General features: G+C 43.9%; 1 protein-coding gene and 1 pseudogene across 2 annotated transcripts; both read left to right on the plus strand.

The window, feature by feature from the left end:
* The first annotated feature begins 6301 nt into the window (after positions 1-6301).
* LOC147613675 (psbP domain-containing protein 1, chloroplastic-like) lies at positions 6302-32495 on the plus strand (annotated as a pseudogene). The gene is made up of 2 exons (XR_015263257.1): positions 6302-6901; positions 32147-32495. The product of XR_015263257.1 is annotated as a psbP domain-containing protein 1, chloroplastic-like (transcript).
* Positions 32496-41815: 9320 nt separating this feature from the next.
* LOC147613676 (psbP domain-containing protein 1, chloroplastic-like) lies at positions 41816-43914 on the plus strand. The gene is made up of 2 exons (XM_086781628.1): positions 41816-43122; positions 43370-43914. The coding sequence occupies exons 1-2, from the start codon at positions 43069-43071 to the stop codon at positions 43583-43585; spliced, it is 270 nt and encodes an 89-aa protein (XP_086637754.1). The 5' UTR covers positions 41816-43068; the 3' UTR covers positions 43586-43914.
* Positions 43915-72089: the final 28175 nt, after the last annotated feature.

The raw sequence follows: 72089 nt of genomic DNA on the forward strand, positions 1-72089 counted from the left end.
GAATCTCTTCAAGCCAACGAAGTCCCAACCTCGTCAACGCACCAACACAACACAGAGAGCTCCAAGGAGAAGGATGCGCCAAGGACATAAGGCTCTACAAGAAATCCAGTTTTATCGGAGGAACACTGAGTTACTGATAAGAAGAGCCCCTTTTGCTCGCATAGTGAAGGAGATTCTCCAACGATATAGAACAGAGTTCCATGTGTAGGGGATTGCCCTTGAAGCATTGCAAGGACCTGCCAAGGCTTACCTTGTTGGGCTTTTTGAAGACACCAACCTCCTTGTTACAATACATGCAAAGAGGATTACCATTTCTGCCAAGGACATGCAACTAGCTCGGTGTATTCGAGGCAAGCGAGACACGATCTAGAGATCTTAGATGTTAACCTGCTTTTTGAAGCAACTCTTTTGTTTCAAACCCCCCTTTGTAACAAGCCTATCTGGCTTTCATTTGTAACCTTCTGATGGCCGAGGCTTACCTTGTTGGGCTTTTTGAAGACACCAACCTCCTTGTTATAATACATGCAAAGAGGATTACCATTTCTACCAAGGACATGCGACTAGCTCGGCGTATTCGAGGCGAGCGAGACACGATCTAGAGATCTTAGATGTTAACCTGCTTTTTGAAGCAACTCTTTTGTTTCAAACCCCCCTTTGTAACAAGCCTATCTGGCTTTCATTTGTAACCTTCTGATAATTTAAATTTTAAGTTTCTCTTATTACAATGTCTCGGTGTCAGCATGTTTGTTTAACATGGAGTGTCTACAGTTTGTCCCCCAAGGCATCAGAAATACTCCTGGAGGAGGATTGAGGAAGCTGTGTGCTAGAACACTATGAATTTGGCCTCTACAACAACGATGTAGCCAAAAAATTTACATTGTTCTGGCACTTCCCCCCGAGCCATTCAAGATCATTTTTGATGCATTTATAATGAAGTTGAGTATACTAATTGTGAGAAATAGCAATTTACAAGATAAAAACACCTTTAATCATGTGTAAAAATACATTGTTTGTCATCTAATGCATCAGAATTTCTCTTGGAGGACTGGGGAAGCTATGCCAAAATAGTGCAAATTTAAGCTCTACAGCGGCAGTGCAGGCTCAAAATTCACACTGTTCTGGCATTGCTCCCCTAGCCACTCAGGATTTATGATGCATTTATAATGAAGTTGAGTATACTAATTGTGAGAAATAGTAGTTTACAAGATAAAAACACCTTTAATCATGTGTAAAAATACATTGTTTGTCATCCAATGCATCAGAATTGCTCCTGGTGGAGGACTGGGGAAGCTATGCCAGAACAGTGCGAATTTAGGCTCTGCAGTGGCTCAAAATTCGCACTGTTTCTGGCACTGCTCCCCCATCCACTCAGGATTATTTCTGATGCATTTATAATGAAGTTGAGTACATTGACTATGAAAAATAATAATAATTTACAAGATAAAAACACCTTTAATCATGTGTAAAAATAGAGGCTCCAATGCTTACTTGTTGCCACTCGCTCAATCCATCCATTTTGCATTATCACAGCTACCTCAATAGGCACAATTTCTTCTTCTTAGGCTTGAAGTGGGATCCATGTCCCATGCTTTTGCATCCATCTTTGGTAGTGCAGACGCATGTACAAAATAGAGCGTGCCTTCAAGAACCTGAAAGACACTGTAGAATTTACTACATTGCACTTGTACACATCACCTTGATGTGACCCGTCATTAACCTCCCAACCCTCTCCTAGTAATCCTTGAATGAGGTCAGACCGTACCTCCTTAGAAATATACATTGTTTTTGTTTGGTGCATTGGCATGGAATTGAACATGTGCACAAAAACATGTAAAGGACAAAACCAATTTAGCCCTACTGACCTAGATGCCTTTGAAAACTTGAGTGATGTCTTGATATCACTTACCATCTTAAACTTTAAGCATAAGATGGTCCAAGCATTAGGTTTGGGCCATTCGAGATTGTTAAGAGGGGGGTTAGGGATCTCTTCTAGCTTGCCAAATAAACCTAGTTTTTTATCTACAAAATATAAGTGAGAAAAGAAAAAGATATTGTTCTATACAAGATCACTTGGGCTTTGAGATACAAACATTGCCTCTCCAATGGATGCATGCATAGCATAGAAAACTCCAGTGAGGCTTTGGAGTGGTTGTTCCTCAACATAATTAGAGGGGAAAATATCTACACATAGAGACATAAGAAAATGGAGAATCATAAAAAAATTTGAAACAAAAAATCCAATATTAGCATGTTGTTAAAAAGCTGTGTTTATATTACACTAACCTTGGTCGTGTGCCTTGAATGTACAGGTCTCCAAGGGTATACACATGTTGCACTATGGAAACCAGTCCTTCCTTCTTAATATGCTTGAAGAAGCCTTGTAGCCACCCCTTCCAATGATGTAGCATATTCTCCAGTTGATGCACTCGATGTGGTCCCTTCAAGCTTGGCTGCATGTAGACCTAAGCCCTAACCCTAAATCTTGTTGGAGCCCAAACTCCATTCTCATCTCTTGTGTTATGCAGCACAAGCTCTTCCACCTTGTCCCTAGGTCTTCTCACATTACTGGAAGAGGCCATGGTGGTAAGAAAAGAGAAGAAAGGAAAAGAAAAGCTTTTTTTACGACAAAGGACTGGAGATGAGAGAAAGTTCAGGGTTTTCAGTGTAGCAATGGAAAGATTAAAAGATGATTAGAGTTTGAGAATAGGCTTCCTGAACCTAGAGTAAACTAAAGAGGGATAGAGTTTCTGTAGCAATGGAGAGGGAGGGAGCTTGAGAGAGAGAGAGAGAGGGAGGGAGCTTGAGAAGGAGGGAGAGCTTGAGAGGGATGGAGTTTCCTACAGCAATGGAGAGCTTAGAAAAGGAAGAAAGAGGAAGAGGGAGCTTGAGACTGAGGGAGCTTGAGAAGGAGAGAGAGCTTGAGAGGTATGGAGTTTCTGCAGCAATGGAGAGCTTAGAAGAGGAAGAAAGAGGTTCAAAATGAGCTTTCCAAACCTAGAGTATGTTGGGGAGAAGTTTGAGAGGAAAAACTCACTTTTGGGAAAAAATTAAAAATTTTTAGTTTTTAGGGTTTTTAATTTGCGCGATTCTAGGTGGGGGGGGACCTCTAGGTTTGGGCCCAGGAGGTAGGGGGACAAGAGTAGTAATTAGGCCCCATTAGCAAACCAAAGCCTAGGCCCCCTAGGGTCAAAGAAGTAAAAAATGTGCACCTAACTCTCTTCCTATTGGTCCATTCCTAATCAAAAGTTAATCCAAGAGGCCCTCTTTGGGTCCAAAAAATTCATAATGATATGGGATGATATGAGACACTTCTTCACTCAATGCATAATGCCACTAACAACAGTCACTCTTGTGCTCTTCCTAAAAATTCCTAACTACATATTGTATTTTATGGATGTTCAAGCTTTGTTCACAATGAAAAAAACACGAATGCTCATGACCTTCCAATATATTCTCTAGTCTATTACTATAGACTATCCAAACTGCCCTCCAGTTGGCTCTAGCCTCATCAACCATGAAGTAAAAAAATTCTAGTTTGGAAAAGCCTTTTTGGACCACAATATTGTTAATCATTTTCCAGAAAAGCACTTGTGCCACTATGTCCTCCTCTTTCATTTCACAAGTTGCAATTATCATGAGCTCTTGCAAACTCCATGCTATCATACAATAGTTAGAAAACTACTAAAAACAAGATCAAATTTTTAAAGAACTTTATAAGACCAAACTATACCTTGGATCATATACATGTGCAGCCATTGTTGTCCATCCTTACACACACCTGACGTGATCAAAACAAACCCAAGTCCTCCTCAAATCACCGTCTCTTGTTTGGCGCATATGTTCACCAGATCTAAACCCGATGTAGGCCCTAGGTGGTTAACATTTTAAACACGTAACACCGCTCCAACTCCTCTAAAGCTTGCCCAAGAAAATGACTACATGGAACTCAAAAGCGCATTGTATCTTCAATTCTAGGATACTTGACTCTGCTCCTTGCACAGAACCATTGATCCTAGAAGCACGTACCATTCTCCTGAATCTACAAGAGAATCTACAAGAGAATTGGACAACTTAACAAACTATGTAAACTTAAGTTCACATAGTTTACCAAACAATTAAAATCAATATGAAATTAACATTACCTTTGACATTGAATTAGGGGATGCATGTGTTCCAATAATAGTGACAACTCCATGTTGCTAATATTTGATTCATTCTTCGTATGCTTCCTGTGACAACTGCATCCAATGCGAGTTGCTTGGTGATATTCATATGTATCTTACTTGGACCATTGGTAGCCACCTTTAAAATTGCCTCTTACACAAGTTCTCTTATCTTTTGCAATGCATGCCTTGATGTGCCCCTTTGCACCTCATGAAAATGTTCCCCTTGATGTATCATCAATCTCATCATGAATATGTGGGTCAACATGCATACAATAGTACACCATAGCACCACACATTCTTCTATATACAGGTTTGTTCTTATAGTAGAAACAAGCTAGTGATCCATATCCATCCATTGTTAAACCCAGTGAGGGAAGCTTCTGTGTGAGCTTGCCTATTATGTAAAAAATTACAAAGTTCCAATAAATACTCTTATAAATCAAAGTTTACTGAAATTGAGCCAAGATAATAAGCCCAATGAGGGAAGCTTCTGTGTGAGCTTGCCTATTATATGTAAAAAATTACAAAGTTCCAATAAATACTCTTATAAATCAAAGTTTTACTAAAATTGAGCCAAGATAATAAGCTTACAAATCCATGATGTTGTATTCAGTGTGCCGGTCATAGTTATGCTTCCACACAAGGCATATGTGCACTCAAATAAGCCTCCATAAGAACTCTTTTGTAATACTCCAAGAAACTTCACGTGATGACTCTCTATAGGTTTCACCCACACAATGGCCATTATGTGCTTGCTCCATTCCTTGCATTGGAGAGGTTGAAGGATCACATACATTCGGCACCAATTGTGGTCATAACACAAAAGTGGGTACCTAGAAGAATACAATCTAGTCACTCACTAAGGAATGGTTGTCGTGAGCCACTGTCTCTATCTCAACAATAGGATCAAAAGAGCCCTCAATAGAGTCCACTAAAGCAACCACCGAAGCAAAATCTCACCAAATTCATTTAGTAGAGTCCACTAAAACAACCACCAAAGTAAATCCACCAACTTTATTCAGGCAAAAAGATCAACACTAAAATAGTAAGAGGAATATGAGTTCTAAGCCAAAATAAGCTTGCTTTACTACCCATACCCATAAAAAGTACAACATTGCAAGCCAAGGTGGGCATGGAATGTGAGGACTACTAAACCTTCCAACCAAGAAGCATCAAGTGTGCAAGAGGAGAGCCGAAAAAACCAAATTGAAGAGGTTGTGAAATAACAAAAATCTCACTACAAAGTGCAACAACAATGTCTCTAGAGAAACTGAACCATATTCTTCAATTTACTTATCCAAATGGATAGAGTGGCCTCATAACACCAGAACAACCAACTTGCCGACTAGAAGATTGAAGCGTCCTCGGCTCAACATGCAAACATGACCACCACCGTAGACCCTATTTCATCTATATTGTATAGAGTTTTAACACCCATAACCCAAGCTTCCTCATTAGCCCAATGTGAATATTTTGAATCATCTATTACACCTATAACCTTAGCTTCCTCATTTTGACAGAGAACTTTAGTTTCTTATTAACACAAAGAGAATATGCTAACTATTGCCAATTCATTCTTCCCACCTCACATCATACACCACTCAAATAATTCAAACACATCCAATCCATGGTAACTACATGGCACCTTGTGGAATCTAACATTGAATAGAATGGTAACTACATGGCGCCTTGTGGAATCCAACAATGAATAGAATGGTAACTACATGGTACCTTGTGGAATCCAATCCATGGTACTACATGGAATCTTGTGGAATCCAACAATGAATAGAATGGAGAGAAGAGAGGTTAGGGTGCGGGGTTAGACTTCCACTTGTTATAGCTAGGTGCGACATGATGAATAAAGGGCTAGTCATGTTGACTTATCAAAGAGAAGATAGGTTACCACCAAAGAGAAGAGAGGCTAGCACTAGATGACTTCTTTCTTCTTTCCTTCAAAGTATAAAATATGTGAAAGTATTTTGCTTTGACACCTCCATACCTATTGGGCTGTTGACAAGTCCGCCATAAGCTGGCTGAAAAGTTGGAGTTATATAAGAGATCTCGTGTAACCGCCTTTCTAATGCATTTTATGTAAGGTATGTTTTTTATTTTTTGCTTTGTTTTTGCGATAATTACTTCACTTATGCGGCTCCTGAAATCCTGTAGAGTCAGTCAAATTACTTTCGCGAGCTACGGCTATGGCTGCTGCCAGCTATGGCCAAGTGTTACACTCCTTGTCTAACCTCCCCTTTGTGCAGGAACGAGAAGCAATGTCTTGTGTCGCATCGAAAAACTACTCCGGTCACCTCATGCCGCCCTTCCGGTCAGCTCACTCCTAGTCTATCTCGCAGAAACCTGCTTGAATTAGGGTTAGGTTTTCCACTTTTGGTTGAATCATTGCAACCAAGTCTTGCCGCCGCAGAGGTTTCGCTGGGCTACAGGCGACACATTGACAATTTGGACGGATACTCCTTCAGCTATCCGGAGGGATGGATTCAAGTGAGGGGGGCGGGGGCGGATGTGTTCTTCAGGGACCCTGTACATTTGGACGAGAACGTATCGGTGGAGATGAGCTCCCCTTCGTCTTCCCGGTTCAAAGAAGTGGTGGATCTCGGCACCCCTGACCAGGCCGCACAGAGTTCATGTCCACCAGACTTGGCGTCCGCAGAGAGTCCAAGATTGTCTACGCCAACTCCAGAGTAGCAGATGATGGAAAGGTCTACTATGATATTGAGGTATGCATGGATACCCCATGTGCATGATCTTGTTCCAATAAACATTGAAGTATGCATGCCCTTGGCTCCTCTATACCCTTAGCTTCTGAATGCCATGACGTCTGCATGTCTCTTGCCTGCTATGGCTTTGAGGCATGCATGCCTGTCATTTCAACCCACTCAAATCTGCCATTGGTTTCCATTTCTGTTTCCGTTTCCCACGACTATGATGCATACACACATCGATGTCATACAAGCGCAACTTATGTGTACGCATGCCTAGATGTCCTATTGGACCCAAGTGCACCAATAAATACGCCAATGCCACAATGGAGCCAAAAGCATACGTACCTCATTGTCATCACAGGGGAAATGCCATGTCATCCTGGGGTTTAGGTAGGGCCTTGAAGGAGGAGTGGAGGTGTAGAATATTGGGATGTGCTTGTGGCTCTTGTACAATGCTAAAGAGTAGGGGAAAAAGTGAAAAGGGGGAAATGGCCTGTTTTCCCTGCATTTAAGGCTGAGCAGATGTGGGAAACACTGTTTTCTGCCTGGAGGGGTGCCGTTTCCTGTGTTTCTCATAAGTTGTCCAGGTATGTATGCCCTTAGCACCATCATGATTGAGATGGGCATGCCCTTGGCTGTTTTAGCACATAGCTATAATCTGATGATGGGAAGTTCTATCATGACAAAAAGATATATATTCCTTTGGCTCCATTATGACATCTGGCTCATAGTCATGGCCCAAGTTTCAAAGATGGAAAGATCATCTTCACGAAATCGAGTTATGTATCTTGACATCAAGATATGCATGCTGTGCGTGTGTGTTTTGCTCATCAAGTTTCAAATATGGATAACCCTAGATTAGCAGGCAAACCCTAGCTTAATAAGAACAGTTTTCAGTGTAGTGTATTATCTTTGTGCAACCCTAGAGAGTGTGATGAAACAAAGGTTTTTTGATGATGTCAAGGTATGTACGGGCCTCTACAAACCTGGAAAACGTAGGGTTTGCCGATGGTGAAATGCTGTATCATGACATCGGGGTATGTATGCTCTTATAGTATGGAATGTATGTATGTTCCTGCGAAACTGGGTTAGCCAATGAATAAAAGCTTTATTATGACATTTGAGTGTATGTCTGCCCTTGCAAAACCCTACGTTAGCTGATGGTGAAAAACTCAATCATGACAATGAGGTATGTATTTATGGCATTTATGTAGACCTTGGCTGCTTTTGCACATATCTATGTTTGGATAGTTGAAGGGGACAACAGTTTTCAACATGCTTAACCGTAAACAGCTATTTATTTTGCTCACACTAAAGCGCTCATAAAAACAATTTTGGAGTGCTTGAAACTCTAAAGGATATATCAGAAAGAGCAGTATGCATAGCTTCCCTTAAGAAACGGTGAGAAATGTGTCGATAGGTTTTGAGATCGTAGGGTTTTAAGCCTTCCTTAAGAATTGCCAGTAAGAGAAACGATTAAGTTGTTTCATTCAAACCATATGCCGTTTGAGAGATGAGACATGGTGAGACTTCAGTTGTCATAGCTAAGCCCACGGACCAGATATGTCTGTGTTCACATGCATGCACATGAGAGAGAGAGAGAGAGAGAGAGAGAGAGAGAGAGAAGCTTGTGATGTGGTACAAGTGCCATGCAGAGACAAAATACATGGCCTTTATCAATGAAGGAAGGGATTCACTATGTTAGGGATGTGTCAATGACCTCATCTGGGTTCTCTGTATCCACTGCCTGTGCCTCATGGGTGGGGGGGCATTGAGGTATGTACAGCCTTCTACAAACCTGGCAAACCATAGGTTTGCCGATCTTGAAATGCTGTATCATGACATTGGGGTATGTATGCTCTTATGATATGGAATGTATGTATGTTCCTGTGAAACTAGGTTAGTTGATGAAGAAGAAAAGCTTTATCATGACATTGAGTGTATATTTGCTCTTACAAAACCCTATGTTAGCTGACGGTGACAAACTCAATCATGACATTGAGGTTTGTATTTATGGCATTGGTGTACACAGCCCTTGACTGCTTGTGCACATATCAATGTTTGGATAGCTGAAGGGTACAGCAGTTTTCAACATCCGTAACTCTAAATAGCTATTTATTTTGCTCACACTGAAGTGCTCAAAAAAACCAAATTTGGAGTGCTTGAAACTCTAAAGAATATACTACAAAGTGTGGTTTGCATAGTTACCCTTAACATTTGGAGAGACGGTGAGAATTTTTTAATAGGTTTTGAGACCTTAAAGTTTTAACCCTCCCTTAAGAATTACCATTGAGAGAAATGATTAAGTTGTTTCATACAACCATACACTGTTTGAGAGGTGAGACACGTTGAGACTTCAGAAATCATAGCTAAGCTAGTGGATCAGATATGTGTGTGCGAGAGAGAGAGAGAGAGAGAGAGAGAGAGAGAGAGAGAGAGAGAGAGATGTTATTAACGTCTGTGAAAGACCTGAAGGGTCCAAAAGCTGTTACATGTGATCCATAAGTAAATTGGATGTCAAGGCAACATGAAAAAAAGTAAAAGACTAGCTGCCAAAAGGATAGAGAGGATCAATGTACAACATAGACCTCGTGTGTACAATAAAGTAGGCTCATAATATGTCATCATCCTCGCAAACCTGGCCTCAGTATTCCCTCTCTCTCTCTCTCGCCTTGTTTTATCTCTCTTCTACACACTCCATCATGATGATGATATTTTGGGAAGTTTGTTAAACTTCCGACAATCTATCTTTTCAGTTGTATGTGTTGGGTTCTCTGTCCGAGTATTCCCCCAAAATTTGAGTTATATATTTTGTATTTTGGATGTTTTTGGATTATGTAATGCCTTGTATCTATAAAAGGCTCCTCTCCATCATTCCCTTTTTGTCCCTGCTTTAGGCGAGAGGGGGTTTGTATTTGGGTGGATTCGTTATCATAGTGAGTATCATTTGAGTTGTGCTCTCTTGGCTTGAGTATCTCTCTTTCTCTTTCTTTGCTTACTTCATCTCTCTTCTACACACTCCACCACAATGATGATATTTTATCCTCCATAGTTGCATGTGTGATTCCTTGTGAGCCAAAAAACATGGACAAGTTCAACCTCTAAGCTAAGAAAAAGTGGACAAGTTGGCACCAAGGGGGGTGTTGAGAAAAGTGGTGCCAAAGCGTAGCACTAGGAGATTCCCACAAATCGATAGACTAGAGGTCCTCCATCACCTTTAGGTTTTGTGGTTTGGATGGCTAGACCAATTTATGGAAACTTCCAAGTTAAGCGCGTATTGGCGTGAACTCGACTAGGAAGGTGACCTCCCGAGACTTGGCCCCCCACCCAATTTCCTACAGCTTCATCTAGGGATGGACTTACCACTTGTCTTGGTGCAATCCTTGCTTGTTGACACGTTACTAACCTAATCTCCAATTGCTAGAAAAATGGTTCTCCATGGGTTGTGTCATAATATGTGTAACACGCGGAAGCTCTGAGAGTCGTCTTTCAGCCCTAAACACTACTGGAAACATGCTAATGCAAAATGCAGACATGAAGAGAGAGTAGCGAGAGAGAGATATGGTTGGAATTTCAGTATACATCATATAGTACAAAAAGGTACTTTTCTACAGCCCTAGGCCGCCTCATACAAAAGGTGAACATCACCCAAAATTTGGTCCTAATGCTGGACCTGTTGGGGTAAAGGCATTATGCCCACCCTTGTAGTGTGTACAAGCCCATAAGTTTTATAGTACATCGTACACTTAGTACTTTTAATGTACTAAGTGCACTATGTGTACTAGAGCAAATATACATGTGTGATAGGGGAGTCACACACTCATACTGTGAGTTGACTTATCCCCACATGTCTCTCTCTCTCTCTCTCTCTCTCCCTTCTTCTCTGTGTATGTCTCCCACATGAAACCCTAACTCTCTCCATTCAACTGGTATCAGAGCCACGGTTGTGTCCGTGTGTGTGCGGGTGTGCGGAGTCGTCTTCATCGCGAAGAAGAAGCTCGGCTATGGAGCCTTGAGCTTGGCATGAGCAGAGGAGATTGCTTGGAGCTTTCTGGTGCTCAGCAAGGAGCATGTGCGCTGCAAGACAGTGAGAGGGAGAACTTGCTGTCGTACAGCTGTGGGTGAAGCGAAGGGTTTTACGGCTTGCAGATCGTCACACGAGCCGGCAGAGCTGTGAAGCGTGCAGAGAGGAAATCGTGCGTAAAGTGTGAAGCGCTTGAAAGCGCATGAGCTGGAAATCGTGCGCGTGTGTGCGCTTACAGGTGTGACCAACAGCGATATTAGAGCCGCCGCCATCCAGACCCCGTTCACAGCCAGTCGCCAATCCTCCCACGTTCCGCCCGCTATTCTGGGTGGCACGAGTGCAAGAGGCTCAGCCCGTTTCGGCGATACTGCCGCTGCCCACCACTCTCTGCCCGCTAGCCTGGGCAGCACAAGTGCACAGAGTCCGCACTTTCGAGCGGCGCGGCCTGTTTCCACCACAGACGCCAGCACCCGCCGACTCCTTGCGGTGGCCAGGCCTTGTTTGTTGCCGCCGCCTCCGCCTAGTGGCCAGCGCTACAACCGCTCAGTGCCTAGTGGCCATCGCTACAACCACTCGCATCCAGCTGCACACCTCGCAACCATCCAGTGGCTTCATCATGTCAACCTGGTCCTCTGCGCCACAAGGTAACAGAGGGTAAAGTCACGAGGTACCGCCCACCTGCATCCGTACCTGCATAGTAGCAGCAAATTCGACACCCCCCCTGCTGCAACAGAAATCAGAAATTGTTTGAGGTATTTGCTTCAATTTTTTGGGATTTGCATGTCCATTATCATCAATTGAGCAGGTACAGGTCCAAATGGCTCAGATTTTGAGCAAAATTGGCAACATTGGGTGACATTGGTTACATTCGGGCCAAAATTGCAGAAAATTGGATGTTAACATTTGGGACTTTTGATGTAATTGTGCCATTGGGCATTCATACATGCTGTATGATGTGAGCAATCTCACATTTGGGCCAAAATTGCAGGAAATTGGAGTGAAAATCAAAGGGCTTTTGTGCCAATTGGGTTGATTTGCATACAGGCACTGGCATTTGATGTTTTGGGCAATGTGTTGATGCCTGTCAAGCACTCAATGTGCCAGTAAATCAAGGGGCTTTTATGTATTGGATGTATATGTGGCCAGGGGGAAGCATTGTGAAGACTCTGGATGCCTTCATGTGCATTAATGTATCATTCATGATCAGAAATTGATCTTGAATCAAGGGGCTTTTCAAGATTTTGTGCTTGTTGAGCTTGGCAAAGCAGCAGGGAAGACTTTTATGCCTTGAACCCTCAGTAATCCACTTGTAGTCAAGGGGCTTTTGCCCAATTTCTATCCGGGACTGTTGTATGCAGTGGTGGGGACTGTCAAGGTCTGATTTTCACTCATTTGGACAACGAGGAGAGCATTTATTGCTGCTGTACTTGTTGGTACAGATTTGGTACAATTTTGTACAAGTTTTGGCATGGCTGTACATTGATTTGAGTGAGGAAAAGGTTCATTTTCAGCTGCTGTATTTGCTGGTACAGATTTGGTACATCATTGGTGAGCACTTAGTACTGTTGTACAGTACTTTGGAAGGGGAATAGAGCACATCTAAGGTGCTGTCATAAATCTGCAGCAACCAGATTTGGGTGATTTTATCACATTCAGAGGGAGAAGAGTTGCATTCGTGCTTCGGCAGTGGGAGATAAACTTTGGGAGAACAACTGTGAGCACTTTGTGTGCTTTTGGTGCAGTGTTTGCACATCTTGCAGGGAGTCAGGCATTGACTGTGTCAAAGGTTGCATATTGCTATGGCAACCACAGGTGAGAGCTCTTCATTGCTTCACATCAAGAAATGTGAAGGCTCACATAATTATGACATTTGGTAAACCCAGTGCTATAATGTGTTGCTCCAGAAGAAGCAGCACAAGCCCATCAAAGAAAGGGGTGTAATGCCCGCTTCTCTTACTGCTGAAGAATGGGAAGATATGGATGAGCTAGCAAGATCCACTATCATGTTGTGTGTGTCAGACACTTTACTTTTCAGCATACGTGAAGAGAAGACAGCTTGGGGAATGTGGCAAAGATTGCAGGACTTGTATGCCCAGCAAAGTGCCTCAAGCAAAGTGTATTGGTTGAAGAAACTCATAGGTCTTCAAATGAAGGAAGGGGCGTCTATGACAGCCCATCTAAATGAGTTTAATGGTGTTGTCAGCCAGGTCATCAATCAAAAGTTGGCAATGGACGATGAGTTCAAAGCCACCTTTCTCTTATGCACTTTGCCAGAGAGTTGGGACACATTCAGGACAGCCACTAGCAATTCAAATGCTATGCTGTGCTGTCATATGCAGATGTGGAGGATGCTCTCCTTCAAGAGGAGATGAACAGGAAGAACAACTCTGTTGGAAAGTCCAATGCAATGAATACACGTGGGAGATCCCAGCAAAGGGGTAAAAGCCAAGAACGGGGAAGGAGCAAGTCCCGCTCCAAAAAGGACTTGGAATGCCATTATTGTGGCAAGAAGGGACATCTCAAAAAGCAATGCTACAAATGGAAGAATGATCAAAAGGAAAAGGGCAAAGGAAAAGAAGACAAAGATGAAGCCAAAGATGCAAAGCCAAAGGGCAAAAGTGGAGTCAAGATTGAAGAAGTCAATGTGTCACATGGAGGTGACAGTGAGGATGAAGTCCTATTCATGTCTTCACTTGATGCCCATTCACTTCTTGCAGGAGATGGTCATGGTATGCACTCATGGATCATTGATTCAAGTGCCTCCTTTCATGTCACAGGTTGCAGAGACTTGTTTGTCAGGTATACTACTGGCAATGAAGGAGTAGTTTATTTGGGTGACAACCATGCATGCAAGATTCTTGGCAGAGGTGATGTGAGGCTTGTATTTTCAGATGGCTCACAGCTTATGCTCCATGATGTCAGGCATGTGCCTGAGATCAAGAAGAACTTGTTTTCTACTGGACAGCTTGATGATGTTGGTTATGTTACCACATTTGGTGGTGGAAAGTGGAAGATTAGTAAGGGCTCACTGGTTGTTGCCAGAGGCTCTAAGGTGGACACTCTTTACTTGATGCATGCTAATGTTTGTCACCATGCTAATGTAAATGCAACCGAGCTGCCGGAAATCTCTATGTAGCATAGCCGGTTGGGACACATGAGTGTCAAAGGAATGGAGCAATTGTCTCGTTTTGGTTACTTGCATTCTCTAAAGTTCTCAAGCTTTCAGTTTTGTGAGCATTGTATATATGGCAGGCAACTCCAGTGCCCCCACAAGAAAGCTTTTGGACAGAAAGATGCTCAGTTAGAGCTTGTGCATACAGATGTATGTGAGATGCCTCAGCTTTCTTTGGGAGGGGCAAAATATTGTGTCCTTTATTGATGATGCCACACGCAAGGTGTGGGTTTATCCTCTTCGTTTGAAGAGTGATACATTCTTAGTGTTTGAGAAGTTTGTTGCTCATGTTGAGAATCAAACTGGCAAAACACTGAAGGCTTTAGGCGGGACAGCAGAGAGGATGAACAGGACCATTCAGGAGAAGGTCCGTTCTATGTTGTCACATGCTGCGTTACCTCATGGTTTTTGGGCTGAAGCTGTCATGACAGCCGTTCATCTTATAAACAGGTCACCTAACACGAGGCTTGGTGGGAAAGTACCAGAGGAAGTATGGACAGGGAAGCCTCCGTCCTACAAGCACTTGAGAGTGTTTGGTTGCGTTGCGTACGTGCACATACGCAGGGAAATACGCACCAAACTTGATCCTAAGTCTCACAAATGCATATTCCTAGGATATGGTGACAGAGGTGAAATGGGGTATAGACTTTGGGATCCAGTGAATAGAAAGATTATATGCAGCAATGATGTCATTTTTGATGAAACATGCATGTATAAGGAGCCTGCAAGGCAACAGGAGCCTGGCAGAGTCATCTTTGATGATGATGGACATCATGGACAACAACCAAGGGCTGTAAATCAGCCATTACAGCATCAAAACCAGCCCTTAAATGGTGCTGAAAATGGTCCAAATGGACAGCCAGAGATGGCAGAAGATATCCCTATGGATATCCCACAGTTAGAGGAGATACCGGGCATGATCTTTCAACCTTATGGCATGGAACAGGAGCCACCAATAGGTGATATGCAGGCTGGACAGCAACCTGCAAATGATGGTCATTGGGTACGAAGGTCCACAAGACCCTCCAGACCCCCTGACAGGTTTGTTCCAGGGGTTGACTACTTGATGCTCACTGACTATGGGTAGCCCTCATATTATAAGGAGGCTTTACAGAGGACAGACAAGGCTCTTTGGGAGGGTGCTATGAAGTCAGAGATGGATTCTCTGCACAAAAATGGAACATGGAAGTTGGTGCATTTGCCTGCAGGTAAGAAGGTTTTGCCATGCAAGTGGGTTACAGGCTCAAAGTTGCACCTGATGCAAAGCCAAGATACAAAGCCAGGTTAGTGGCAAAGGGCTTCAAGCAGGAATATGGTGTGGACTTCGATGAAATCTTCTCTCTAGTGGTCAAAATGGCCACACTTAGAGCTGTATTAGCTTTGGTTGCTCATGATGATCTGGATTTGATTCAGATGGATGTGAAGACTGCTTTTCTTCACGGTGATCTCCATGAGGAGATATATATGCAACAGCCAGAGGGTTATGCAGTGAATGGAAAGGAGAAGCTTGTATGCAAGCTGAAAAAGAGTCTTTATGGGCTCAAACAGGCACCAAGGGAATGGTATCATAAATTTGATACATTCATGAAATCCCAGGATTTCAGGAGGAGTGACATAGATCACTGCTTATACACCAAGAAAGCTTTGGATGGCAGTCTATTGATCCTCATCTTGTATGTTGATGATATGTTGATTGCCGGGAAATCTCGTAAAGAGATGGATGCCTTGAAGAAGAGGCTACATCAGACCTTTGATATGAAGGATTTGGGTGATGCAAATCACATTTTGGGTATGCAGATACTTCGGGACAGAAATCAGCATGTGTTGTATTTGTCTCAGAAGGAATACATTGGCAAAGTTTTGCAGAGGTTCAATATGGATGGGGGGAAGAAGACTAGTACTTCTTTGCCTCCATATGTGAAACTCAGTGCTATGGACAGCCCACAGTCGGACAGTGACAGGGCTGATATGGCCAAGATTCTGTATGCTTCAGCTTGTGGCAGTCTCATGTATGCCATGGTTGCTACTAGGCCGGACATTGCATTTGCAGTGGGAGTGGTTACTAGATACATGGCCAACCCTGGCAAGAAGCATTGGGAAGCAGTGAAAGGTGTCATGAGATACCTGAAGGGCACACAAGATATGTGCATATGCTTTGGCAAACAGGATGCATCAGTGCATGGTTACACGGATTCGGATTATGCCGGTCATCCAGATAACCGGAAGTCTACTACCGGTTATGTGTTTACATTCACAGGAGGTGCTGTGTCATGGATATCCAGGATGCAGAAGTGCACTGTCTTATCTACTACTACAGAGGCCGAGTATATTACAGCCACAGAGGCTTGCAAGGAGGCATTATGGCTATCTCGGTTAGTGGTTGATTTGGGTTTTACAGGGGATATTCCATTGTTGCATTGTGACAGTCAGAGTGCCATCCAGTTGGCAAAGAACCCTGTCTTTCATGCAAAGACGAAGCATGTGGATGTGAAGTATCACTTCATCAGAGAGGTGATAGAGAACAAGCTGATTCAGCTTGTCAAGATTCATACGGATGACAACCCGGCTGATCTGTTGACAAAGAGTTTGCCTCCAGAGCGATTTGCTCATTGCAGACACTTGATGGGCATTGGATGAGGCCAGTTTCAGCCTTGATATGGCCTTGTATATTATCATGTACATGCTGATTTTTTTTTTCCTTCATTTAAGGGCACTTTGCCTTTAAGTGGGAGGTTGTTGGGGTAAAGGCATTATGCCCACCCTTGTAGTGTGTACAAGCCCATAAGTTTTATAGTACATAGTACACTTAGTACTTTTAATGTACTAAGTGCACTATGTGTACTAGAGCAAATATACATGTGTGATAGGGGAGTCACACACTCATACTGTGAGTTGACTTATCCCCACATGTCTCTCTCTCTCTCTCCCTTCTTCTCTGTGTATGTCTCCCACATGAAACCCTAACTCTCTCCATTCAGGACCCTCAAGACCCAACTCTTATGGAGTTGAATGAATTACAATGATGAGCATCTACGCCTTTTATAGGCTTTTGGACTTCATGGAGTGCTGGCCGATTGGACATAAAATCATCAACATGATGCGCCTGCAGCCGCCTGGGTTTTGATTCAGCTGACAGCCCTTCTGGTCTCAGCCGACAGCTCCTGCTTTTCTCAACACCTTCAACACTTGTTGCATATGCATCAAGTGCTCTTCCCTTGACTTTCTATACACAAGTATGTCATTAAAGAAGATGAAAACTAATTTGTAGTGGCCTGCTCCTAACTCTGGTCTTCTTCTGATCTTTTTCTGGCTGCCCGTTTTGGACTAGCTCCAGAGAATGTCCATGGCATTTTCATGCACATGACATCCCCCTCTGCTAAACTTGATGACGGGATTCCAACTTGTTCTTGGATGACTGTCATCATCCCACTCTATTCCCGGAGTCCCTCTGTCATCCATCCAACTCTGGCAACCCTTTTCACTGAAAACGCAGCCCGGTCTCCAAAACCACTTTGCTCTGAATAAGATCTATGCATCTGTTCCCTCCAGTCCCCAATCCATTCTTGCCCTGACTTTGAACACTGTCTTGGTCTTCATTCCTGAGAAATGAGTCTGGCACTCTCACATCACCCCTTGGAGGATAATCCTCCCTTGGGACCGTTGCCCGAGAACCTATCTGGGTCACAGGACCGCCATCCCCTCTGGCTTTGTGGAATACCACCAACAAACCTCTTGGGAGCTCTTCCCGATTCTGTGTTCCTTGCCTTGGGCTTTGTATCTGTGTACTTTCCTGTACCTTGGACCTGTACACCATCATATGGGACTGATTCAGTGTTTAGCTTTGCTAAGCCTGATGCTCTGATACCAATGTAACACGCGGAAGCTCTGAGAGTCTTCTTTCAGCCCTAAACACTACTGGAAACATGCTGATGCAAAACGCAGACATGAAGAGAGAGTAGAGAGAGAGAGAGATATGGCTGGAATTTCAGTAGATATCATATAGTACAAAAAGGTACTTTTCTACAGCCCTAGGCTGCCTCATACAAAAGGTGAACATCACCCAAAATCTGGTCCTAATGCTGGACCCGAAGTACCCAACTCTTATGGAGTTGAATGAATTACAATGATGAGCATCTACGCCTTTTATAGGCTTGCTGGTTGGCCAGCCGACTGGACATAAAATCATCAACATGATGCACCTGCAGCCGCCTGGGTTCTGATTCAGCCGACAGCCCTTCTAGTCTCAGCCGACAGCTCTTCTAGTCTCAGCCCTTCTAGTCTCAGCCGACAGCTCCTGCTTTGTTCTGGTACAGCCGACAGGGATCCAAGTCCTTCTCCAGTCCAATATTGGCTCCAAACTGTAGCCTGCTCCTAACTCTGGTCTTCTTCTGATCTTTTTCTGGCTGCCCCTTGTGGACTAGCTCGAGAGAATGTCCATGGCATTTTCATGCACATGACAATATGGTAGTAGCTTATTGAGGGATTCCCATGTGTTGGGAATAGTTTTGAAGGAATGGAGGACTCTGATGAAACCCTATCTTGACCTGCATGATGGATCTGGACAAGCACATGTACCTATGGGAATGAAAAAGAAACAGACCCTTTTGGTTAAGGACTAAACGAAGGTTTCGTCCTTGCGCAATGGAGGAAGGGTGGGTGTAGCTAGTGGGCATGGCCAAGGGAGCCAAGGGAGAGGCCTATACCCAGATATATGAAATCGATGTGCATTCACTACCTTGTAGTTGCGTTCCCTTCTGGCCGGCCTGTCTTGATATGTTTTGCTACTGGATCTGGATGCCGATGATGACTTCTTGTTGGCTGCGTTTGCCTCCCCCTGGCTGCCCTTGGGATGTTGCATTAATGGGCTGAATGTTGGCTTTCACAGCCACCTTGAAGCGCTTGAAGATGATGATTATGATCTCTATGCTTCCCTTTATGCAAGGGCTTGAGTGCTCATATGCCTCCTTATGCTTGGGCTGAACACTCTGCTCACATGTTGCAAGATATTGGGAAAAAAACCTCCACCTTGAAAAAAGGCATATCTTTTTGAGGGTTCTTCGCGTTGGATCACCACGCCTTCTTGAGAGAAAAAGTGTGAAGAAACAACACTTTTCCAGCCCTAAGGGATTTTTTTTGGTTATTTTATATTTCATATTTTTGGGGTTTTTGTCTTGGCTGCTGGCCTACACCTTTATAGTGACCAACCAGCACCCCCCTCTACTATAAATAGCATTGCCCATACCTCATCATGCAGGGTACCACTTCATCGCCATATCAGGTACCATCTGGCCGCCTACGAGTAGAGGCTCTCATCTGCGTTTTCGTCTGCTGGTCCAGGCCGCCTACTTCAGGGCTCTCATCAGCCAACGTCAGGCTGTATTCTGGCGCTTGCATCAGGCCTACATCAGCTCACATCTGCGTTTCACCTGAGCATATGTCAGTGCCTACATCAGAGCATATATCAGCGTTTATACATCAGCTTACATCAGCATTTTGCTTCAGCAAACACCTGCGTTTTGCAGCAGCTCACATCAGCGCTTCACATCAGCCCACGTCTGCGCTTACATCAGTCTTACGTCAGGGTTTATATCAGCGTTTATCTCAGCCTTCTTCAGCGCATACATCAGGGCTCACATCCAGCATATCTTGTGCATTTTGGCACAGCCCTTGGGACAGCAGCCCTCTCTGCTACATCGGGACGGCAGCCCTCTTTGCTACACATCGGGACGGCAGCCCTCTGCTTCAGGTATGCAGCACCCGTCACCAGAGCTTGCACCACTAAGGACGGCAGCCCTCTCTGTTGCAGGTACGCAGCACCCGTGTCATCAGAGACTGCACCACCATCATTGTCATCGATGTTGTCTTTTTCCGCTGCCAGTGCTTTGCCTCACATTAACGCGAGCCTTCGTCATCGACCGTGCTTCAGCTCCGACGTCCTTCTCTGCTTCTGCACTGGTCTTCTTTTTTCTCAGAGTCACCTCTCATGTGACGGCTCTTGTACATATCTGCACTCACCTTTTTATATATATTCACTCACATATTTCATGCTGTGTGGTTTTACTCTGATCTCTCGTATTTCTGGGCCTTCCATCCTTTTGCCCTCACATGGTATCAGAGCTATCGTGAGCAAAGGGATTGAAGACCTCGAGAGCACATAGCATGGATCGTCTGCCCGCATTGCTGGAGGACCGATTCTTCTCACCAAAAGATGCTTCTCCAAACTCTAATCTGGACCACATAGGGAATGGGATTTCTTACTTAGTGGAGAATCCTGTTCAAGATCATACTTTGGGAGATGATCAACCCATGCACATCACCTCATCCACACCACCTTTGCCATCATGATCACCCTCTCCGACTTTATCAGATCTTGTTTCCAGAGGGGGATACATTCCTTCTGCCATTGTGTTTGTGTGGGACCCTGGCATACTTCATCTTCTTTCATCTTCTCTCATGGTCCCTTTTTTGGCCTGAGAGGGGGTGTGAAGAAACAACACTTTTCCAGCCCTAAAAAGGGATTTTTTTTTTGGTTATTTTATATTTCATATTTTTGGGGTTTTTGTCTTGGCTGCTAGCCTACACCTTTATGGTGACCGACCAGTAACCCCCTCTACTATAAATAGCATTGCCCATACCTCATCATGGAGGGTACCGCTTCATCGCCATATCAGGTACCATCTGGCCGCCTACAAGCAGAGGTTTTCATCTGCGTTTTCCTTTGTTGGTCCAAGCCGCCTACGTCAGGGCTTTCATCAGCCAACATCAGGCTGTATTCTGGCGCTTGCATCAAGCCTACATCAGCTCACATCTGCGTTTCACCTCAGCATATGCGCCTACATCAGAGCATATATCAACGTTTATATATCAGCTTACATCAGAGTTTTACTTCCGCAAACACCTGCATTTTGCTGCAGCTCACATCAGCCCACATCTGCGCTTACATCAGGCTTACGTTAGGGTTTATATCAGCGTTTATCTCAGCCTTCTTCAGCGCATACATCAGGGCTCACATCCAGCATATCTTGTGCGTTTTGGCACAGCTCTTGGGACAGTAGCTCTCTCTGCTACACATCGGGACGGCAGCCCTCTCTGCTACACATCGAGACAGCAGCCCTCTCTGCTTCAGGTACGCAGCACCCGTGTCACCAGAGCTTGCACCACTCGGATCATAGCCCTCTCTGCTCTAGGTACGCAGCACCCGTGTCATCAGTGACTGCACCACCATCATTGTCATCGGCGTTACCTTTTTACGCTGCCACTGTCACCTCAGAGTGCTTTGCCTCACATTGACGCGAGCCTTCGTCATCGACCGTGCTTCAGCTCCGACGTCCTTCTCTGCTTTTGCACTGGTCTTCTTTTTGCTGAGAGTCACCTCTCATATGAGGGCTCTTTTACATATCTGCACTCATCTTTTTATATATATTCACTCACATACTCATGCTGTGTGGTTTTCCTCTGATCTCTCGTATTTCTAGGCCTTCCATCCTTGCCTCACATTGTATCAGAGCTATCATGAGTGTCACGTGCATCATGCCACGTAGACATTTCTGTACAGAAGGTGCAGGACCTGGGATGGTGAACTGGTCCCATGTGAGCCCAGTCCGGGACGAGTCAGCCAGGGATCCATCTCAGTTGTTCGAGGTCAGGTGTGCATTGTCCTGCACAGGAGTCCAAGGTCACGTGTGCACTGTCCTGCACTTGAAACGGTGCCAGTCCGTGCTGTGAGTCTCCCTCTAGAATGATGTCAGTGATTTTGTGTATCTGGTATGGTACCGGATCCCAGATCACTGAGTAGTTAGTGTTTAGGACAAGGGGCCAGCCCATAGGGCTTCCCCGGATCTTAGCGTGGGCATGGGAATGGTGTGGAACCACCCCCATGAGGGCCAGGAAGGCCCAGGCTGAACCCACCAGCCATGGAGGGGTGTGGGATAGCCCTAGGGCAAGAATAAGGCAAATTCCAGGAGTTTACAGCCTTTACATGGCTGTAGGGCAGGTATGGGGCAGCCCATACAGGCTGCCCAGCCCTTGGAATGTGGGCAAAGGCTGTGCCCAGCCCTCTGGAAGCAAGCACATGAGGCCCAGTCATCTAGGGAATAATGCGCAGCATTTTAGGTGATTTTTTCAGCATTTAATGCTGTTATCTCAGTCGTGGGAGACATTTAGAACTGGCTGCCTGTTTATCTACTGGCCGACTGCTGTTGGGAAGTAGTATAAATGGTGGAGGTCACAATCCCATTCAATCATCTCATTATTCACCAAGAGCTCAAGCAAATCAAGGGCTAGACAAGCCAAGGGAGTTGCTAAGCAAAGGGGTGGAGAACTGAAGGTCAAGGGTAGGGATTTCCCAGCCAAGAAAGGTCAAGAATTTTGTATTTTCTTTTCAGATTCACATCATTCTAATAAAGCAAATACACCATGCGTGGTGGGGGCCCTACAGAGGGTAATTGGGACCCAAGACTGTGTCCTCTCCATCTCTCCCTCTCTCTCTCTATTTTCTGCACATCTCCTCTCAGTTTGTGCGTTAATTTCCGTCGCGAAAAGAGTGCTGAATTCTGAGTATTGAAGTTACCAATTCTTCTCCGAAGCTTCCGCATATTACAGTGGTATCAAAGCCTACTTCAAGTACAAAGATTCAGCAAAGAAACCAGATTTTTTTTTTCTCGCTCGTGTGGTTGGTTTTTAGACGCCGGTGTCTACCCCTTTCGGAGTGACTCCTGTCCCTCGAAGGACGGTTGGTTTTTAGCCTCCGGAAGGCTCCCGACGTCTCCCACACAGATAGTGGATGGTCAGATTGCATTCCGGAAAGGAAGTGCATTTTTCTGCTATGGCGAGCTTCGACGACGAGAGAAACCAAGAACTATGGGACCAGAGTGCACCAGGCAGCCCAGCTAGGGCACCAGGCTTGAGTGTCACAGACATGTTCCAGCAGATGATGCGAACAGACAGCCAAGTTGGATGAGCAGAAGGCGCAGATCTTGGCTCTGGAGGAGCGTACCCGCTCTCCAGCGTCGCGTTTTCCATCTCCTTCTCCCTCTCCTTCCGTATCCCAGATACCAGATCCTTGACTCAGGAACCCTCTCACAGGGTCACAGCCACAGCCACAGCCAAGCTATTTGCTTGAGTTGCAGATGCGTGCATTGGAGATCCGACAACGAGAAGACGAAGCCATGTGACGCGTGGAACACGAGCGTTACCTCAAAGCATTGGACGTCAGATTGACATCGGCGGCGCCCTTGAATCATTTTCCCGAGAAAATGAACTTCAGTAAGTATAATGGTAAACTTGATCCCACAACTCTCTATTCATGGTTACATCAATTTGAAGCTTACTTTGCCACAATTAGGAAAACAGATACTGACAGAGTGATCTTAGCCAGTTGGTACTTGGAAGGTGAGGCCATTCCTTGGTGGACTGAGTGGGCTCATGCCCATACCAGAGCAGGTATGGCAGCTTATGTGTGGGACGAGTTTGTCCGCGACCTTAAGCAGCGGTTTCTACCGCCCCACTACCTTGAGCGACTCGAAGACGAGTTCAAGGGAGCGCGTCAGAACGTGCAACCAGTCCTTCAGTTTGCCAATAGAATTTCGACTTTATGTCTGCAATTAGGCTTATCTGATACGGACAAGAAAGGGCAGTTTTTGTATGGCTTGGACACGCAAATCCAATGGGAGGTGCAGCCACCTTTGAGGACGCACTCTTGCTTGCGCAGAGTGCAGAAATGAAACATAATGGTGGCAAGCCCAAGACTTCCCAGCCGGCTTCTCCCAGGGCTGCCGCCTCGGGGGGCAAAGTCCAGAACCAGACGGGTCTTCCCCAGGACAGAGCCCGGGAGCCTCTGGCTCCAAGAACTCGAACAATGCGTCTAAGCTTACTCCAGACCAAAAAGCGGAGGCAGGCAAGACAGGTGGCAAGTGAAGTGCTGAGGAGCTTTCTCAGTACAAGGAGGAGGGTAGATGTTTCTTTTGTCATACAAAAGGACATACTTCTTGGGATTGTCTGAAGAAGCCTCCAAAGCCCGCTGCCGCCGCCTCCATAGCTTCCGTGGTGAGCTCAGCTCCCACACAGACCCAGCGGCTACCCCTAGTTCTTCAAACCCCGGTGCTTCAGTTGAAGCAATTATTAGGCGGGAGCTCGAAGATAAGCAGAAGGGCGCCCATGACCAGGAGTATGAGCGCAACGAATTGCTCAAGTCCTTTGGCTACATAGGTGGCGAGAGAGTCGTTGTCTTGTTTGACAGCGGCAGCACGGAGGATGTGGGCACGGAACAGGCCGCTAGGCGTGCTTGTTTTGATCTGACTTCAGTGGACAAACAGGTTGAGGGTTTTAGCACAGGCATGACAACGAGCGTCAAGTATGAAGCTCTAGGTGCTAAGTTAGTGATTCAGGGCATAGAGTTTGTGCGTGATTTTATGGTTGCCCCTCTTGTCGGAGCAGACATAATTCTGGGTATTCAGTGGTTTCACAAGTTTCTTCCTGATGTCAAGTGGGACAAGCACACGTTACAGATCAATCGGAATGTGTCAAACGCCCCAGTGACCATTAAGTGTGAACCAGGAATTCCGAACTTTTCGCTCATAAGCCACTTACAGGCTAAGTGAGCAGTCAGGAAAGGCGCACAGTGTGCGATGATTTACATCCACACAGCCCAGACGGTGGCCAGTGCTTCCGAGAAGTACTCGGTTCTCCATGAAAAGTTCCAAAAGATTTTTCTTCGGGACAGCCTCTCCCCCCAGCTTCCCCCGTTCAGCGTGTCGCCATTTGCAGCACCGATCTTATTTGTCAAGAAGAAAGATGGGTCTTCCCGTTTGTGTGTCGATTATCGTGCACTCAACAAGCTGATTATCAAGAGGAGATTCCCAATGCCTCGAATTGACTATATTCTCGAGAGGCTGAATGGAGCAAAGGTGTTCTCAAAATTGGATTTAAAGAAAAAAGATGGGTCTTCCCGTTTGTATGTTGATTATCGTGCACTCAACAAGCTGACTATCAGGAGCAGATTCCCAATGCCTCGAATTGACTATATTCTCGAGAGGCTGAATGGAGCAAAGGTGTTCTCAAAACTGGATTTAAAGAGTGGGTACCACCAGGTGCAGATTGTGGAGGGGAACATCCCCAAGACAGCCTTCCGTACGGAACGAGCCCACTATGAATTTGTGGTCATGCCATTTGGCTTGAAGAACGCCCCAGCTACATTTAACCGCATGATGATGCGTGTTTTCCGGGATTTGATTGGAAAGTGTGTGTTCATATTTCTGGACGACATACTAGTATTTTCAGCTACGGTTGAGCAGCATGACATTGATGTGGAGAAAGTCCTTAAGTTCCTAGAAAGCAGCGAGCTCTATGTCAATGAAAAGAAGTCAAAATTTTATCTGTTCCAGGTGCATTACTTGGGATATATAATAAGTGCTGAAGCCATTCGACTTGATCCGGCTAAAGTGGCCGAGATTGTCAATTGGGAAGTATCTCAGACAGCCTATGACATCAGATCATTTGTGGGTATATGCTAGGCATATTTTACCATTACCACTTAATTCTTAAAATGTGCATTGCTACATCTATTATGTGATGCTATCTGACACAAGACGATAAACCAATTAATGATACACATTGGTATCCACCGTGAACATAATGTACGGGAAGGCACATCTAAGGGACTAACTAATAGGACATCGACAAGTTTTCTGACCTCTCGGCAGATCTCACCGATCTGCTAAAGGGAGTGAAAACAAGAAGGCAAAAGATTCGAATGACTCCACGAGCGTTGGAGGCATTCTAGAACCTCAAGGTGGCTTTATCAGAAGCGCCTTGTTTAGCTCTTGCCTCGTGGGACGACCCATTTCAGGTGATCGCCGATGCGAGTAACATCGCAATTGGAGGTGTATTGCAACAGAATGGTCATCCAGTAGCTTACGTCTCGTAAGTTACTGCCCGTCGAGAAGAACTACTCAGTCTACAATCGTGAACTCCTAGCAGTTATATAGGCCTTGAAACATTGGAAACATTTTTTGTATGGCCGTGACTTCGAGGTTCGCGCTGACCATCAGGCATTACGTTGGATTCAGACGATGCCAAGTGCACAGTGGAGTGATCGACAACACCGCTGGAGTCAGATATTCCAGCAATTCGGTGGTATGATTGAGTACCTTCCAGGAAAGGCCAATCGAGTGGCCGATGCTTTGAGTAGGAAGGGATAAGTGTCTACGATTCAGACCACTAGAGTTGATCTTGTTGGTATAGGACTGGAGGACATGAAGCACACGTACGCGGATCTCGAGGAATTCGGTACACAGTGGGAACAAGCATTGGATGCCACAGGACCATGCCACTTTCTGATACGCGATGGTTGGCTTTTCTACAAAGGCCGACTATGTGTCATGAAGTCGTTCAGGGCAGCTCTTCTCCATGATGCCCATGACGCCATTACAGGTGGTCATAGGGGCATGAATTCGACTCTGGAGAAATTAGAACGGCAATACTAGTGGCCAAAGATGAGGCGTGATGTGTTTACATATGTACAACGATGTGACATTTGTCAAAAGGTGAAAGCGCCTCGTGGAAAGAAGATAGGGTTGTTAGAGTCCTTGCCAATTCTTGAGGGTCCTTTCCAGGACATTTCGATGGACTTTGTCACAAATCTGCCTCCCAGTCCGAGTAAGCGTAATACGCAGTGCTTAACTATTGTTGATAGGTTTATGCTTATTCCTTGCAGGGCTAATGTGACTGCCGAGTTGTTCATTCGGCATTGGTACTCGATTGGCGGGATTCCTAGGACCATAGTGTTAGATCGAGACGCCAAGTTTACCAGTCATTTTTGGAAGGCATTGTTTGATAATTTTGGTACTAAGTTGAATTTTTTCAATGCATTCCATCCACAGACGGATGGCCAGACAGAGATATACAACCAGTTGGCCTTTGATGTGCTGAAGTGTTATGTCCACGATCAGCAAGGTAAGTGGGAATCGTATTTGCCTCTAGTTCAAGCTGTTTTGAATGATTCTTTTTCTTCAGCTATTGGCAGGACTCCATATGAGGCAGCGTTTGGAAGACCTTTCCAGTCGTCGTTGACCAGGACTTCGTCTTCAGTACCGGAGGGGAACAGAGTGACAGAGTCTTACTAGGAGATTTTAGAGGCAGTAAAAGACAGATTGGCTAAAGCGCAAGAGGCCTACACTCGACAGGCCAATAAAGACCGAAGGGATATGAAGTTTTCGGAAGGGGATTGGGTTTATCTTCGGATTATGAAGCAAAGATTGAAACGGGTGGGCAAGCGATGCCCAAAGTTGTCTTTCAGGAGCTTTGGACCTTTTCCCATCAGGAAAAAGATTAATGAGGTGTCTATGCAGTTAAAGCTACCTCCGAGTTGGACTATGCACGATGTATTTCATGTCAGTTGGTTAAAGCCATATGCAGGTCCACCCCCTTCAAAGGTCAAAGTCGAAACGGAACCAGACATTGTTGATGAAGCAGAAGTTATGGTTCCAGAACAGATCCTTCTGCACCGTTTCAAGCATGGCTCAGGCTGAAGACTACGACAGTTCAGGATCGAGGAACCCATGAAGCGGTATGGCTTGACAAAGTTTTTCGAAGACTATCCGGCGTTATTGAAGGATTATTTGGAGGCTATGCAACTTCCGTCAAGTTAAGCAGAAGGGGATGTCACGTGCATCCCGCACTTGGATGCCACGTAGACATTTCTGTACAGAAGGTGCAGGACCTGGGATGGTGAACTGGTCCCATGTGAGCCCAGTCCGGGACGAGTCAGCCAGGGATGCATCTCAGTTGTCCGAGGTTAGGTGTGGATTGTCCTCCACAGGAGTCCAAGGTCAGGTGTGCACTGTCCTGCACATGAAACAGTGCCAGTCCGCGCTGTAAGTCTCCTTCTAGAATGATGTCAGTGATTCTGTGTATTTGGTATGGTACCGGATGCTAGATCACTGAGTAGTTAGTGTTTAGGACAAGGGGCCAGCCCATAGGGCTACCCCGTATCTTAGCGTGGGCATGGGAATGGTGTGGAACCCCCCCATGAGGGCCAGGAAGGCCCAATCTGAACCCACCAGCCATGGAGGGGCTGTGGGATAGCCCTAGGGCAAGAATAAGGCAAATTCCAGGAGTTTACAGCCTTTTCATGGCCGTAGGGCAGGTATGGGGCAGCCCATACAGGCTGCCCAGCCCTTGGAATGTGGGCAAAGGCTGTGCCCAGCCCTCTGGAAGCAAGCGCATGATGCCCAGTCATCTAGGGAATAATGCGCAGCATTTTAGGTGATTTTTCCAGCATTTAATGCTGTTATCTCAGTCGTGGGAGACATTTAGAACTGGCCGCCTGTTTATCTACTGGCCGACTGCTGTTGGGAAGTAGTATAAATAGTGGAGGCCACAATCCCATTCAATCATCTCATTATTCACCAAGAGCTCAAGCAAATCAAGGGCTAGACAAGCCAAGGGAGTTGCTAAGCAAAGGGGTGGAGAACTGAAGGTCAAGGGTAGGGATTTCCCAGCCAAGAAAGGTCAAGAATTCTGTATTTTCTTTTCAGATTCACATCATTCTAATAAAGCAAATACACAATCCGTGGTGGGAGCCCTACAGAGGGTAATTGGGACCCAAGACTGTGTCCTCTCCATCTCTCCGTCTCTCTCTCTATTTTCTGCACATCTCCTTTCAGTTTGTGCGTTAATTTCCGTCGCGAAAAGAGTGCTGAATTTTGAGTATTGAAGTTACCGATTCTTCTCCGAAGCTTCCGCATATTACAGTGAGCAAAGGGATTGAAGACCTCGAGAGCACATAGCATGGATCGTCTACCCGCACTTCCGGAGGACCGATTCTTCTCACCAGAAGATGCTTCTCCAAACTCTGATCTGGACCACATAGGAAATGGGATTTCTTACTCAGTGGAGAATCCTGTTCAAGATCATATTTTGGAAGACGATCAACCCATGCACATCACCTCATCCACACCACCTTTGCCATCACGATCGCCCTCTCCGACTTTATCAGTTCTTGTTTCCAAAGGGGGATACATTCCTTCTGCCATTGTGTTTGTGTGGGACCCTGGCATACTTCATCTTCTTTCATCTTCTCTCATGGTCCCTTTTTTGGCTTGAGAGGGGGTGTGAAGAAACAACACTTTTCCAGCCCTAAAAAGGGATTTTTTTGGTTATTTTATATTTCATATTTTTGGGGTTTTTGTCTTGGCTGCTGGCCTACACCTTTATGGTGACTGACCGGCACCCCCCTCTACTATAAATAGCATTGCCCATACCTCATCATGCAGGGTACCACTTCATCACCATATTAGGTACCATCTGGCTGCCTACAAGGAGAGGCTCTCATCTGCGTTTTCCTCTGCTGGTCCAGGCCGCCTACTTCAGGTCTCTCATCAGCCAACATCAGGCTGTATTCTGCCGCTTGCATCAGGCCTACATCAGCTCACATCTGCGTTTCACCTCAGCATATGTCAGTGCCTACATCAGAGCATATATCAGCGTTTATACATCAGCTTAAATCAGCGTTTTGCTTCAGCAAACACCTGCGTTTTGCTGCAGCTCACATCAGCGCTTCACATCAGCCCACATCTGCGCTTACATCAGGCTTACGTCAGGGTTTATATCAGCGTTTATCTCAGCCTTCTTCAGCGCATACATCAGGGCTCTCATCCAACATATCTTATGCGTTTTGGCACAGTCCTTGGGACAGCAGCCCTCTTTGCTACACATCGGGACGGCAGCCCTCTCTGCTACACATCACGAAAGCAGCCCTCTTTGCTTCAGGTACGCAGTACCCGTGTCACCAGAGCTTGCACCACTCGGGACAGCGGACCTCTCTGCTCCAGGTATGCAGCACCCATGTCATCAGAGACTGCACCTCCATCATTGTCATTGACGTTACCTCTTTTCGCTGCCACTATCGCCTTGGAGTGCTTTGCCTCACATCGACGCGAGCCTTCGTCATCGACCGTGCTTCAGCTCCGACGTCCTTCTCTGCTTCTGCACTGGTCTTCTTTTTGCTCAGAGTCCTCTCATATGAGGGCTCTTGTACATATCTGCACTCACCTTTTTATATGTATTCACTCACATATTTCATGCCTTGTGGTTTCACTTTGATCTCTCGTATTGTTGGGCCTTCCATCCTTTTCCCCTCACAAAAAGCTGCAGTCTTTTTGTCAAAACCCGACTCTTTGATACCAATGTAACGTGGGTACTTGCGGCAACGTATTTATGATTGACTGATTGTGATTAGCACCTAATCAAAGACTTAAACCCATGCAAAAAACTGTTTCTTCTTCATGCTCAATGCAACATGATTGACTGATTGTGATTTGCACCTAATCAAAGACTTAAACCCATGCAAAAAACTGTTTCTTCTTCATGCCTGTGGAAACATATTTATGATTGATTGATTGTGATTAGCGCCTAATCACCATCATTGTAAAATGGGTGCTTGCGGGAAATGTATTTATTGTGATTAGCGCCTAGTGAGAGAGTTAAACCCATTCAAAAAACTGTTTCTTCTTCATGCTCAATGCACAGTAGAGAAGATGACCTAGTCTCTCTTGTATTACTTATCATGAAATATGTACAATGATGAACTAGAGATATAAGGCCAACAGTCTGAGCGTTGTAGCAAGATGCCCCTCACAATGAGGAACCATCATGCAAAGTCAGGCTCATTGATTGAGTGTTGTCCTGTTTGTCTGCCACATATGCCTCCGCCTATAAGGCCGTCAGCTTCCCAAACTGCCCATTTCTTCTATGAGCATGTGTTTGGTGGTGTGGTTTCCATGACTGTGTTTGTGCAGACATTGCAGGGGGAAGAGCTGGAAGGATAAAGTAGAAAAGAAAGCAATCGAGAGAGAGTGCAAAAACCCTAATACATAAAAACCCAAAAAAATCTAGAAATTCTTAACCCTACAAATGCAAGAACCCTAGGGAGCCAAAAACCCTAAAAGACAAAAATACACAGAGAGTGCAAAAACCCTATTACATGAAAACCCAAAAATTTGAGAAATTCTAAACCCTGCAGATACAAAACCCTAGAAAGCCAAAAAACCCTAAAAGATGCAAAAGAGAGAGAGAGAGAGAGAGAGAGAGAGAGAGAGAGAGATTTTATTAGTGACTACTAAAGACCAAATGGGTCTATGAGACCAAAACTGTTACATTCGTTTCATGTGTAAACTAATCATAAACATAAACATGGAAGATAAAAAAGCGATACCGAAACTGCCCATTTCTTCTATGAGCATGTGTTTGGTGGTGTGGTTTCCATGACTGTGTTTGTGCAGACATTGCAGGGGGAAGAGCCGGAAGGATAAAGTAGAAAAGAAAGCAATCGAGAGAGAGTGCAAAGACCCTAATACATAAAAACCCAAAAAAATCTAGAAATTCTAAACCCTACAAATGCAAGAACCCTAGGGAGCCAAAAACCCTAAAAGACAAAAATACACAGAGAGTGCAAAAACCCTATTACATGAAAACCCAAAAAATTGAGAAATTCTAAACCTTGCAGATACAAAACCCTAGAAAGCCAAAAAACCCTAAAAGATGCAAGACAGAGAGAGAGAGAGAGATTTTATTAGTGACTAGTAAAGACCAAATTGGTCTCTGAGACCAAAAATGTTACATTCGTTTCATGTGTAAACTAATCATCAACATAAACATGGAAGATAAAAAAGCGATAGAGATTAGGCCCGTGTACTACTCTGCCTTGTGAATATAGAGAGTAATGAGGCCAGTGAAACCACTGGGGTGCATGATCTGTCATCCTCAATGTCATCATGCAGGGAGCTAATGTCCACTGCTTGGGGAGGTGCTGCTATGCAGGTAGATTATTTTGTTTTTGCACGGCTTATATGTGTTCTAATGTGCAATTATTGCACTTGGTGTTTTCATATTCCTAGTCTTGAAGCCAGTGTGTTTGGTTTCCTTGTTCCTGCCCAGGTGAATGATACTTTTTTAACAGAATTGTATGGAACAGAACTTGTGTTGTGGTGTTTCTTAAGGTGGATATCGTATGTTCCCTCCACGTGAGCATAAAACTCATAGAGCATTTATATTTGGTGTTGAGCAGGTGAATGTGAAGTCTTATGCAAACAATCAGCAGTTGGCTGTAATGCCACAAGATAGAGTTGTGCAGTTAGTTTGGGACAGGAGATATCTTTCTGTATTAGGTGTAGAGAACAGCAGGCTATATGAGCTGAGATTACAAGCTCTTGAGTATGTGTTAGCCAAGGAGGAAGGTGATCTACGAAAGATTATGGACTCATTCAGAGTTTTCAAGATATGATCTTTGATGTAAAAAAGAATTCCCAATTGTTTTGTATCTCAAGGGGAGGGTGGTTTTTATGCAAGAACCTTAATGCCTCTGTAACGTAAGAAAGTTTTACCTTAATCACGAGAGTTTGGTTGTTTTTATCAAACAATAATAATGGTTTTGACTGCAATGTAATTCTTTCTATCCAAAAAAGCAGCGCAATTGCCAGACCAGCTACCACACAGGCATGTGTGGTGTTTGGGAGGGGGGAGGAAGACATCTAGGAAAATTTATCCACCAAGGTAGACCTATCTTTAGGGTGGTCTGTTTTTCGTTTGATAAAAAATACTATTTAATGTATTATGCACATATGAACTTCTTGAACCCGTTCATCGAAAATATATAAATAATCAATAATGATTTTCTTTAAAACACACACATATATATATCTCTCTCTACATGCATACTTAACAAATATGAACACCTAGAAAGTTAGCATAGAAGACCTATATCTATTTGAAAATGTAATACGTGCACCTTGAAAGTCATCATAGAATATTGTTTCTTAAGAGAGTTTCAAAAGCTCGCAAAACCTTTTGAGTTTTTGGAAACTTAAATTTGAAAACCTTGATATCTTTCTGTAACATTTGAAAAGTTAGATATGTACTTTGTCAAACGTTTAAGCAACTTGATACTGAAGTTTTCGTCCAAGTTGCAACCACTTGATATGTGTTAATTATTTCTATCTTTAGTGGTCCTCCACGATCATCAAAGTAAGTGGGAATCGTATTTGCCTTTAGTTCAAGCTGTTTTAAATGATTCTTTTTCTTCAGCTATTGGTAGGACTCCATATGAGGCTACGTTTGGAAGACCTCTCCAGTCGTTGTTGACCAGGACTCTGTCTTCAGTACCGGAGGGGAACAGAGTGACGGAGTCTTACCAGGAGATTTTAGAGGCAGTAAAAGACAGATTGGCTAAAGCGCAAGAGGCCTACACTCGACAGGCCAATAAAGACCGAAGGCATATGAAGTTTTCGAAAGCGGATTGGGTTTATCTTCGGATTATGAAGCAAAGATTAAAACAGGTGGGCAAGCGATGCCCAAAGTTGTCTTTAAGGAGCTTCGGACCTTTTTCCATCAGGAAAAAGATTAATGAGGTGTCTATGCAGTTAAAGCTACCTCCGAGTTGGACTATGCACGATGTATTTCATGTGAGTTGGTTAAAGCCATATGCAGGTCCACCCGCTTCAGAGGTGAAAAACGAAACGGAACCAGACATTATTGATGAAGCAAAAGTTATGGTTCCAGAACAGATCCTTTTGCATCGTTTCAAGCATGGCTCAGGTCGAAGACTACGACAGTTCAGGACCGAGGAACCCATGGAGCAGTATGGCTCGACATAGTTTTTCAAAGACTATCCGACGTTATTGAAGGATTATTTGGAGGCTATGCAACTTTTGTTAAGTTAAGCAGAAGGGGATGTCACGTGCATCCTGCACTTGGATGCCACGTAGACATTTCTGTACAGAAGGTGCAGGACCTGGGATGGTGAACTAGTCCCATGTGAGCCCAGTCCGGGACGAGTCAGCCAGAGATCCATCTCAGTTGTCTGAGAATAGGTGTGGATTGTCCTCCACCACAGGAGTCCAACGTCAGGTGTGCATTGTCCTGCACATGAAACAGTGCCAGTCCGCGCTGTAAGTCTCCCTCTAGAATGATGTCAGTGATTCTGTGTATCTGGTATGGTATCGGATGTTAGATCACTGAGTAGTTAGTGTTTAGGACAAGGGGCCAGCCCATAGGGCTACCCCGGATCTTAGCGTGGGCATGGGAATGGTGTGGAACCACCCCCATGAGGGACAGGAAGGTCCAGGCTGAACCCACCAGCCATGGAGGGGCTGTGGGATAGCCCTAGGGCAAGAATAAGGCAAATTCCAGGAGTTTACAGCCTTTACATGGCCGTAGGGCAGGTATGGGGCAGCCCATACAGGCTGCCCAACCCTTGAAATGTGGGCAAAGGCTGTGCCTTGACCTCTGGAAGCAAGCGCATGATGCCCAGTCATCTAGGGAATAATGCGCAGCATTTAAGGTGATTTTTTTCCCAGCATTTAATGCTATTATCTCAGTCGTGGTAGACATTTAGAACTGGCTGCCTGTGTTTATCTACTGGCCGACTGTTGTTGGGAAGTAGTATAAATAGTGGAGGCCACAATCCCATTCAATCATCTCATTATTCATCAAGAGCTCAAGCAAATCAAGGGCTAGACAAGCCAAGGGAGTTGCTAAGCAAAGGGGTGGAGAACTGAAGGTCAACTGTAGGGATTTCCCAGCTAAGAAAGGTCAATAATTTTGTATTTTCTTTTCAGATTCACATCATTCTAATAAAGCAAATACACCATCCGTGGTGGGGGCCCAATAGAGAGGGTAAGTGGGACCCAATACTCTGTCCTCTCCATTTCTCCCTTTGTCTCTCTCTATTTTCTGCACATGTCCTTTCAGTTTGTGCGTTAATTTCCGTCGCGAAAAGAGTGCTGAATTCTGAGTATTGAAGTTACCGATTCTTCTCCGAAGCTTCCGCATATTACAGTGAGCAAAGGGATTAAAGACCTCGAGAGCACATAGCATGGATCGTCTACCCGCACTCCTGGAGGACCGATTCTTCTCACAAGAAGATGCTTCTCCAAACTCAGATCTGGACCACATAGGGAATGGGATTCCTTACTCAGTGGAGAATCCTGTTCAAGATCATATTTTGGAAGACGATCAACCCATGCACATCACCTCATCCACACCACCTTTGCCATCACGATCGCCCTCTCTGACTTTATCAGTTCTTGTTTCCAGAGGGGGATACATTCCTTCTGCCATTGTGTTTGTGTGGGACCCTGGCATACTTCATCTTCTTTCATCTTCTCTCATGGTCCCTTTTTTGGCGTGAGAGGGGGTGTGAAGAAACAACACTTTTCCAGCCCTAAAAAGGGAGTTTTTTGGTTATTTTATATTTCATATTTTTGGGGGTTTTTTGTCTTGGGTGCTGGCCTACACCTTTATGGTGACTGACTAGCACCCCCCTCTACTATAAATAGCATTGCCCATACCTCATCATGTAGGGTACCACTTCATTGCCATATTAGTTACCATCTGGCTGCCTACAAGGAGAGGCTCTCATCTGCGTTTTCCTCTGCTGGTCCAGGCCGCCTACTTCAAGTGTCTCATCAGCCAACATCAGGCTGTATTCTGCCGCTTGCATCAGGCCTACATCAGCTCACATCTGCGTTTCACCTCAGCATATGTTAGTGCCTACATCAGAGCATATATCAGCGTTTATACATCAGCTTACATCAGTGTTTTGCTTCAGCAAACACCTGCGTTTTGCTGTAGCTCAAACCTGCCCACATCTGCGCTTACATCAGGCTTACGTCAGGGTTTATATCAACGTTTATCTCAGCCCTCTTCAGCGCATACATCAGGGCTCACATCGAACATATCTTATGCGTTTTGGCACAGCCCTTGGGACATCAGCCCTCTTTGCGACACATCGGGACGACAACCCTCTCTGCTACACATCACGACAGCAGCCCTCTTTGCTTAAGGTACGCAGTACCCGTGTCACCAGAGCTTGCACCACTCGGGACGGCAGTCCTCTCTGCTCCAGGTACGCAGCACCCATGTCATCAGAGACTGCACCTCCATCATTGTCATCGACGTTACCTTTTTTTGCTGCCACTATCACCTCGGAGTGCTTTGCCTCACTTCGACGTGAGCCTTCATCATGGACCGTGCTTCAGCTCCGACGTCCTTCTCTGCTTCTGCAATAGTCTTCTTTTTGCTCAGAGTCCTCTCTTATGAGGGCTCTTGTACATATCTGCACTCACCTTTTTATATGTATTCACTCACATATTTCATGCCTTGTGGTTTCACTTTGATCTCTCGTATTGTTTGGCCTTCCATCCTTTTCCCCTCACAAAAAGCTGCAGTCTTTTTGTCAAAACCCGACTCTTTGATACCAATGTAACGTGGGTACTTGCGGCAACGTATTTATGATTGACTGATTGTGATTAGCACCTAATCAAAGACTTAAACCCATGCAAAAAACTGTTTCTTCTTCATGCTCAATGCAACATGATTGACTGATTGTGATTTGCACACCTAATCAAAGACTTAAACCCATGCAAAAAATTGTTTCTTCTTCATGCTTGTGGAAACATATTTACGATTGATTGATTGTGATTAGCGCCTAATCACAATCACTGTAAAATGGGTGCTTGCGGGAAATGTATTTATTGTGATTAGCGCCTAGTCAGAGAGTTAAACCCATGCAAAAAACTATTTCTCCTTCATGCTCAATGCACAGTAGAGAAGATGACCTAGTCTCTCTTGTATTAGTTATCATGAAATATGTACAATGATGAACTAGAGATATAAGGCCAACAGTCTGAGCGTTGTAGCAAGATGCCCCTCACAATGAGGAACCCATCATGCAAAGTCAGGCTCATTGATTGAGTGTTGTCCTGTTTGTCTGCCACATATGCCTCCGCCTATAAGGCCGTCAGCTTCCCAAACTGCCCATTTCTTCTATGAGCATGTGTTTGGTGGTGTGGTTTCCATGACTGTGTTTGTGCAGACATTGCAGGGGGAAGAGCCGGAAGGATAAAGTAGAAAAGAAAGCAATCGAGAGAGACAGTGCAAAAACCCTAATACATAAAAACCCAAAAAAATCTCGAAATTCTTAACCCTACAAATGCAAGAACCCTAGGGAGCCAAAAACCCTAAAAGACAAAAATACACAGAGAGTGCAAAAACCCTATTACATGAAAACCCAAAAATTTGAGAAATTCTAAACCCTGCAGATACAAAACCCTAGAAAGCCAAAAAACCCTAAAAGATGCAAAAGAGAGAGAGAGAGAGAGAGAGAGAGAGAGAGAGAGAGAGAGAGATTTTATTAGTGACTACTAAAGACCAAATGGGTCTATGAGACCAAAACTGTTACATTCGTTTCATGTGTAAACTAATCATAAACATAAACATGGAAGATAAAAAAGCGATAGAGATTAGGCCCGCGTACTACTCTGCCCTGTGAATATAGAGAGTAATGAGGCCAGTGAAACCACTGGGGCGCATGATCTGTCATCCTCAATGCCATCATGCAGGGAGCTAATGTCCACTGCTTGGGGAGGTGCAGCTATGCAGGTAGATTATTTTGTTTTTGCACGGCTTATATGTGTTCTAATGTGCAATTATTGCACTTGATGTTTTCATATTCCTAGTCTTGAAGCCAGTGTGTTTGGTTTCCTTGTTCTTGCCCAAGTGAATGATACTTTTTTAACATAATTGTGTGGAACAGAACGTGTGTTGTGGTGTTTCTTAAGGTGGATATCGTATGTTCCCTCCACGTGAGCATAAAACTCACAGAGCATTTATATTTGGTGTTGAGCAGGTGAATGTGAAGTCTTATGCAAACAATCAGCAGTTGGCTGTAATGCCACAAGATAGAGTTGTGCAGCTAGAGTGGGACAAGAGATATCGTTCTGTATAGGTGTAGAGAACAACAGGCTATATGAGCTGAGATTACAAGCTCCTGAGTATGTGTTAGCCAAGGAGGAAGGTGATCTACGAAAGATTATGGACTCATTCAGAGTTTTCAAGATATGATCTTTGATGTAAAAAAGAATTTCCAATTGTTTTGTATCTCAAGGGGAGGGTGGTTTTTATGCAAGAACCTTAATGCCTCTGTAACGTAAGAAAGTTTTACCTTAATCACGAGAGTTTGGTTGTTTTTATCAAACAATAATAATGGTTTTGACTGCAATGTAATTCTTTCTATCCAAAAAAGCAGTGTAATTGCCAGACCAGCTACCACACAGGCATGTGTGGTGTTTGGGAGGGGGGAGGAAGACATCTAGGAAAATTTATCCACCAAGGTAGACCTATCTTTAGGGTGGTCTGTTTTTCGTTTGATAAAAAATACTATTTAATGTATTATGCACATATGAACTTCTTGAACCTAATTATCGAAAAAATATATATAACACCTAATGATATTCTTTAAAACACACACACATATATATCTCTCTCTACATGCATACTTAACAAATATGAACACCTAGAAAGTTAGCATAGAAGACCTATATCTATTTGAAATTGTAATACGTGCACCTTGAAAGTCATCATAGAATATTGTTTCTTGGAAGAGTTTCAAAAGCTCGCAAAACCTTTTGAGTTTTTGGAAACTTAAATTTGAAAACCTTGATATCTTTCTAACACATTTGAAAAGTTAGATATGTACTTTGCCAAACGTTTAAGCAACTTGATACTGAAGTTTTCGTCCAAGTTGCAACCACTTGATATGTGTTAATTATTTCTATCTTTAGTGGTCCTCCACGATCAGCAAAGTAAGTGGGAATCGTATTTGCCTTTAGTTCAAGCTGTTTTGAATGATTCTTTTTCTTCAACTATTGGCAGGACTCCATATGAGGCAGCGTTTGGAAGACCTCTCCAGTCGTTGTTGACCAGGACTTTGTCTTCAGTACCGGAGGGGAACAGAGTGACGGAGTCTTACCAGGAGATTTTAGAGGCAATAAAAGATAGATTGGCTAAAGCGCAAGAGGCCTACACTCGACAGGCCAATAAAGACCGCAGGGATATGAAGTTTTTGGAAGCGGATTGGGTTTATCTTCGGATTATGAAGCAAAGATTGAAACAGGTGGGCAAGCGATGCCCAAAGTTGTCTTTCAGAAGCTTCGGACCTTTTTCCATCAGGAAAAAGATTAATGAGGTGTCTATGCAGTTAAAGCTACCTCCGAGTTGGACTATGCACGCTGTATTTCATGTCAGTTGGTTAAAGCCATATGCAGGTCCAGCCCCTTCAGAGGTCAAAGACGAAACGGAACCAGACATTGTTGATGAAGCAGAAGTTATGGTTCCAGAACAGATCCTTCTGCACTGTTTCAAGCACGGCTCAGATCGAAGACTACGACAGTTCAGGACCGAGGAACCCATGAAGCGGTATGGCTCGACAAAGTTTTTCAAAGACTATCCGACGTTATTGAAGGATTATTTGGAGGCTATGCAACTTCCGTCAAGTTAAGCAAAAGGAGATGTCACGTGCATCCTGCACTTGGATGCCACGTAGACATTTCTGTACAGAAGGTGCAGGACCTGGGATGGTGAACTGGTCCCATGTGAGCCCAGTCCGGGACGAGTCAGCCAGAGATCCATCTCAGTGGTCCGAGGTTAGGTGTGTATTGTCCTCCAGAGGAGTTTAAGGTCAGGTGTGCACTGTCCTGCACATGAAACAGTGCCAGTCCGCGCTGTAAGTCTTCCTCTAGAATGTTGTTAGTGATTCTGTGTATCTGGTATGGTATCGGATGCTAGATCACTGAGTAGTTAGTGTTTAGGACAAGGGGCCAGCCCATAGGGCTACCCTGAATCTTAGCGTGGGCATGGGAATGGTGTGGAACCACCCCCATGAGGGACAGGAAGGTCCAGGCTGAACCCACCAGCCATGGAGGGGCTGTGGGATAGCCCTAGGGCAAGAATAAGGCGAATTCCAGGAGTTTACAGCCTTTACATGGCGGTAGGGCAGGTATGGGGCAGCCCAAACAGGCTGCCCAACCCTTGGAATGTGGGCAAAGGCTGTGCCCAGCCCTCTGGAAGCAAGCGCATGATGCCCAGTCATCTAGGGAATAATGCGCAGCATTTTAGGTGATTTTTCCAGTAGTTAATGCTATTATCTCAGTCGTGGGAGACATTTAGAACTGGCCGCCTGTTTATCTACTGGCCGACTGTTGTTGGGAAGTAGTATAAATAGTGGAGGCCACAATCCCATTCAATCATCTCATTATTCACCAAGAGCTCAAGCAAATCAAGGGCTAGACAAGCCAAGAGAGTCGCTAAGCAAAGGGGTGGAGAACTGAAGGTCAAGGGTAGGGATTTCCCAGCTAAGAAAGGTCAAGAATTCTGTATTTTCTTTTCAGATTCACATCATTCTAATAAAGCAAATACACCATCCGTGGTGGGGGCCCTACAGAGGGTAATTGGGACCCAATACTGTGTCCTCTCTCTCTCTCTCTCTCTCTCTCTCTCTCTCTCTCTCTCTCTCTCTATTTTCTGCACATCTCCTTTGAGTTTGTGCGTTAATTTCCGTCACGAAAAGAGTGCTGAATTCTGAGTATTGAAGTTACCGATTCTTCTCCGAAGCTTCCGCATATTACAGTGAGCAAAGGGATTAAAGACCTCGAGAGCACATAGCATGGATCGTCTACCCGCAGTCTTGGAGGACCGATTCTTCTCACAAGAAGATGCTTCTCCAAACTCTGATCTGGACCACATAGGGAATGGGATTTCTTACTCAATGGAGAATCCTGTTCAAGATCATATTTTGGAAGACGATCAATCCATGCACATCACCTCATCCACACCACCTTTGCCATCACGATCGCCCTCTCTGACTTTATCAGTTCTTGTTTCCAGAGGGGAATACATTCCTTCTGCCATTGTGTTTGTGTGGGACCCTGGCATACTTCATTTTCTCTCATGGTCCCTTTTTTGGCGTGAGGGGGTGTGAAGAAACAACACTTTTCCAGCCCTAAAAAGGGAGTTTTTTTGGTTATGTTATATTTCATATTTTTGGGGTTTTTTGTCTTGGCTGCTGGCCTACACCTTTATGGTGACTGACTAGCACCCCCCTCTACTATAAATAGCATTGCCCATACCTCATCATGCAGGCTACCACTTCATCGCCATATTAGTTACCATCTGGCTGCCTACAAGGAGAGGCTCTCATCTGCGTTTTCCTCTGCTGGTCCAGGCCGCCTAGTTCAGGTCTCTCATCAGCCAACATCAAGCTGTATTTTGTCGCTTGCATCAGGCCTACCTCAGCTCACATCTGCGTTTCACCTCAGCATATGTCAGCTTTTATACATTAGAGCATATATCAGCGTTTTGCTTCAGCAAACACCAGCGTTTTGCTGTAGCTCACATCAGCCCACGCGCTTACATCAGGCTTACATTAGGGTTTATATCAGCGTTTATCTCAGCCTTCTTCAGCGCATACATCAGGGCTCACATCGAACATATCTTATGCGTTTTGGAACAGCCCATGGGACATCAGCCCTCTTTGCTACACATCGGGACGACAACCCTCTCTGCTACACATCACGATAGCAGCTCTCTTTGCTTCAGGTACGCAGTACCCGTGTCACCAGAGCTTGCACCACTCGGGACGGCAGCCCTCTCTGCTCCAGGTACGCAGCACCCATGTCATCAGAGACTGCACCTCCATCATTGTCATCGACGTTACCTTTTTTCGCTGCCACTATCACCTCGGAGTGCTTTGCCTCACATCGACGTGAGCCTTCATCATGGACCGTGCTTCAACTCCGACGTCCTTCTCTGCTTCTGCACTGGTCTTCTTTTTGCTCAGAGTCCTCTCTTATGAGGGCTCTTGTACATATCTACACTCACCTTTTTATATATATTCACTCACATATTTCATGGTGTGTGGTTTTACTTTGATCTCTCGTATTGTTGGGCCTTCCATCCTTTTGCGCTCACAAAAAGCTGCAGTCTTTCTGTCAAAACCCGACTCTTTGATACCAATGTAATGTGGGTACTTGCGGCAACGTATATATGATTGACTGATTGTGATTAGCACCTAATCAAAGACTTAAACCCATGCAAAAAACTGTTTCTTCTTCATGCTCAATGCAACATGATTGACTGATTGTGATTTGCACACCTAATCAAAGACTTAAACCCATGCAAAAAATTGTTTCTTCTTCATGCTTGTGGAAACATATTTATGATTGATTGATTGTGATTAGCGCCTAATCACAATCACTGTAAAATGGGTGCTTGCGGGAAATGTATTTATTGTGATTAGCGCCTAGTTAGAGAGTTAAACCCATGCAAAAAACTATTTCTTCTTCATGCTCAATGCACAGTAGAGAAGATGACCTAGTCTCTCTTGTATTACTTATCATGAAATATGTACAATGATGAACTAGAGATATAAGGCCAACAGTCTGAGCGTTGTAGCAAGATGCCCCTCACAATGAGGAACCCATCATGCAAAGTCAGGCTCATTGATTGAGTATTGTCCTGTTTGTCTGCCACATATGCCTCCGCCCATAAGGCCTTCAGCTTCCCAAACTGCACATTTCTTCTATGAGCATGTGTTTGGTGGTGTGGTTTCCATGACTGTGTTTGTGCAGACATTGCAGGGGGAAGAGTCGGAAGGATTAAGTAGAAAAGAAAGCAATCCAAAGAGACATTGCAAAAACCCTAATACATAAAAACCCAAAAAAATCTAGAAATTCTAAACCCTACAAATGCAAGAACCCTAGGGAGCCAAAAACCCTAAAAGACAAAAATACACAGAGAGTGCAAAAACCCTATTACATGAAAACCCAAAAATTTGAGAAATTCTAAACCCTGCAGATACAAAACCCTAGAAAGCGAAAAATACCTAAAAGATGCAAGAGAGAGAGAGAGAGAGAGAGAGAGAGAGAGAGAGAGAGAGAGAGAGAGAGAGAGAGAGATTTTATTTGTGACTACTAAAGACCAAATGGGTCTATGAGACCAAAACTGTTACATTCGTTTCATGTGTAAACTAATCATAAACATAAACATGGAAGATAAAAAAGCGATAGAGATTAGGCCCGCGTACTACTCTGCCCTGTGAATATAGAGAGTAATGAGGCCAGTGAAACCACTGGGGCGCATGATCTGTCATCCTCAATGCCATCATGCAGGGAGCTAATGTCCACTGCTTGGGGAGGTGCAGCTATGCAGGTAGATTATTTTGTTTTTGCACGGCTTATATGTGTTCTAATGTGCAATTATTGCACTTGATGTTTTCATATTCCTAGTCTTGAAGCCAGTGTGTTTGGTTTCCTTGTTCTTGCCCAAGTGAATGATACTTTTTTAACATAATTGTATGGAACAGAATGTGTGTTGTGGTGTTTCTTAAGGTGGATATCGTATGTTCCCTCCACGTGAGCATAAAACTCACAGAGCATTTATATTTGGTGTTGAGCAGGTGAATGTGAAGTCTTATGCAAACAATCAGCAGTTGGCTGTAATGCCACAAGATAGAGTTGTGCAGCTAGAGTGGGACAAGAGATATCTTTCTGTATTAGGTGTAGAGAACAGCAGGCTATATGAGCTGAGATTACAAGCTCCTGAGTATGTGTTAGCCAAGGAGGAAGGTGATCTACGAAAGATTATGGACTCATTCAGAGTTTTCAAGATATGATCTTTGATGTAAAAAAGAATTCCCAATTGTTTTGTATCTCAAGGGGAGGGTGGTTTTTATGCAAGAACCTTAATGCCTCTGTAACGTAAGAAAGTTTTACCTTAATCACGAGAGTTTGGTTGTTTTTATCAAACAATAATAATGGTTTTGACTGCAATGTAATTCTTTCTATCCAAAAAAGCAGTGCAATTGCCAGACCAGCTACCACACAGGCATGTGTGGTGTTTGGGAGGGGGGAGGAAGACATCTAGGAAAATTTATCCACCAAGGTAGACCTATCTTTAGGGTGGTCTGTTTTTCGTTTGATAAAAAATACTATTTAATGTATTATGCACGTATGAACTTCTTGAACCTGTTCATTGAAAATATATAAATAATCAATAATGATTTTCTTTAAAACACACACATATATATATCTCTCTCTACATGCATACTTAACAAATATGAACACCTAGAAAGTTAGCATAGAAGACCTATATCTATTTGAAATTGTAATACGTGCACCTTGAAAGTCATCATAGAATATTGTTTCTTGGAAGAGTTTCAAAAGCTCGCAAAACCTTTTGAGTTTTTGGAAACTTAAATTTGAAAACCTTGATATCTTTCTAACACATTTGAAAAGTTAGATATGTACTTTGCCAAACGTTTAAGCAACTTGATACTGAAGTTTTCGTCCAAGTTGCAACCACTTGATATGTGTTAATTATTTCTATCTTTAGTGGTCCTCCACGATCAGCAAAGTAAGTGGGAATCGTATTTGCCTTTAGTTCAAGCTGTTCTAAATGATTCTTTTTCTTTAGCTATTGGCAGGACTCCATATGAGGCAGCGTTTGGAAGACCTCTCTAGTCATTGTTGACCAGGACTTTGTCTTCAGTACCGGAGGGGAACAGAGTGACGGAGTCTTACCAGGAGATTTTAGAGGCAGTAATAACAGATAGATTGGCTAAAGCGCAAGAGGCCTACACTCGACAGGCCAATAAAGACCGAAGGGATATGAAGTTTTCGGAAGCGGATTGGGTTTATCTTCGGGGTTTATCTTCGGATTATGAAGCAAAGATTGAAACAGGTGGGCAAGCGATGCCCAAAGTTGTCTTTCAGAAGCTTCGGACCTTTTTCCATCAGGAAAAAGATTAATGAGGTGTCTATGCAGTTAAAGCTACCTCCGAGTTGGACTATGCACGCTGTATTTCATGTCAGTTGGTTAAAGCCATATGCAGGTCCACCCCCTTCAGAGGTCAAAGACGAAACGGAACCAGACATTGTTGATGAAGCAGAAGTTATGGTTCCATAACAGATCCTTCTGCACCATTTCAAGCATGGCTCAGGTCGAAGACTACGACAGTTCAGGACCGAGGAACCCATGAAGCGGTATGGGTCGACAAAGTTTTTCAAACACTATCCGATATTATTGAAGGATTACTTGGAGGCTATGCAACTTCCGTCAAGTTAAGCAGAAGGGGATGTCACGTGCATCCTGCACTTGGATGCCATGTAGACATTTCTGTATAGAAGGTGCAGGACCTGGGATGGTGAACTGGTCCCATGTGAGCCCAGTCCGGGACAAGTCAGCCAGAGATCCATCTCAGTTGTCCGAGGTTAGGTGTGGATTGTCCTCCACAGGAGTCCAAGGTCAGGTGTGCACTGTCCTGCACATGAAACAGTGCCAGTCCGCGCTGTAAGTCTCCCTCTAGAATGATGTCAGTGATTCTGTGTATCTGCTATGGTATCGGATGCTAGATCACTGAGAGTAGTTAGTGTTTAGGACAAGGGGCCAACCCATAGGGCTACCCCGAATCTTAGCGTGGGCATGGGAATGGTGTGGAACCACCCCCATGAGGGACAGGAAGGTCCAGGCTGAACCCACCAGCCATGGAGGGGCTGTGGGATAGCCCTAGGGCAAGAATAAGGCAAATTCCAGGAGTTTACAGCCTTTACATGGCGGTAGGGCAGGTATGGGGCAGCCCATACAGGCTGCCCAACCCTTGGAATGTGGGCAAATGCTATGCCCAGCCCTCTCGAAGCAAGCGCATGATGCCCAGTCATCTAGGGAATAATGCGCATCATTTTAGGTGATTTTTCCCCCAGCAGTTAATGCTATTATCTCAGTCGTGGGAGACATTTAGAACTGGCCGCCTGTTTAGCTACTGGCCGACTGTTGTTGGGAAGTAGTATAAATAGTGGAGGCCACAATCCCATTCAATCATCTCATTATTCACCAAGAGCTCAAGAAAATCAAGGGCTAGACAAGCCAAGGGGGTTGCTAAGCAAAGGGGTGGAGAACTGAAGGTCAAGGGTAGGGATTTCCCAGCTAAGAAAGGTCAAGAATTCTGTATTTTCTTTTCAGATTCACATCATTCTAATAAAGCAAATACACCATCCGTGGTGGGGGCCCTACAGAGGGTAATTGGGACCCAATACTGTGTCCTCTCCATCTCTGCCTCTCTCTCTCTCTCTCTCTCTCTCTCTCTCTCTCTCTCTATTTTCTGCACATCTCCTTTCAGTTTGTGCGTTAATTTCCGTCGCGAAAAGAGTGCTGAATTCTGAGTATTGAAGTTACCGATTCTTCTCCGAAGCTTCCGCATATTACAGTGAGCAAGGGGATTAAAGACCTCGAGAGCACATAGCATGGATCGTCTACCCGCACTCCTGGAGGACCGATTCTTCTCACAAGAAGATGCTTCTCCAAACTCTGATCTGGACCACATAGTGAATGGGATTTCTTACTCAGTGGAGAATCGTGTTCAAGATCATATTTTGGAAGACGATCAACCCATGCACATCACCTCATCCACACCACCTTTGCCATCACGATCGCCCTCTCTGACTTTATCAGTTCTTGTTTAAAGAGGGGGATACATTCCTTCTGCCATTGTGTTTGTGTGGGACCCTGGCATACTTCATCTTCTCTCATGGTCCCTTTTTGGGCGTGAGAGGGGGTGTGAAGAAACAACACTTTTCCAGCCCTAAAAAGGGAGTTTTTTGGATTATTTTATGTTTCATATTTTTGGGGTTTTTGTCTTGGCTACTGGCCTACACCTTTATAGTGACTGACTAGCACCCCCCTCTACTATAAATAGCATTGCCCATACCTCATCATGCAAGGTACCACTTCATCGCCATATTAGTTACCATCTGGCTGCCTACAAGGAGAGGCTCTCATCTGCATTTTCCTCTGCTGGTCCAGGCCGCCTACTTCAGGTCTCTCATCAGCCAACATCAGGCTGTATTCTGCCGCTTGCATCAGGCCTACCTCAGCTCACATCTGCGTTTCACCTCAGCACATTAGGAACTCAATGGAGTCTTTTTGGGCCCTTTAATTTGCCATGAGGTTATGGAAATGTTTAACTTTTTGACAAATAGGAGCCCGCCATGTAAGCAAAAACCAATGGTTTGTAAGAGAGGTGTAAGAGTGGTCAAAGGGTGCACTTTTTCCCCCAAAAATGGGGGGAGGTAATTTTACAATTTTCGGACCTCCATAACTTCTACATACAAGCTCCGATTTGAGCGGAGATTACAGATCCGTGATCTACGCATCAAGAGCTTTCCATAGATATGTTACATGATATGGTTTTATCCGCTAGATTTTAAATTCCATTTTTCCCCCAAAATTCAAATTCGAATAAAGTAGCCGTTTTGAAGCTTCAAATTAGAAAACGTTTCTTCTTAAGAGAAAAGGTTTGACTCCCTTAAACTGCCAAATAAAAGGGCGCAAGAAGACTCCATTGAGTTCCTAATGTATGTCAGTCTCTGTATCAGAGCATATATCAGCTTTTATACATCAGCTTACATCAACGTTTTGCTTCAGCAAACACCTGCGTTTTGCTATAGCTCACATCAGCCCACATCTGCGCTTACATCAGGCTTACGTCAGGGTTTATATCAGCGTTTATCTCAGCCTTCTTCAGCGCATACATCAGGGCTCACATCGAACATATCTTATGCAATTTGGCACAGCCCTCTTTGCTACACATCGGGACGACAACCCTCTCTGCTACACATCACGACAGCGGCCCTCTTTGCTTCAGGTACGCAGTACCCGTGTCACCAGAGCTTGCACCACTCGGGACGGCAGTCCTCTCTGCTCCAGGTACGCAGCACCCATGTCATCAGAGACTACACCTCCATCATTGTCATCGACGTTACCTTTTTTTGCTGCCACTATCACCTCGGAGTACTTTGCCTCACTTCGACGTGAGCCTTCATCATGGACCGTGCTTCAGCTCCGACGTCCTTCTCTGCTTCTGCAATAGTCTTCTTTTTGCTCAGAGTCCTCTCTTATGAGGGCTCTTGTACATATCTGCACTCACCTTTTTATATATATTCTTTCACATATTTCATGGTGTGTGGTTTTACTTTGATCTCTCGTATTGTTGGGCCTTCCATCCTTTTGCCCTCACAAAAAGCTGCAGTCTTTCTGTCAAAACCCGACTCTTTGATACCAATGTAACGTGGGTACTTGCGGCAACGTATATATGATTGACTGATTGTGATTAGCACCTAATCAAAGACTTAAACCCATGCAAAAAACTGTTTCTTCTTCATGCTAAATGCAACATAATTGACTGATTGTGATTTGCACACCTAATCAAAGACTTAAACCCATGCAAAAAACTGTTTCTTCTTCATGCTTGTGGAAACATATTTATGATTGATTGATTGTGATTAGCGCCTAATCACAATCACTGTAAAATGGGTGCTTGCGAGAAATGTATTTATTGTGATTAGCGCCTAGTCAGATAGTTAAACCCATGCAAAAAACTATTTCTTCTTCATGCTCAATGCACAGTAGAGAAGATGACCTAGTCTCTCTTGTATTACTTATCATGAAATATGTACAATGATGAACTAGAGATATAAGGCCAATAGTCTGAGCGTTGTAGCAAGATGCCCCTCACAATGAGGAACCCATCATGCAAAGTCAAGCTCATTGATTGAGTGTTGTCCTGTTTGTCTGCCACATATGCCTCCGCCTATAAGGCCTTCAGCTTCCCAAACTGCCCATTTCTTCTATGAGCATGTGTTTGGTGGTGTGGTTTCCATGACTGTGTTTGTGTAGACATTACAAGGGGAAGAGCTGGAAGGATAAAGTAGAAAAGAAAGCAATCCAGAGAGAGTGCAAAAACTCTAATACATAAAAACCCAAAAAATCTAGAAATTCTAAACCCTACAAATGCAAGAACCCTAGGGAGCCAAAAACCCTAAAAGACAAAAATACAAAGAGAGTGCAAAAACCCTATTACATGAAAACCCAAAAATTTGAGAAATTCTAAACCGTGCAGATACAAAACCCTAGAAAGGCAAAAAACCCTAAAAGATGCAAGAGAGAGAGAGAGAGAGAGAGAGAGAGAGAGAGAGAGAGAGAGAGAGAGAGAGAGAGAGAGAGAGATTTTATTAGTGACTACTAAAGACCAAATGGGTCTATGAGACCAAAACTGTTACATTCATTTCATGTGTAAACTAATCATAAACATAAACATGGAAGATAAAAAAGCGATAGAGATTAGGCCTGCGTACTACTCTGCCCTGTGAATATAGAGAGTAATGAGGCCAGTGAAACCACTGGGGCGCATGATCTGTCATCCTCAATGCCATCATGCACGGAGCTAATGTCCACTGCTTGGGGAGGTGCAGCTATGCAGGTAGATTATTTTGTTTTTGCACGGCTTATATGTGTTCTAATGTGCAATTATTGCACTTGATGTTTTCATATTCCTAGTCTTGAAGCCAGTGTGTTTGGTTTCCTTGTTCTTGCCCAAGTGAATGATACTTTTTTAACATAATTGTATGGAACAGAACGTGTGTTGTGGTGTTTCTTAAGGTGGATATCGTATGTTCCCTCCACGTGAGCATAAAACTCACAGAGCATTTATATTTGGTGTTGAGCAGGTGAATGTGAAGTCTTATGCAAACAATCAGCAGTTGGCTGTAATGCCACAAGATAGAGTTGTGCAGCTAGAGTGGGACAGGAGATATCTTTCTGTATTAGGTGTAGAGAATAGCAGGCTATATGAGCTGAGATTACAAGCTCCTAAGTATGTGTTAGCCAAGGAGGAAGGTGATCTACGAAAGATTATGGACTCATTCAGAGTTTTCAAGATATGATCTTTGATGTAAAAAAGAATTCCCAATTGTTTTGTAAATCTCAAGGAGAGGCTGGTTTTTATGCAAGAACCTTAATGCCTCTGTAACGTAAGAAAGTTTTACTTTAATCACGAGAGTTTGGTTGTTTTTACCAAACAATAATAATGGTTTTGACTGTAATGTAATTCTTTCTATCCAAAAAAGCAGTGCAATTGCCAGACCAGCTACCACACAAGCATGTGTGGTGTTTGGGAGGGGGGAGGAAGACATCTAGGAAAATTTATCCACCAAGGTAGACCTATCTTTAGGGTGGTCTATTTTTCGTTTGATAAAAAATACTATTTAATCTATTATGCACATATGAACTTCTTGAACCTGTTTATTGAAAATATATAAATAACCAATAATGATATTCTTTAAAACACACACATATATATATCTCTCTCTACATGCATACTTAACAATTATGAACACCTAGAAAGTTAGCATAGAAGACCTATATCTATTTGAAAATGTAATATGTGCACCTTAAAAGTCATCACAGAATATTGTTTCTTGAAAGAGTTTCAAAAGCTCGCAAAACCTTTTGAGTTTTTGGAAACTTAAATTTGAAAACCTTGATATCTTTCTAACACATTTGAAAAGTTAGATATGTACTTTGCCAAACGTTTAAGCAACTTGATACTGAAGTTTTCGTCCAAGTTGCAACCACTTGATATGTGTTAATTATTTCTATCTTTAGTGGTCCTCCACGATCAGCAAAGTAAGTGGGAATCGTATTTGCCTTTAGTTCAAGCTGTTTTGAATGATTCTTTTTCTTCAGCTATTGGCAGGACTCCATATGAGGCAGCGTTTGGAAGACCTCTCCAGTCGTTGTTGACCAGGACTTTGTCGTCAGTACCGGAGGGGAACAGAGTGACGGAGTCTTACCAGGAGATTTTAGAGTCAGTAAAAGACAGATTGGCTAAAGCGCAAGAGGCCTACACTCGACAGGCCAATAAAGACCAAAGGGATATGAAGTTTTCGGAAGTGGATTAGGTTTATCTTCAGATTATGAAGCAAAGATTGAAGTAGGTGGGCAAGCGATGCCCAAAGTTGTCTTTTAGGAGCTTCAGACCTTTTTCCATCAGGAAAAAGATTAATGAGGTGTCTATGCAGTTAAAGCTACCTCCGAGTTGGACTATGCACGATGTATTTCATGTCAGTTGGTTAAAGCCGTATGCAGGTCCACCCCCTTTAGAGGTCAAAGACGAAACGGGACCAGACATTGTTGATGAAGCAGAAGTTATGGTTCCAGAATAGATCCTTCTGCACCGTTTCAAGCATGGCTCAGGCCGAAGACTACGACAGTTCAGGACCGAGGAACCCATGAAGCGGTATGGCTCGACAAAGTTCTTCAAAGACTATCCGACGTTATTGAAGTATTATTTGGAGGCTATACAACTTCCGTCAAGTTAAGCAGAAGGGGATGTCACGTGCATCCTGCACTTGGATGCCACGTAGACATTTCTGTACAGAAGGTGCAGGACTTGGGATGGTGAACTGGTCCCATGTGAGCCCAGTCCGGGACGAGTCAGCTAGGGATCCATCTCAGTTGTCCGAGGTTAGGCGTGGATTGCCCTCCACAGGAGTCCAAGGTCAGGTGTGCACTTTCCTGCACATGAAACAGTGCCAGTCCGCGCTGTAAGTCTCCCTCTAGAATGATGTCAATGATTCTGTGTATCTGGTATGTTACCGGATGCTAGATCACTGAGTAGTTAGTGTTTAGGACAAGGGGCCATCCCATAGGGCTACCGCGGATCTTAGCGTGGGCATGGGAATGGTGTGGAACCACCCCCATGAGGTACAGGAAGGTCCAGGCTAAACCCACCAGCCATGGAGGGGCTGTGGGATAGCCCTAGGGCAAGAATAAGGCAAATTCCAGGAGTTTACAGCCTTTACATGGCGGTAGGGCAGGTATGGGGCAGCCCATACAGGCTGCCCAACCCTTGGAATGTGGGCAAAGGCTGTGCCCAGCCCTCTGGAAGTAAGCGCATGATGCCCAGTCATCTAGGGAATAATGCGCAGCATTTTAGGTGATTTTTCCAGCATTTAATGCTATTATCTCAGTCGTGGGAGACATTTAGAACTGGCCGCCTGTTTGTCTACTGGCCGACTGTTGTTGGGAAGTAGTATAAATAGTGGAGGCCACAATCCCATTCAATCATCTCATTATTCACCAAGAGCTCAAGCAAATCAAGGGCTAGACAAGCCAAGGGAGTTGCTAAGCAAAGGGGTGGAGAACTGAAGGTCAAGGGTAGGGATTTCCTAGCTAAGAAAGGTCAAGAATTTTGTATTTTCTTTTCAGATTCACATCATTCTAATAAAGCAAATACACCATCCGTGGGGGGGGCCCTACAGAGGGTAATTGGGACCCAATACTGTGTCCTCTCCATCTCTCTCTCTCTCTCTCTCTCTCTCTCTCTCTCTCTCTCTCTCTCTCTCTCTCTCTCTCTCTCTATTTTCAGCACATCTCCTTTCAGTTTGTGCGTTAATTTTCGTCGCGAGAGAGTGCTGAATTCTGAGTATTGAAGTTACCGATTCTTCTCCGAAGCTTCCGCATATTACAGTGAGCAAAGGGATTAAAGACCTCGAGAGCACATAGCATGGATCCTCTACCCACACTCCTAGAGGACCGATTCTTCTCACAAGAAGATGCTTCTCCAAACTCTGATCTGGACCACATAGGGAATGGGATTTCTTACTCAGTGGAGAATCCTGTTCAAGATCATATTTTGGAAGACGATCAACCCATGCAGATCACCTCATCCCCACCACCTTTGCCATCACGATCGCCCTCTTTGACTTTATCAGTTCTTGTTTCCAGAGGGGGATACATTCCTTCTACCATTGTGTTTGTGTGGGACCCTGGCATACTTCATCTTCTTTCATCTTCTCTCATGGTCCCTTTTTTGACGTGAGAGGGGGTGTGAAGAAACAACACTTTTCCAGCCCTAAAAAGGGATTTTTTTTTGGTTATTTTACATTTCATATTTTTGGGGTTTTTGTCTTGGCTGCTGGCCTACACCGTTATGGTGACTGACTAGCACCCCCCTCTACTATAAATAGCATTGCCCATACCTCATCATGCAGGGTACCACTTCATCGCCATATTAGTTACCATCTGGCTACCTACAAGGAGAGGCTCTCATCTGCGTTTTCCTCTGCTGGTCCAGGCCACCTACTTCAGGTCTCTCATCAGCCAACATCAGGCTGTATTCTGCCGCTTGCATCAGGCCTACATAAGCTCACATCTGCGTTTCACCTCAGCATATGTCAGTGCCTACATCAGAGCATATATCAGCGTTTATACATCAGCTTACATCAGCGTTTTGCTTCAGCAAACACCTGCGTTTTGCTGTAGCTCACATCAGCCCACATCTGGGACTGTGGGATAGCCCTAGGGCAAGAATAAGGCAAATTCTAGGAGTTCACAGCCTTTACATGGCCGTAGGGCAGGTATGGGGTAGCCCATACAGGCTGCGCAACCCTTGGAATGTGGGCAAAGGCTGTATCCAGCCCTCTGGAAGTAAGCGCATGATGCCCAGTCATCTAGGGAATAATGCGCAGCATTTTAGGTGATTTTTCCAGCATTTAATGCTATTATCTCAGTCATGGGAGACATTTAGAACTGGCCGCCTGTTTATCTACTGGCCGACTGTTGTTGGGAAGTAGTATAAATAGTGGAGGCCACAATCCCATTCAATCATCTCATTATTCACCAAGAGCTCAAGCAAATCAAGGGCTAGACAAGCCAAGGGAGTTGCTAAGCAAAGGGGTGGAGAACTGAAGGTCAAGGGTAGGGATTTCCCAGCTAAGAAAGGTCAAGAATTCTGTATTTTCTTTTCAGATTCACATCATTCTAATAAAGCAAATACACCATCCGTGGTGGGGGCCCTATAGAGGGTAATTGGGACCCAATACTGTGTCCTCTCCATCTCTCCCTCCCTCTCTCTCTCTCTCTCTCTCTCTATTTTCTGCACATCTCCTTTCAGTTTGTGCGTTAATTTCCATCGCGAAAAGAGTGCTGAATTCTGAGTATTGAAGTTAAGCTTCCGCATATTACAGTGAGAAGAGGGATTAAAGACCTCGAGAGAACATAGCATGGATCGTCTACCCGCACTCCTGCAGGACCGATTCTTCTCACAAGAAGATGCTTCTCCATTTAACTCTGATCTGGACCACATAGGGAATGAGATTTCTTACTCACTGGAGAATCCTGTTCAAGATCATATTTTGGAAGACGATCAACCCATGCACATCACCTCATCCACACCACCTTTGCCATCACGATCGCCCTCTCTGACTTTATCAGTTCTTGTTTCCAGAGGGGGATACATTCCTTCTGCCATTGTGTTTGTGTGGGACCCTGGCATACTTCATCTTCTTTCATATTCTCTCATGGTCCCTTTTTTGGCGTGAGAGGGGGTGTGAAGAAACAACACTTTTCCAGCCCTAAAAAGGGATTTTTTTGGTTATTTTATATTTCATATTTTTGGGGTTTTTGTCTTGGGTGCTGGCCTACACCTTTATGGTGACTGACTAGCACCCCCCTCTACTATAAATAGCATTGCCCATACCTCATCATGCACGGTACCACTTCATCGCCATATTAGTTACCATCTGGCTGCCTACAAGGAGAGGCTCTCATCCGCGTTTTCCTCTGCTGGTCCAGGCCGCCTACTTCAGGTCTCTCATCAGCCAACATCAGGCTGTATTCTGTCGCTTGCATCAGGCCTACATAAGCTCACATCTGCGTTTCACCTCAGCATATGTCAGTGCCTACATCAGAGCATATATCAGCGTTTATACATCAGCGTTTTGCTTTAGCAAACACCTGCATTTTGCTGTAGCTCACATCAGCCCACATCTGCGCTTACATCAGGCTTACGTCACGGTTTATATCAGCATTTATCTTAGTCTTCTTCAGCGCATACATCAGGGCTCACATCGAACATATCTTATGCATTTTGGCACAGCCCTTGGGACAGCAGCCCTCTTTGCTACACATCGGGACGACAGCCCTCTCTGCTACACATCACGACAGCAGCCCTCTTTGCTTCAGGTATGCAGTACCCGTGTCACTAGAGCTTGCACCACTCGGGACAACAGCCCTCTCTGCTCCAGGTACGCAGCACCCATGTCATCAGAGACTGCACCTCCATCATTGTCATCGACGTTACCTTTTTTCACTGCCACTATCACCTCGGAGTGCTTTGCCTCACATGCGACGTGAGCCTTCATCATGGACCGTGCTTCAGCTCCGACGTCCTTCTCTGCTTCTGCACTGGTCTTCTTTTTGCTCAGAGTCCTCTCATATGAGGGCTCTTGTACATATCTGCACTCACCTTTTTATATATATTCACTCACATATTTCATGGTGTGTGGTTTTCCTTTGATCTCTCGTATTGTTGGGCCTTCCATCCTTTTGCCCTCACAAAAAGCTGCAGTCTCTCTGTCAAAACCCGACTCTTTGATACCAATGTAACGTGGGTACTTGCGGCAACATATATATGATTGACTGATTGTGATTAGCACCTAATCAAAGACTTAAACCCATTCAAAAAACTGTTTCTTCTTCATGCTCAATGCAACATGATTGACTGATTGTGATTTGCACACCTAATCAAAGACTCAAACCCATGCAAAAAATTGTTTCTTCTTCATGCTTGTGGAAACATATTTATGATTGATTGATTGTGATTAGCGCCTAATCACAATCACTGTAAAATGGGTGCTTGCGGGAAATGTATTTATTGTGATTAGCGCCTAGTTAGAGAGTTAAACCCATGCAAAAAACTATTTCTTCTTCATGCTCAATGCACAGTAGAGAAGATGACCTAGTCTCTCTTGTATTACTTATCATGAAATATGTACAATGATGAACTAGAGATACAAGGCCAACAGTCTGAGCGTTGTAGCAAGATGCCCCTCACAATGAGGAACCCATCATGCAAAGTCAGGCTCATTGATTGAATGTTGTCCTGTTTGTCTACCACATATGCCTCCGTCTATAAGGCCTTCAGCTTCCCAAACCGCCCATTTCTTCTATGAGCATGTGTTTGGTGGTGTGGTTTCCATGACTGTGTTTGTGCAGACATTGCAGGGGGAAGAGCCAGAAGGATAAAGTAGAAAAGAAAACAATCCAGAGAGACAGTGCAAAAACCCTAATACATAAAAACCCAAAAAAAATCTAGAAATTCTAAACCCTACAAATGCAAGAACCCTAGGGAGCCAAAAACCCTAAAAGACAAAAATACACAGAGAGTGCAAAAACCCTATTACATGAAAACCCAAAAATTTGAGAAATTCTAAACCCTGCAGATACAAAACCCTAAAAGATGCAAGAGAGAGAGAGAGAGGAGAGAGAGAGAGAGAGAGAGAGAGAGAGAGAGAGAGAGAGAGAGAGAGAGAGAGAGAGAGAGATTTTATTAGTGACTACTAAAGACCAAATGGGTCTATGAGACCAAAACTGTTACATTCGTTTCATGTGTAAACTAATCATAAACATAAACATGGAAGATAAAAAAGCGATAGAGATAAGGCCCGCGTACTACTCTGCCCTATGAATATAGAGAGTAATGAGGCCAGTGAAACCACTGGGACGCATGATCTGTCATCCTCATTCCCGTCATGCAGGGAGCTAATGTCCACTGCTTGGGGAGGTGCTGCTCTGAGGTGCAGCTATGCAGGTAGATTATTTTGTTTTTGCACGGCTTATATGTGTTCTAATGTGCAATTATTGCACTTGATGTTTTCATATTCCTAGTCTTGAAGCCAGTGTGTTTGGTTTCCTTGTTCCTGCCCAGGTGAATGATACTTTTTTAACAGAATTGTATGGAACAGAACCTGTGTTGTGGTGTTTCTTAAGGTGGATATCGTATGTTCCCTGCACGTGAGCATAAAACTCACAGAGCATTTATATTTGGTGTTGAGCAGGTGAATGTGAAGTCTTATGCAAACAATCAGCAGTTGGCCGTAATGCCACAAGATAGAGTTGTGCAGCCTGAGTGGGACAGGAGATATCTTTCTGTATTAGGTGTAGAGAACAGCAAGCTATATGAGCTGAGATTACAAGCTCCTGAGTATGTGTTAGCCAAGGAGGAAGGTGATATACGAAAGATTATGGACTCATTCAGAGTTTTCAAGATATGATCTTTGATGTAAAAAAGAATTCCCAATTGTTTTGTATCTCAAGGGGAGGGTGGTTTTTATGCAAGAACCTTAATGCCTCTGTAACGTAAGAAAGTTTTACCTTAATCACGAGAGTTTGGTTGTTGTTATCACACAATAATAATGGTTTTGACTGCAGTGTAATTCTTTCTATCCAAAAAAGTAGTGCAATGGCCAGACCAGCTACCACACAGGCATGTGTGGTGTTTGTTGGAGGGGGGAGGAAGACATCTAGGAAAATTTATCCACCAAGGTAGACCTATCTTTAGGGTGGTCTGTTTTTCGTTTGATAAAAAATACTATTTAATCTATTATGCACATATGAACTTCTTGAACCTGTTCATCGAAAATATATAAATAACCAATAATGATATTCTTTAAAACACACACATATATATATCTCTCTCTACATGCATACTTAACAAATATGAACACCTAGAAAGTTAGCATAGAAGACCTATATCTATTTGAAAATGTAATACGTGCACCTTGAAAGTCATCATAGAATATTGTTTCTTGAAAGAGTTTCAAAAGCTTGTAAAACCTTATGAGTTTTTGGAAACTTAAATTTGAAAACCTTGATATCTTTCTATAACATTTGAAAAGTTAGATATGTACTTTGCCAAACGTTTCAGCAACTTGATACTGAAGTTTTCGTCCAAGTTGCAACCACTTGATATGTGTTAATTATTTCCATCTTTAGTGGTCCTCCACGATCAGCAAAGTAAGTGGGAATCGTATTTGCCTTTAGTTCAAGGTGTTTTGAATGATTCTTTTTCTTCAGCTATTGGAAGGACTCCATATGAGGCAGCATTTGGAAGACCTCTCTAGTCGTTGTTGACCAGGACTTCGTCTTCAGTACCGGAGGGGAACAGAGTGACGGAGTCTTACCATGAGATTTTAGAGTCAGTAAAAGATAGATTGGCTAAAGCGCAAGAGGCCTACACTTGACAGGCCAATAAAGACCGAAGGGATATGAAGTTTTCGGAAGTGGATTAGGTTTATCTTTGGATTATGAAGCAAAGATTGAAATAGGTGGGCAAGCAATGCCCAAAGTTGTCTTTCAGGAGCTTCGGACCTTTTTCCATCAGGAAAAAGATTAATGAGGTGTCTATGCAGTTAAAGCTATGTCCGAGTTGGACTATGCACGATGTATTTCATGTCAGTTGGTTAAAGCCATATGCAGGTCCACCCCCTTCAGAGGTCAAAGACGAAACGGAACCAGACATTGTTGATGAAGCAGAAGTTATGGTTCCAGAACAGATCCTTCTGCACCGTTTCAAGCATGGCTCAGGCCGAAGACTACGACAGTTCAGGACCGAGGAACCCATGAAGCGGTATGCCTCGACAAAGTTTTTCAAAGACTATCCGACGTTATTGAAGGATTATTTGGAGGCTATGCAACTTCTGTCAAGTTAAGCAGAAGGGGATGTCACGTGCATCCTGCACTTGGATGCCACGTAGACATTTCTGTACAGAAGGTGCAGGACCTGGGATGGTGAACTGGTCCCATGTGAGCCCAGTCCGTGACCAGTCAGTCAGAAATCCATCTCAGTTGTCCGAGGTTAGGTGTGGATTGTCCTCCACAGGAGTCCAAGGTCAGGTGTGCACTGTCCTGCACATGAAACAGTGCCAGTCCGCGCTGTAAGTCTCCCTCTAGAATGATGTTAGTGATTCTGTGTATCTAGTATGGTACCGGATGCTAGATCACTGAGTAGTTAGTGTTTAGGACAAGGGGCCAGCCCTTAGGGCTACCCCGGATCTTAGCGTGGGCATGGGAATGGTGTGGAACCACCCCCGTGAGGGACAGGAAGGTCCAAGCTAAACCCACCAGCCATGGAGGGGCTGTGGGATAGCCCTAGGGCAAGAATAAGGCAAATTCCAAGAGTTTACAGCCTTTACATGGCCGTAGGGCAGGTATGGGGCAGCCCATACAGGCTGCCTAACCCTTGGAATGTGGGCAAAGGCTGTGCCCAGCCCTCTGGAAGCAAGCGCATGATGCCCAGTCATCTAGGGAATAATGCACATCATTTTAGGTGATTTTTCTAGCATTTAATGCTATTATCTCAGTCGTGGGAGACATTTAGAATTGGCCGCCTGTTTATCTACTGGCCGACTTCTGTTGGGAAGTAGTATAAATAGTGGAGGCCACAATCCCATTCAGTCATCTCATTATTCACCAAGAGCTCAAGCAAATCAAGGGCTAGACAAGCCAAGGGAGTTGCTAAGCAAAGGGGTGGAGAATTGAAGGTCAAGGGTAGGGTTTCCTAGCTAAGAAAGGTCAAGAATTTTGTATTTTCTTTTCAGATTCACATCATTCTAATAAAGCAAATACACCATCCGTGGTGGGGGCCCTACAGAGGGTAATTGAGACCCAATACTGTGTCCTCTCCATCTCTCTCTCTCTCTCTCTCTATTTTCTGCACATCTCCTTTCAGTTTGTGCGTTAATTTCCGTCGCGAAAAGAGTGCTGAATTCTGAGTATTGAAGTTACCGATTCTTCTCCGAAGCTTCCGCATATTACAGTGAGCGAAGGGATTAAAGACCTCGAGAGCACATAGCATGGATCGTGTACCCGCACTCCTGGAGGACCGATTCTTCTCACAAGAAGATGCTTCTCCAAACTCTGATCTGGACCACATAGGGAATGAGATTTCTTACTCAGTGGAGAATCCTGTTCAAGATCATATTTTGGAAGACGATCAACCCATGCACATCACCTCATCCACACCACCTTTGCCATCACGCTCGCCCTCTCTGACTTTATCAGTTCTTGTTTCCAGAGGGGGATACATTCCTTCTGCCATTGTGTTTGTGTGGGACCCTGGCATACTTCATCTTCTTTCATCTTCTCTCATGGTCCCTTTTTGGGCGTGAGAGTGGGTGTGAAGAAACAACACTTTTCCAGCCCTAAAAAGGGATTTTTTTGGGTTATTTTATATTTCATATTTTTGGGGTTTTTGTCTTGGCTACTGGCCTACACATTTATGGTGACTGACTAGCACCCCCCTCTACTATAAATAGCATTGCCCATACCTCATCATGCAGGGTACCACTTCATCGCCATATTAGTTACCATCTGGCTACCTACAAGGAGAGGCTCTCATCTGCGTTTTCCTCTGCTGGTCCAGGCCGCCTACTTTAGGTCTCTCATCAGCCAACATCAAGCTGTATTCTGTCGCTTGCATCAGGCCTACATCAGCTCACATCTGCGTTTCACCTAAGCATATGTCAGTGCCTACATTAGAGCATATATCAGTGTTTAAACATCAGCTTACATCAGCGTTTTGCTTCAGCAAACACCTGCGTTTTGCTGTAGCTCACATCAACCCACATCTGGGCTTACATCAGGCTTACGTCAGGGTTTATATCAACGTTTATCTCAACCTTCTTTAGCGCATACATCAGGGCTCACATCGAACATATCTTATGCGTTTTGGCACAGCCCTTGGGACAGCAGCCCTCTTCGCTACACATCGGGACGACAGCCCTCTCTGCTATACATCACAACAGCAGCCCTCTTTGCTTCAGATACGCAGTACCCTTGTCACCAGAGCTTGCACCACTCGGGATTGCAGCCCTCTCTGCTCCAGGTACGCAGCACCCATGTCATCAGAGCTTGCACCACTCGGGACGACAGCCCTCTCTGCTATACATCACGACAGCAGCCCTCTTTGCTTCAGATACGCAGTACCCGTGTCACCAGAGCTTGCACCACTCGGGACGGCTGCCCTCTCTGCTCCAGGTACGCAGCACCCATGTCATCAGAGACTGCACCTCCATCATTGTCATCGACGTTACCTTTTTTCGCTGCCACTATCACCTCGGAGTGCTTTGCCTCACATTGACGTGAGCCTTCATCATGGACCATGCTTCAGCTCCAACGTCCTTCTCTGCTTCTGCACTGGTCTTCTTTTTGCTCAGAGTCCTCTCATATGAGGGCTCTTGTACATATCTACACTCACCTTTTTATATATATTCACTCACATATTTCATGGTGTGTGGTTTTACTTTGATCTCTCGTATTGTTGGGCCTTCCATCCTTTTGCCCTCACAAAAAGCTGCAGTCTTTCTGTCAAAACCCGACTCTTTGATACCAATGTAACGTGGGTACTTGCAGCAATGTATTTATGATTGACTGAATGTGATTAGCACCTAATCAAAGACTTAAACCCATGCAAAAAACTGTTTCTTCTTCATGCTCAATGCAACATGATTGACTGATTGTGATTTGCACACCTAATCAAAGACTTAAACCCATGCAAAAAATTGTTTCTTCTTCATGCTTGTGGAAACATATTTATGATTGATTGATTGTGATTAGCGCCTAATCACAATCACTATAAAATGGGTGCTTGTGGGAAATGTATTTATTGTGATTAGCGCCTAGTCAGAGAGTTAAACCCATGCAAAAAACTATTTCTTCTTCATGCTCAATGCACAGTAGAGAAGATGACCTAGTCTCTCTTGTATTACTTATCATGAAATATGTACAATGATGAACTAAAGATATAAGGCCAATAGTCTGACCGTTGTAGCAAGATGCCCCTCACAATGAGGAACCCATCATGAAAAGTCAGGCTCATTGATTGAGTGTTGTCCTGTTTGTCTGCCACATATGCCTCCGCCTATAAGGCCTTCAGCTTCCCAAACCGCCCATTTCTTCTATGAGCATGTGTTTGGTGGTGTGGTTTCCATGACTGTGTTTGTGCAGACATTGCAAGGGGAACAGCTGGAAGGATAAAGTAGAAATGAAAGCAATCCAGAGAGACAGTGCAAAAACCCTAATACATAAAAACCCAAAAAAATCTAGAAATTCTAAACCCTACAAATGCAAGAACCCTAGGGAGCCAAAAACCCTAAAAGACAAAAATACATAGAGAGTGCAAAAACCCTATTACATGAAAACCCAAAAAATTGAGAAATTCTAAACCGTGCAGATACAAAACCCTAGAAAGCTAAAAAACCCTAAAAGATGCAAAAGAGAGAGAGAGAGAGAGAGAGAGAGAGAGAGAGAGAGAGAGAGAGAGAGAGAGAGATTTTATTAGTGACTACTAAAGACCAAATGGGTCTATGAGATCGAAATTGTCACATTCGTTTCATGTGTAAACTAATCATAAACATAAACATGGAAGATAAAAAAGCGATAGAGATTAGGCCCACGTACTACTCTGCCCTGTGAATATAGAGAGTAATGAGGCTAGTGAAACCACTGGGGCGCATGATCTGTCATCCTCAATGCCATCATGCAGGGAGCTAATGTGCACTGCTTGGGGAGGTGCTGCTCTGAGGTGCAGGTATGCAGGTAGATTATTTTGTTTTTGCACGGCTTATATGTTTTCTAATGTGCAATTATTGCACTTGATGTTTTCATATTCCTAGTCTTGAAGCCAGTGTGTTTGGTTTCCTTGTTCTTGCCCAAGTGAATGATACTTTTTTAACATAATTGTATGGAACAGAACTGTGTTGTGGTGTTTCTTAAGGTGGATATCGTATGTTCCCTCGACGTGAGCATAAAACTCACAGAGCATTTATATTTGGTGTTGAGCAGGTGACTCATTCAGAGTTTTCAAGATATGATCTTTGATGTAAAAAAGAATTCCCAATTGTTTTGTATCTCAAGGGGAGGGTGGTTTTTATGCAAGAACCTTAATGGCTGTGTAATGTATGAAAGTTTTACCTTAATCACGAGAGTTTGGTTGTTTTTATCAAAAAATAATAATGGTTTTGACTGCAATGTAATTCTTTCTATCCAAAAAAGCAGTGCAATTGCCAGACCAGCTAAGGCATGTGTGGTGTTTGGGAGGGGGGAGGAAGACATCTAGGAAAATTTATCCACCAAGGTAGACCTATCTTTAGGGTGGTCTGTTTTTCGTTTGATAAAAAATACTATTTAATCTATTATGCACATATGAACTTCTTGAACCTGTTCATCGAAAATATATAAATAACCAATAATGATATTCTTTAAAACACACACATATATATATCTCTCTCTACATGCATACTTAACAAATATGAAAACCTAGAAAGTTAGCATAGAAGACCTATATCTATTTGAAAATGTAATACGTGCACCTTGAAAGTCATCATAGAATATTGTTTCTTGAAAGAGTTTCAAAAGCTCGCAAAACCTTTTGAGTTTTTGAAAACTTAAATTTGAAAACCTTGATATCTTTCTATAACATTTGAAAAGTTAGATATGTACTTTGCCAAACGTTTAAGCAACTTGATACTGAAGTTTTCGTCCAAGTTGCAACCACTTGATATGTGTTAATTATTTCTATCTTTAGTGGTCCTCCACGATCAGCAAAGTAAGTGGGAATCGTATTTGCCTCTAGTTCAAGCTGTTTTAAATGATTCTTTTTCTTCAGCTATTGGCAGGACTCCATATGAGGCAGCGTTTGGAAGACCTCTCCAGTCGTTGTTGACCAGGACTTCGTCTTCAGTACCAGAGGGGAACAGAGTGACGGAGTCTTACCAGGAGATTTTAGAGGCAGTAAAAGACAGATTGGCTAAAGCGCAAGAGGCCTACACTCGACAGGCCAACAAAGACCGAAGGGATATGAAGTTTTTGGAAGTGGATTGGGTTTATCTTCGAATTATGAAGCAAAGATTGAAACAGGTGGGCAAGCGATGCCCAAAGTTGTCTTTCAGGAGCTTCGGACCTTTTTCCATCGGGAAAAAGATTAATGAGGTGTCTATGCAGTTAAAGCTACCTCCGAGTTGGACTATGCACGATGTATTTCATGTCAGTTGGTTAAAGCCATATGCAGGTCCACCCCCTTCAGAGGTCAAAGACGAAACGAAACCAAACATTGTTGATGAAGCAGAAGTTATGGTTCCAGAACAGATCCTTCTGCATCGTTTCAAGCATGGCTCAGGCCGAAGACTACGACAGTTCAGGACCGAGGAACCCATGAAGCGGTATGGCTCGACAAAGTTTTTCAAAGACTATCCGACGTTATTGAAGGATTATTTGGAGGCTATGTAACTTCCGTCAAGTTAAGCAGAAGGGGATGTCACGTGCATCCTGCACTTGGATGCCACGTAGAAATTTCTGTACAGAAGGTGCAGGACCTAGGATGGTGAACTGGTCCCATGTGAGCCCAGTCCGGGACGAGTCAGCCAGAGATCCATCTCAGTTGTCTGAGGTTAGGTGTGGATTGTCCTCCATAGGAGTCCAAGGTTAGAAGTGCACTGTCCTGCACATGAAACAGTGCCAGTCCGCGCTGTAAGTCTCCCTCTAGAATGATGTCAGTTATTCTGTGTATCTGGTATGGTATCGGATGCTAGATCACTGTGTTTAGGACAAGGGGCCAGCCCATAGGGCTACCCCGGATCTTAGCGTGGGCATGGGAATGGTGTGGAACCACCCCCATGAGGGACAGGAAGGTCCAGGCTGAACCCACCAGCCATGGAGGAGCTGTGGGATAGCCCTAGGGCAAGAATAAGGCAAATTCCAGGAGTTTACAGCCTTTACATGGCCGTAGGGTAGGTATGGGGCAGCCCATACAGGCTGCCCAACCCTTGGAATGTGGGCAAAGGCTGTGCCCAGCCCTCTGGAAGCAAGCGCATGATGCCCAGTCATCTAGGGAATAATGCGCAGCATTTTAGGTGATTTTTCCAGCATTTAATGCTATTATCTCAATCGTGGGAGACATTTAGAACTGGCCGCCTGTTTATCTACTGGCCAACTGTTGTTGGAAAGTAGTATAAATAGTGGAGGCTACAATCCCGAGTAGAGTAACAGTGCATAAAACACTATTAAGCTTCAACAAAGGGGGAGGCTTCTATTTAAAGGAAAAAGTGACCTTCTAACCACGCAAACTGATTCTAGAATTTTCCAGATCAGATTGGTCAATTTTTGACCATTTTTAGGTCAGTTTAGCTTACTTTTTGGAACTAGACTTGAATTAGGAGAGAGGAGATCATCTCATTATTCACCAAGAGCTCAAGCAAATCAAGGGCTAGACAAGCCAAGGGAGTTGTTAAGCAAAGGAGTGGAGAACTGAAGGTCAAGGGTAGGGATTTCCCAGCTAAGAAAGGTCAAGAATTCTGTATTTTCTTTTCAGATTCACATCATTCTAATAAAGCAAATACACCATTCGTGGTGGGGGCCCTACAGAGGGTAATTGGGACCCAATACTGTGTCCTCTCCATCTCTCCCTCTCTCTCCCTCTCTATCTTCTGCACATCTCCTTTCAGTTTGTGCGTTAATTTCCGTCGTGAAAAGAGTGCTGAATTCTGAGTATTGAAGTTACCGATTCTTCTCCGAAGCTTCCGCATATTACAGTGAGCAAAGGGATTAAAGACTTCGAGAGCACATAGCATGGCTCATCTACCCGCACTCCTGGAGGACCGATTCTTCTCACAAGAAGATGCTTCTCCAAACTCTGATCTGGACCACATAGGGAATGGGATTTCTTACTCAGTGGAGAATCCTGTTCAAGATCATCTTTTGGAAGACGATCAACCCATGCACACCACCTCATCCACACCACCTTTGCCATCACGATCGCCCTCTTTGACTTTATCAGTTCTTATTTCCAAAGGGGGATACATTCCTTCTGCCATTGTGTTTGTGTGGGACCCTGGCATACTTCATCTTCTTTCATCTTCTCTCATGGTCCCTTTTTTGGCATGAGAGGGGGTGTGAAGAAACAACACTTTTCCAGCCCTAAAAAGGGATTTTTTTGGGTTATTTTATATTTCATATTTTTGGGGTTTTTTTCTTGGCTGCTGGCCTACACTTTTATGGTGACCGACTAGCACCCCCCTCTACTATAAATAGCCTTGCCCATACCTCATCATGCAGGGTACCACTTCATCGCCATATTAGCCATCTGGCTGCCCACAAGGAGAGGCTCTCATCTGCGTTTTCCTCTGCTGGTCCAGGCCGCCTACTTCAGGTCTCTCATCAGCCAACATCAGGCTGTATTTCGCCGCTTGCATCAGGCCTACATCAGCCCTTGCACATCTGCGTTTCACCTCAGCATATGTCAGTGCCTACATCAGAGCATGTATCAGCATTTATACAAAGCTTACGTCAGCGTTTTGCTTCAGCAAACACCTGTGTTTTGCTGTAGCTCACATCAGCCCACATCTGCGCTTACATCAGGCTTATGTCAGGGTTTATATCAGCGTTTATCTCAGCCTTCTTCAGCGCATACATCAGGGCTCATATCGGACATATCTTATGCATTTTGGCACAGCCCTTGGGACAGCAGGCCTCTTTGCTACACATCGGGACGACAGCCCTCTCTGCTACACATCACGACAGCAGCCCTCTTTGCTTTAGGTACGCAGTACCCGTGTCACCAGAGCTTGCACCACTCGGGACGGCAGCCCTCTCTGCTCCAGGTACGCAGCACCCATGTCATCAGAGACTGCACCTCCATCATTGTCATCGACGTTACCTTTTTTTGCTGCCACTATCACCTCGGAGTGCTTTGCCTCACATCGACGTGAGCCTTCGTCTCATCGACCGTGCTTCAGCTCCGACGTCCTTCTCTGCTTCTGCACTAGTCTTCTTTTTGCTCAGAGTCCTCTCATATGAGGGCTCTTGTACATATCTGCACTCACCTTTTTATATATATACACTCACATATTTCATGCTGTGTGGTTTTACTTTGATCTCTCGTATTGTTGGGCCTTCCATCCTTTTGCCCTCACAAAAGGCTGCAGTCTTTTTGTCAAAACCCAACTCTTTGATACCAATGTAACGTGGGTACTTGCGGCAACGTATTTATGATTGACTGATTATGATTAGCACCTAATCAAAGACTTAAACCCATGTAAAAAACTGTTTCTTCTTCATGCTCAACGCAACATGATTGACTGATTGTGATTTGCACACCTAATCAAAGACTTAAACCCATGCAAAAAATTGTTTCTTCTTCATGCTTGTGGAAACATATTTATGATTGATTGATTGTGATTAGCGCCTAATCACAATCACTGTAAAATGGGTGCTTGCAGGAAATGTATTTATTGTGATTAGCACCTAGTCAGAGAGTTAAACCCATGCAAAAAACTATTTCTTCTTCATGCTCAATGCACAGTAGAGAAGATGACCTAGTCTCTCTTGTATTACTTATCATGAAATATGTACAATGATGAACTAGAGATATAAGGCCAACAGTCTGAGCGTTGTAGCAAGATGCCCCTCACAATGAGGAACCCATCATGCAAAGTCAGGCTCATTGATTGAGTGTTGTCCTGTTTGTCTGCCACATATGCCTCCGCCTATAAGGCCTTCAGCTTCCCAAACTGCCCATTTCTTCTATGAGCATGTGTTTGGTGGTGTGGTTTCCATGATTGTGTTTGTGCAGACATTGCAGGGGGAAGAGCCGGAAGGATAAAGTAGAAAAGAAAGCAATCCAAAGAGACAGTGCAAAAAACCTAATACATAAAAACCCAAAAAAATCTAGAAATTCTAAACCCTACAAATGCAAGAACCCTAGGGAGCCAAAAACCCTAAAAGACAAAAATACACAGAGAGTGCAAAAACCCTATTACAAGAAAACCCAAAAATTTGAGAAATTCTAAACCCTGCAGATACAAAACCCTAGAAAGCCAAAAAACCCTAAAAGATGCAAGAGAGAGAGAGAGAGAGAGAGAGAGAGAGAGAGAGAGAGAGAGAGAGAGAGAGAGAGAGAGAGAGAGAGATTTTATGAGTGACCAAAGACCAAATGGGTCTATGAGACCAAAACTGTTACATTCGTTTCATGTGTAAACTAATCATAAACATAAACATGGAAGATAAAAAAGCGATAGAGATTAGGCCCGCGTACTACTCTGCCCTGTGACTATAGAGAGTAATGAGGCCAGTGAAACCATTGGGGCGCATGATCTATCATCCTCAATGCCATCATGCAGGGAGCTAATGTCCACTGCTTGGGGAGGTGCAGCTATGCACAGGTAGATTATTTTGTTTTTTCACGGCTTATATGTGTTCTAATGTGCAATTATTGCACTTGATGTTTTCATATTCCTAGTCTTGAAGCCAGTGTGTTTGGTTTCCTTGTTCCTGCCCAGGTGAATGATACTTTTTTAACAGAATTATATGGAAGAGAACCTGTGTTGTGGTGTTTCTTAAGGTGGATATCGTATGTTCCCTCCACGTGAGCATAAAACTCACAGAGCATTTATATTTGGTGTTGAGCAGGTGAATGTGAAGTCTTATGCAAACAATCAGCAGTTGGCTGTAATGCCACAAGATAGAGTTGTGCAGCTAGAGTGGGATAGGAGATATCTTTCTGTATTAGGTGTAGAGAATAGCAGGCTATATGAGCTGAGATTACAAGCTCCTAAGTATGTGTTAGCCAAGGAGGAAGGTGATCTACGAAAGATTATGGACTCATTCAGAGTTTTCAAGATATGATCTTTGATGTAAAAAAGAATTCCCAATTGTTTTGTAAATCTCAAGGAGAGGCTGGTTTTTATGCAAGAACCTTAATGCCTCTGTAACGTAAGAAAGTTTTACTTTAATCACGAGAGTTTGGTTGTTTTTACCAAACAATAATAATGGTTTTGACTGTAATGTAATTCTTTCTATCCAAAAAAGCAGTGCAATTGCCAGACCAGCTACCACACAAGCATGTGTGGTGTTTGGGAGGGGGGAGGAAGACATCTAGGAAAATTTATCCACCAAGGTAGACCTATCTTTAGGGTGGTCTATTTTTCGTTTGATAAAAAATACTATTTAATCTATTATGCACATATGAACTTCTTGAACCTGTTTATTGAAAATATATAAATTGATAAAAAACAGAAGTAGGAGACAGCACACACAAGAGAAGCAAACCCTAATCCATAATCATCAACCATAGAGAAGAAGAGAAGCCATAGTCACCATCACTCTCACACACACAAAAGGGAAACACTACATAGTGTTATGTCCACACTACAAAGTAAACCTAATGTAATGTCCACACCACACATGAGCAGCTGGACGCGGTCATAAACACACCACACGATATCTATCTACCATACTGTCAGTCTGTCAGCACCCATGTGCTATCCTCCAGCTGTATACGAGCTTGACATTTCAACACTCCCCCTCAAGCTCGACATGTCCATCTCTAGGACTCCCAATCTAGTACGGAAATACTCGAACTTATCCTTACCAAGTGCTTTGGTAAAGATATCTGCAACCTGCTCATCTGTCTGCACATATGTCAAATCAACATGCCCATCTAGCACCTTCTCTCTGATGAAATGATAGTGGACCTCAATATGTTTGGTCCTGGCATGATAAACTGGGTTGCTAGCAAGCTGAATACTACTCATGTTGTCACAATGAAGGACAACTCTCATATCACTCTGTAACCTGACATCATCTAGCAACTTCTTCAACCACATAGCCTCACATGCAGCTATGGCTGCTCCACGATACTCTGCCTCTGTGGTAGATAAAGCAACTGTAGGTTGCTTTTTACTGCTCCAACTCACAGCTCCACTACCAAGACTGAAAACATAGCCACTGGTAGATCTCCTGTCATATGCACTACCGGCCCAATCTACATCTGTATATCCAGAGACATGCATGTCTTTTCCTGCCTCATAGAAAAGACCATAATGCGCGGTAGTTTTGACATATCTCAGAATCCGTCTCACAGCATCCAAGTGAGGTTTACGAGGACTCTGCATAAACTGACTCACCAAACCAACTGCATAACTGAGATCTGGCCTCGTAATGGTCATGTAGATAAGGCTACCAACCATTTTCCTGTACATGGTGATATCATCAAGCTCATCACCCAAATCAGCCCTAAGCTTCATGTTTTGCTCTAATGGTGTCAACATTGGTTTGCATGCTGTCATACCATACTTTGCCAGCATGTCAAGTGCATATTGCCTTTGCACCAACCATATACCCTTGCCTGTTCTAATCACCTCTATGCCAAGAAAGAACCTTAAATCACCAAGGTCTTTCATATCAAACTCTTTGCATAAAGAGGCCTTAACCTCATCAATGCCTTTCCCACAATCACCTGTGATAATCAGATCATCAACATAAATGACTATCATCACGATACCATCATGTGTCTTCTTCACATAAAGTGAAGAGTCTGCATTTCCAACCACAAATCCAATACTGACAAGATATCTGCTGATCTTGTCACTCCAAGCACGAGGTGCTTGTTTCAAACCATAGAGTGCTTTCTTTAACCTGCAAACAAAAGTCGGATATTTTGGATGTACATAACCTTCTGGCTGTTCCATGTACACCTCTTCTTGTAGTTCACCATTCAAGAAAGCATTTTTTACATCCATTTGATGTAAAGCCCAACCTTTTTGTGCTGCTAGTGCAATGATAGACCTCACTGTAGCCATCTTAGCCACTGGGCTGAAAGTTTCATCATAATCAAGACCATAAGTTTGTGCATATCCTTTAGCGACCAGCCTTGCCTTATGTCTCTCTAGGCTGCCATCTGACTTGCACTTTACCTTATACACCCATTTGCAACCAATTGCATTCTTTCCTTGAGGTAACTCAGCCAATTCCCATGTATCATTTTTGTCCAAAGCATCCATCTCTTCATCCATGGCTTTCTGCCATACATGCTCTCCAACAGCCTCTGTATAGCATGTAGGTTCCACATGCTTTACCATAGATGTCATGTATGCATAGTGCATAGCAAAATCTCTATATGTCAGTCTTTCCACTGGATATCTGACTCTCTGGGACCTCCGCAATGCATGCGGGTCACTCTGTACACCTGTAACACGAGCATGTGGTGGCACATATCTGTCCTGCCTAGCACCAGGTGTGCGTACAACAGGTATGCCGAGCTCCTCATCCAGACTCTCTGAGCTAGAAGACTCATAACCTGTGATCCCAATTCCTTCAACTTTCTTCTTGCCTTTATCCATAGCACTACTCCCAGTGCTTACACTGTCATGCCTCAAACGTCCTGACCATGGACGTACACTGCTACTACTCTCAGCTTCTGCTGCTGGCCCAGACATAGTAGTAGAGCTAGAACTTGCTTGTGATGGCAAGTTCACAGGCACATTAGCCTCAAGTGTGTCAATGACTCCCTCATCTCTTGCTTTGTACCAACTAGCAAGCTCATCAAACACCACATCACGTGAGATGACTACTTGTCTAGTTTGAGGGTTATAACATTTGTAAGCCTTTCGATCCTGTGCATATCCAACAAATACACATTTCTCTGCTTTAGGATCCAACTTCCGTCTTCTTTCATCAGGCACATGAACATAAGCTACACATCCAAAGACTTTCAGATGTCCAATATCTGGCCTGTAACCTGTAAGCCGCATCTCTGGCGTGCTTCCATGAATGGCTGCTGTAGGTGATTTGTTCAGGATATACACTGCAGTAGCACATGCTTCTGCCCAATAGTAATCTGGCATGCTCTTTTCATTGAGCATTGCCCTTGCCACTTCACATATGACACGATTCTTTCTCTCAGCCACACCATTCTGCTGAGGTGTATACCTGCATGTCAACTGTCTTCTTATCCCATGCTTCCGCAAGAAATGCTCAAAAGCTTTTGAGGTGTATTCACCACCTCCATCTGTTCTCAGACACTTAATCCAACAGCCATATTGTTTTTCTACAAGAGCTTTGAAATCCATGAATTTTTCCAGCACTTCACTCTTCTCTCTCAAAAAATATATCCATGTCATCCTGCTGAAGTCATCTATAAATGTCACATAGTATAGACTTCCTTTGATAGATGGGTTTTGTGCTGGACCCCATACATCACTGTGCACTATCTCAAGTGGTCTATTACTCATGTTTCCTTCTCTAGGAAACCTCAACCTTGCCTGCTTTCCAAACTGACAGGCTTCACAAACATGCATATGTCCATCATATTTAAATCGAGGCAACCCACTGACAATGCCTCTTGTTTGCATGTTCTTTAATCTCTGTATATTGACATGTCCAATCCTCTTGTGCCACATGTCAATGTCCTGCACAATCCCATTGCTCTTTGAAAACATGGCTGAGTTCAATTCTGGTATGCCTGTATCCAATTTGAACAACCTTCCTTCCTTCTTGCCCTTGGCAACCAATCTACAGCCATGCTTAAAATCTTCCACAAAACAGCCTTTCTCATTGAATCTGACTTGTAGTCCCTGCTCAACCATTTGTCCTACTGATGCCAAACTCTTTGTGATGGATGGTACATATAACACTTCTGACATATTTTTCACATTTCCATCATGCATCTT

Source organism: Cibotium barometz, chromosome 43 (genome assembly GCF_041138505.1).
Source record: "Cibotium barometz isolate CiBa-2024 chromosome 43, ASM4113850v1, whole genome shotgun sequence".
Lineage (NCBI taxonomy): Eukaryota > Viridiplantae > Streptophyta > Polypodiopsida > Cyatheales > Cibotiaceae > Cibotium > Cibotium barometz.

Excerpts from the sequence above, each read along its gene's own strand:
- LOC147613676 (XM_086781628.1), top strand. The coding sequence starts at position 43,069 with ATGCCATCATGCAGGGAGCTAATGTCCACTGCTTGGGGAGGTGCAGCT. Across the intron at positions 43,123-43,369 it reads GGGGAGGTGCAGCTATGCAG|GTGAATGTGAAGTCTTATGC; the intron begins GTAGATTATTTT and ends GGTGTTGAGCAG.